The sequence below is a fragment of the Phragmites australis genome, chromosome 14 (genome assembly GCF_958298935.1).
Source record: "Phragmites australis chromosome 14, lpPhrAust1.1, whole genome shotgun sequence".
Taxonomy (NCBI): domain Eukaryota; kingdom Viridiplantae; phylum Streptophyta; class Magnoliopsida; order Poales; family Poaceae; genus Phragmites; species Phragmites australis.
The window spans coordinates 2836747-2906489 of record NC_084934.1 but is presented as its reverse complement, the minus strand read 5'-3'; the positions used below and the strand labels follow the sequence as shown (position 1 = coordinate 2906489).

General features: G+C 47.4%; 6 protein-coding genes across 10 annotated transcripts; 4 read left to right on the top strand and 2 right to left on the bottom strand.

Annotated features, from left to right (window-relative positions):
* Window positions 1–14481: 14481 nt before the first annotated feature.
* Window positions 14482–17414, top strand: LOC133891456 (F-box/kelch-repeat protein At1g30090-like). 5 transcript variants are annotated; one of them, XM_062332171.1, is made up of 2 exons: window positions 14482–14932; window positions 15633–17414. In XM_062332171.1, exon 2 carries the CDS (start codon window positions 15953–15955, stop codon window positions 17171–17173), a length of 1221 nt encoding a protein of 406 aa, XP_062188155.1. In that variant the 5' UTR covers window positions 14482–14932; window positions 15633–15952; the 3' UTR covers window positions 17174–17414. The 5 variants fall into 5 exon arrangements, with proteins under 5 accessions (XP_062188155.1, XP_062188153.1, XP_062188152.1 ...); XM_062332169.1 differs by having other exon boundaries at window positions 15629–17414; XM_062332168.1 differs by having other exon boundaries at window positions 14482–14955.
* A 639-nt stretch (window positions 17415–18053) lies between these two features.
* Window positions 18054–22985, top strand: LOC133891179 (uncharacterized). Its single transcript, XM_062331897.1, has 4 exons — window positions 18054–18286; window positions 18505–18599; window positions 18684–18776; window positions 22589–22985. The coding sequence occupies exons 2-4, from the start codon at window positions 18507–18509 to the stop codon at window positions 22847–22849; spliced, it is 447 nt and encodes a 148-aa protein (XP_062187881.1). The 5' UTR covers window positions 18054–18286; window positions 18505–18506; the 3' UTR covers window positions 22850–22985.
* A 22637-nt stretch (window positions 22986–45622) lies between these two features.
* On the top strand, window positions 45623–48039 carry LOC133890795 (protein TIFY 5-like). The gene is made up of 2 exons (XM_062331352.1): window positions 45623–45991; window positions 47614–48039. Exons 1-2 carry the CDS (start codon window positions 45749–45751, stop codon window positions 47956–47958), a joined length of 588 nt encoding a protein of 195 aa, XP_062187336.1. The 5' UTR covers window positions 45623–45748; the 3' UTR covers window positions 47959–48039.
* Window positions 48040–48228: 189 nt separating this feature from the next.
* LOC133890793 (glycolate oxidase 5-like) lies at window positions 48229–51559 on the bottom strand. Its single transcript, XM_062331349.1, has 11 exons — window positions 51397–51559; window positions 50981–51152; window positions 50239–50363; window positions 50009–50055; window positions 49812–49889; window positions 49591–49715; window positions 49361–49427; window positions 49215–49277; window positions 48967–49036; window positions 48682–48887; window positions 48229–48590 (listed from the first exon to the last, which is right to left on the bottom strand). Exons 2-11 carry the CDS (start codon window positions 51118–51120, stop codon window positions 48402–48404), a joined length of 1110 nt encoding a protein of 369 aa, XP_062187333.1. The 5' UTR covers window positions 51121–51152; window positions 51397–51559; the 3' UTR covers window positions 48229–48401.
* Window positions 51560–52354: 795 nt separating this feature from the next.
* Window positions 52355–55386, bottom strand: LOC133890794 (peroxisomal membrane protein 13-like). The gene is made up of 5 exons (XM_062331350.1): window positions 55231–55386; window positions 54118–54354; window positions 53731–54020; window positions 53037–53129; window positions 52355–52946 (listed from the first exon to the last, which is right to left on the bottom strand). Exons 1-5 carry the CDS (start codon window positions 55235–55237, stop codon window positions 52761–52763), a joined length of 813 nt encoding a protein of 270 aa, XP_062187334.1. The 5' UTR covers window positions 55238–55386; the 3' UTR covers window positions 52355–52760.
* A 3484-nt stretch (window positions 55387–58870) lies between these two features.
* LOC133891587 (anthocyanidin 3-O-glucosyltransferase 2-like) lies at window positions 58871–60679 on the top strand. The gene has a single exon (XM_062332315.1). It carries the CDS (start codon window positions 59019–59021, stop codon window positions 60447–60449), a length of 1431 nt encoding a protein of 476 aa, XP_062188299.1. The 5' UTR covers window positions 58871–59018; the 3' UTR covers window positions 60450–60679.
* The last annotated feature ends 9064 nt before the right edge of the window (window positions 60680–69743 follow it).

Genomic DNA, 69743 nt, shown 5'->3' with positions numbered 1-69743 from the left:
GGAGTGGATGTGTGCTCCCATATGGGTGAAACCTTAGCGGGTAGACATATGTTGGGAAATGCTTTGTAAAGGCCTTGTAGTGAATCCTAGCCACACATCCCAGAAGTGTGTAAGTATTTGATCAACATGGGCCTTACTATTATTCATTTAATTAATTACTCACTTTTAATGTTGTTATTAAATAAATTATACTTTTATGCAAATATATATCTATTATGTTTATCCTTATTTTGTACCTACATATGCATTTTTTTTCACAACTTGCAAAATACGAGATGTATTCACACTTGCTATAATCCAATTATACTCCATAAGGGAAGATTTTGAGGACTTCACAGAAGATTGTGCATTCTAGGGTGTGTTCTATGTCGATCGTCTATGGAGCCGCCAGGAGATTGAAGACTATGCTTAGATCTATTGTTGTTTTATTTGCTTCTTTGATCCTCAAAGGTCCCTTTTGTAAGATGTTTTATTTGATTTAACAAAGGATATTGTTTTTATTATCTATGAAGTCACTATGTATTAAGATTGATTCTTAACTTAATGCATACTGTCGATGTATCAGGAACCGGGGGTCCCTGAGTCCCGAGGCTAGGCCAGCCGTCCGTCACGTGTCACCATCCCGCGAGGTCCCTCCTGCGAGGTGAGGAAAGTCTAAGTTCCGGGAGAAGGTGCTCGGGGCCACAGTCCCTGGTCCCCGAGCACCCCAGTTCCCCGATGACCCGCAGAGTCTAAGTACCGGGAAGAAAGTGCTCGAGGAGGTGCCCGGTCACCCCCGAGCACCCTAGTCCCCCGACGATCAGAAGAGCTAAGTGCTCGGGAGAGAGTGCTCGGGGCTGCATGTGGCAGCCCCCGGGCTCTCGATTCCCCAAAAAATCTGTGCAAAAGTGCTCGGGAGATAGTGCTCGGGGTTGCGCGTGGCAGCCCCCGGGCTCTCGGTTCCCCGAAGGTTCGTACAAGAGTGCTCGGGAGAAAGTGCTCGGGGAGGTAAACAGTACCCCCGAGCACCCGGTGCCCCGAGGACAAGGATAAGCATTCTCGGGAGAGAGTGCTCGGGGAGGTGAACAGTACCCCCCGAGCGCTCGGTGCCTCGACGACCCGGAAAGGCCCCCGAGGGGCCCGCCGATGAGGTGTCAATCAGTCAGAGGCCTGAGGCCGCATTTAATGAGCGTGCGCGGCCTGACATTCCCAACTACTCCCGCCGCAGTGTCAGTTCCTGCCACGTTTTGGCAGAGAGGCGTGGGGCTATTAATTGCACGGGTCCCGTCCCGTGTCATCCGGTGTGTCTCGGGATAACATCGCCAGGATCAAGGCATTCCGCCTGCCGCCCTGCCGTGGCAGAAGAACAAGACAGGGCGGGCACGCCGGGTAGCTCTGTGGCTGCCCGGTGGGCCCTCTCAACGGCGCCCGTTGCCAGGGCGTTTATGGTGACAAGTGACCGGGCGTGCGCCGCATTTTCCACCTCCCCGATCACTTCGCCCAGAGAAAATGATGACGCCTTTCCCTGTCATGGCGTCTTGGAACTTGTGCCCCCTCCTTCCCGTTCGGGGCATGTCGCAGCTGGCGAATGCATAAAAGAGTCGGCACACTGAAGAGAACAGGCAAGGAACCACCCCCAATAAACGAAGAATAGACCGAAAGAGAGTCCGAAAAAAGATACATCCGAGACGTCCAAGAGACTGCAAGCATCGAGCACAGAAGCCCCAAGAACAAGGAGCCTCAAGCTCTTAGTTAGACACAATATTCTTGTAACCAGCAACATGCTTGAGGGACTTCCTCAGGACAGTTATTACATCCACACAGGAGTAGGGTATTATGCCTCTGTGCGGTCCGAACCTGTCTAAACTCCGGTGCATTTACTTCCCTTTGCACTAGGTCGATCGTCCTCCCACCACCGGCCGTTGCATTTACTTCCACTTCCATTTATTTCTCCGACGAACTTATTCAGGATCATCCCCCCGGCCGAATCTCTAAAAAGGGGTCTCTCGGGATCCCTGCGACAGGAGTTAATCCTCCGACAGCTGGCGCGACAACAGGGCATGCGCCTCAAGACTTGACCAAAGCCCTTGCATTCACACCATGCCCTGGGATCTTTATGTTCGTGGTGTAGAAAATAGTAATCTGTTTACTGCTATCCGCATACGGGGGCCTCTATAGTCTACAACAGAGGGTGAACGCTGGACGGTGTCATGTTGTGTTTGCCTCTATCATATCACCACGCATGCAGGCTTATAAAAGTTGCAAAGCCCCTCACACCTGAGGCGTTTCACCGTGTCGGGCGTCACTAGCTCTGGCTCGAGCACCAGATAGCCTGTCGAAGCCCCTGCGCACTCGGTCGGAGCCTCACCGGAGTAATCTGCTCGCTTGCTGAGGCCTCCCCTCGGCCTGAGCTGAAGCCCTCCACTGCACCGGTCGAAGCTCTTTTGCTCCGCTGATCGGAGCCTCTTCGTGCCACCACGGTCGGAGCCTAGTCAGATCGAAGCTTCCCCGCATCTTCATGCCCAAAGTCACTGAGCTCACTGCCTCGACGCTGGAGCTCTTTTACTTCCGGTAAGGTTTCTACTGGCCTACAGCCCTCCAGGATGCTTCCAAGCTGGTTCGGCGCTGCAGGGCGTGCCAGTTCCACGCAAAGCAGATTCACCAGCCAGCTCAGGCTCTTCACACCATCCCCCTGTCATGGCCTTTCGCGGTCTGGGGGCTGGACATTCTGGGTCCATTCCCCCGAGCAATCGGGGACTATGAATACCTCTACGTCGCTATCGATAAGTTCACCAAGTGGCCGGAGGCGGTCCCAGTCATCAAGGTGACCAAGAACACGGCGCTCCAATTTATCCGCGGCATCACCAATCGTTTTGGTGTCCCGAACCGGATCATCACCGACAACGGCACCCAATTCACGAGTGCCCTGTTCCGGGACTACTGCGAAGACCTCGGCATCAAGCTCTGCTTCGCCTCCGTCGCTCATCCTCGGAGTAACGGGCAAGTTGAGCGCGCCAACGCGGAGATACTGAAGGGCCTCAAAACCCGGACCTATGACGTGCTCGCAAAGCACGAGAAGGGATGGATGGACGAGCTGCCCGCCGTGCTATGGGCTAATCGGACCACGCCAAGCCGCGCCACCAGGGAGACTCCATTCTTCCTCATGTATGGCGCTGAGGTGGTCCTCCCCTCCGAGCTCACTCTAGGCTCCCCTCGGGTGCATGCATACTCTGAGGGTGAGCAAGAGTAGCAAAGACGCGACGACGTCGACTACTTGGAAGAGCGCCGGCGGCGTGCCGCCGTCCGGGCGGCTCGGTACCAGCAAAGTTTGTGGCGCTATCACCAGCGCCATGTCCGGGCACGGTCCTTTGAGGTGGGGGACCTGGTTCTCCGACGCGTCCAGTCGCGCGAAGGAAAGAATAAGCTGTCCCCTATGTGGGAAGGACCCTTCACCGTGATCGGAGTTCCGCGAGAAGGCTCTTTCAGGTTGGCGGCAGAGGATGGGCAACCGCTTCCCAACCCGTGGAACATCGAGCACCTACGCAGGTTCTACCCGTAGATGGCTATGCTCGCGGCTCAGGTCAACCAGGCCGGGGGCTCCCCCCCCCCTCCCCCCGCCCAAGTTGACCGGGGGCTACCACTAGCTGGGTAAGTCACCCAACCTTGTAAAATTTGTCAATTCAGTGTAAATGTTAATGTGCAATCATATGTCAATTTTGCTTTTCTGGATTTTGTATGTTTAATTTGTCTGGTGAGATGCTCGATTGTGCGAGAAAAGTTCGCTCTCTCTTTTTCCCTGCTGATAAAAGAATCCCGATCGGTATGCGCGCGGGCAGCTGCCGCCGACTTACGTCCGATGTGGTAGGCTGTGGTGTTCGGTGTCGTGGCTGATCCCCGGGCACTACCGAGTCCCTGGGTGCTCTGGGTAATCCTATCGCTCGAGCCGCTCGAGTAGTCCGGAGCTCAGGCCCCAGGGGTGGGCTGTCGGTGCCCGGTCTGGTTTGTCATACCCGGGCGCCACCGAACCATAGGACCTTTGGGTTATGCCTCTGCCTGCTCTTGTCCGCCGGTCTGGGTATTCGAGGGGTCTCGGGTCGAAAATGAGAGTAGTCTATAACAAGTACCACACTAACAGAGCGCACCAAATAAGGATTTTCTCCTCTTAAGTCACAGATCGACAATCAAAGCAAAGGCAGATCGACCGCGAGGGCCATGACGCCCAGGTCGCTGCTCGGCTCCAAGGGCCCTCGGGTGGTCCTACCGCTTAAGCATGAGCGGTCGAGATCACCCGACCCCGGGCTCCTCGCGTGCCCCTTGATGCTCGGGCGCCCCGGCTGCGGGAACCAAGTCCCCGGCCACCCCGAGCTCGCAGCGCGCACCCCTCCTGGATCGGTTGGCCGGAAGGCCGACAGCTGTCCGGTGAGTGGTTAAATTCAGACGAATTTACATTCAATAGTATTTTGTTCCCGAGTCGTCCTCGGGGGCCCTCACATTCTAATCTGCCCGGTGAGATGGTCTCCTCGCGCACAAAACCCTACCGTGTGTCCACTTTTTCCTAGAACGACAGAACGGCCCGCAGAAAGGTGCACCGTGCGTGCGGTAGTGTCTGATCGAAGTCTTTCATGGTGGTCGTGGTGTTCGGTCCGCTTTTAAGGGCCCCGAGCACTACCGAGTCCCTGGGTGCTCTGGGTAATCCTATCGCTCGAGCCACTCGAGTAGTCCGGAGCCTAGGCCTCAGGGGTGGGCTGTCGGTGCTCGGTCCGGTCCGTCTTAAGCCCGGGCACCACCGAACCATGGGGACCTTTGGTCACATTTCCGCCCGCGCGTGTCTCCGGTCTGCCGACTGAGTGGTCGCAAGGTGGGAAAGTGTTCACCGGTTATGGCGTGTTCCGTGCTGGATCGACCTATCTCCCGAGCAAGGAAGTTCGTGTCTTTGTCTTTTGGCTTAGCCGATGTGGACTCGCGAGGGCTCGGGGGCTCAACGCACCGAGAAGGATGGTCGGGACGACTTCGTTCTCAGGGATGGAAAGGTCGGAATCAAACCGACTAAGTACTCCTCGGGGCATCAAGGCAAAACATCAGAAACAACATTAAACACTCAGAAGAAACGCTAAGTACTCGAGAATACCGGAGTTGCGAGCCCGAAGAAAAGCTTCCATTATATTTACAAGGGGAATACAAGCATTTTTGAGGGATCACTCCTGTATTTACATCAAGACAAAAATAAAAGAAGAAGAAACTACTACAAAAGCCTAATCGGAGGCAGAGTCGGCGTCGGAGGCGTCTTGGCCATCCCCGGGGGCAGGCGGCGGCGGCACTTCCCGCCTGAAGCCGGCCGCCACCTCGGCAGCGGTGCTCCGAACCGCTTCCCGGGCGGCCTCTCCCTCGGCTTCGACTACTCCTTCCCGCGCTGGTTCCAGTGGGAAGTTCGAGTCTCTGCTCCGGTAGCAGGCCAGAACGTGCTCGACCACCGCTTGGGCCAAGCCGCGTCCTTCCCGGGCGGCAAGTTCCTGGACGGTCCAGGGCAGCGCCTCAAGGCGCTCGCAGACTTGCTGAAGTCCCAGGACGTGTCGTCCGGGGGCATCGCTCTTCTCGTCCGCGACGAGTCGCCCAAGGCCGACCCTCTCCACGGCCTGCCGCATCCGTCGGAGTATGTCCTCCAGCATCTGCTGCAGGTTGACCCGCGAGACAAAGGTAGCCTCGAGCTTCTCCTTTGCGGCCCGTAGCTGCTCCTCGAGACCCTGGCCCCCGGCCGCACCAGAAGCGCCGACGCCGGGTGCGAGGGCGGCGGCTTGCTTGGCCTGTGCCACCAGTTCGGACAGAGCCCGCTCGCGGGCGGTCAGCTCCGTCTCGTGCTTAGCGTTCTCCTCCTCCCTGGCAGCAACGGCCGCCGCCGCCTCGGTAGCCTCCCCCTCCCGGCGGGACAGCAAGTCCTCCCGGGCACCCAGGTCCACCGCCATGATTTCAGCGTCGAACTCCCGGATGGCGACGTCCTCCTCCCAGCATCGGAGGTCCCCTTCGGTGTTCTGGAGCTCTGCTGCCCAGCGCCGGAAGTCGGGTACGCCCGGTCGACCTCGCTCTCCCGAAGGGTCAGGTTAGCTTCGTGGGCCTCCGCCGCCCACTCACGGCTCGCGACCGCCTCCTCCCGCTCCTGCGCCCACCTCTCCCTGGCAAGGGCCTCGGCAGCCTACTGCCGCGATGCCTCAGCCAGGCGGGTGGCGTCTTCTCGCTCCCGCGCAGCTTCTGCGTGGGCGCTCCCCAAAACCTCCCGCTCCCGCGCGATCTCCGCGTGGGTATCTTCCAAAAGCTTCTGCTCCCACGCAGCCGCCACGCGGGCCTCTTCCATGGCGCTTCGTTCCTCCTCGTTGGCAGCACGTTGCACGGCGAGGCGGGATTCGAAGGCGCACTGGGTGGACGCAAGCTGCACCCTCTCTGAGTCCAGCCTGGTGCGCTCCGCCCCAAGCTGATCCTCCTTCACGTCCACTGCCGCGCCCAGCCGCTCGACCGCCACCTGGACGCACTCGATCGCGGCCAGGAAAGGGTCGGCAAGCCGGCCGGGCACCGGTTGGGCGCTGGCTTCCCCGCGACCCTCCTCCGGGGGGTTCGGGGTCCCCGAGGGTTGCAACACCATCATCCGCCCCGGGCTCGGCACGCCCGGGGTAGGTTCGACCGGCGCCGGGCGCTCGGGCGACGGCTGCATCCCCGCCTCAGCCGCTGCGTCCGCTGGCCCCGTCAAGGCCACTGCTTCTGCCATCATCCACCCCGCGCTCGGCACGCCCGGGGTAGGTTCGACCGGCGCCGAAGCCTCGGCCACCGCGTCCGCCGTCCTCGCCTCGGCCGCCACATCCGCCGTCCACGCCTCGGCCGCCGCGTCCGCTGGCCCCGCCACGGCCGCCACGTCCGCCGCCCCCGCCTCCATCGCCGCGTCTGCCTGCCTCGGCTCCGTCGGTCGGTTTGGCTCGGATGCTGGTGCCAGCGCCGGTGCTCCTTCAACCTTGACGGCGCCCATGGGCAGCCTGCAGGAGACAGACGAAGGTCAGAACCGAAGCTTAGTTCGGGCGGAGCGTGCCCAAGAAAGAACGAAGAATGAAACTTACGCGGTCGTAGTCCCCCGGTATTGCCATTTGGCCGCCGGGAGCCTGAACTCCGGGCCCGACAGCGCCGGCCCAGAATCCTCCCGTCTCCTCTTCCGCCAGGGGCTCGGCGGGGCCACCGCGCGGTCTCCGGGCGCCGGGTCAGGCCCCATCGAGGCGCAGCTCCAAGACCGGGAACGCCGCCACTGCCGATGGCGACGGCAAGGACTCCGGTGCGGGAATGTAGACTCGGGGGCGCTTCCCCCGGTCCCCCGGTGCCGCTGCCACTGCGCTGTCGGTGCCGCCCTCTTCTCCGGTGCGGCGGCTGCTGCCCGCAGCGGCTCCACCGCTGGCCTGCGGCTCACTGCTCGCGGTGCCCGGGCCACCGGTCCGCACCGGGCTGCTCGTGGCCCCCTCGCTGGCCACCTCATCCAACCCAAGGAGCTCGGGGGCCTCGGGACTCCGGCTCCTCGGCCGGTCGATGAGCCCCTGGGCGTCGAACTCCGGCAGCTTCGCCAGGATCGTCGCGCGCTCGGGGTTGGCGCAGAGCGCCATCTCCGGCCATGGGAGCTCCGCCCGGCTCGTGTCCTCCACGCCGGTCACCACCCGGATCATGCCCCTCAGCTCCGCCGGGCCTAGGTCCCAGCTTGCGCCGATTTGGGTCCTGGTGATGTCTTCAGGCCCGGTGTAGAGCCAGCATGGCCGAGCCCGCTCCCGCAGGGGCGCCAGGCGGTGGTGCAGGAAGTCCGCCACCACCTTCACCGAGGTCAGCCCGACGTCGCGCAGGAATCTGATGCACTCGAACACCGGCTCCAACCTCGCGTCCTCCGGCGGCGGTGCCTCCCACGTCGTTTTCTGGGGCTCCGCCGCCACTTCCGGTAAGGCGAGACGGTCATGGGGGTCGACGTCGATGAAGAACCAGTCCCGCCGCCACTCCTCCCATTTGCTTCGCAGCACCTGGGGGATGTACCGCTCCCCCATGTCGTCTCGCAGCCGAAGGTTGCAGCACCCCGCGACGTCCGCCGTGGAGTACCCCCTCTTCTTCCCGGCCGGTCGCAGGACGAAGAAATGTCGAAGAAGCGTCACCGAAGGCGCCACTCCCACGAACATCTCCCATAGGTGCGCGAACACTGCCAACACCACGACGGAGTTGGGGCTCAGGTGCACCAACTGGACACCGTAAGTGTCGAGGACTTGGAGGAGGAATGTCGAGAACGGCGGCACCAGTCCCACCGCCACGAAAGACGCGACTAAGACGATGCGCCCGGGGATGGTCGTCGCCGGCGGGAAGTTCGCCGGCGTCACCACCGAGGCCCCGTGCTAGCCCTCGGGGACCAGCAGCTTTCTGATTTTCTCCGCCGCCTCTTCATTCTTCAGGCGAGACTCCGGCAGCACGCTGTCCGGAGTCCTATCACGGTGGCTTCCTCCGGCTCTCAGCATCTCGTCGGGAGGGGAGGTTGTCTGGTGGTGGAGAGGAAGGAGGAGAAGCACTCTGGTCGCCTAAAGGGGTTCTAAGGGCTCCGGAGCACGAAGGAAACGAGAGCAAGATCGCAAGATAGCGTAAAGAGGGGGGCGGATCGATCCCCTCCCCCTTTTTATATCTCAGAGAATTCAAACGTCTCCTGCCAACGGTGCACTCGGTGGGACGGTTTCCTCGGTCGGCGCAACTGCCAGGCGAATCTCCCGCTGGTCGTGCTGTGTCAGCGGCTGCCAGGCGTATTTTCCTCGATCTGCGCAGCAGCCGCGCGTGCCGCCCGTCCGTTGTCAGGCCCTTCGGGAGTTGTGTGGACGCGCGTCCGCTCATCTCCCCGTTGGGCCGTACCAGAGGCCCGGATCTAAAGGGCCACCTCTTGAAAGCTTGCCATGTGGCGTCCACGCCAGCCTCGGCCTCGTTCGCGACGAAGGGCCCATCCGCAGTCTCCGTGCCATCGCTTGCCAATGGGCCCGGGGGCTACTATCGATGTATCAGGAACCGGGGGTCCCTGAGTCCCGAGGCCAGGCCAGCCGTCTGCCACGTGTCACCATCCCGCGAGGTCCCTCCTGCGAGGTGAGAAAATTCTAAGTTCCGGGAGAAGGTGCTCGGGGCCACAGTCCCTGGTCCCCGAGCACCCCAGTTCCCTGATGACCCGCAGAGTCTAAGTACCGGGAAGAAAGTGCTCGGGGAGGTGCCCGGTCACCCCCGAGCACCCTAGTCCCCCGACGATCAGAAGAGCTAAGTGCTCGGGAGAGAGTGCTCGGGGCTGCATGTGGCAGCCCCCGGGCTCTCGATTCCCCGAAAGATCTATGCAAAAGTGCTCGGGAGAGAGTGCTCGGGGTTGCGCGTGGCAGCCCCCGGGCTCTCGGTTCCCCGAAGGTTCGTACAAGAGTGCTTGGGAGAAAGTGCTCGGGGAGGTAAACAGTACCCCCGAGCACCCGGTGCCCCAAGGACAAGGATAAGCATTCTCGGGAGAGAGTGCTCGGGGAGGTGAACAGTACCCCCGAGCACCCGGTGCCCCAAGGACAAGGATAAGCATTCTCGGGAGAGAGTGCTCGGGGGGCCCGCCGATGAGGTGTCAATCAGTCAGAGGCCTAAGGCCGCATTTAATGAGCGTGCGCGGCCTGACATTCCCAACTGCTCCCGCCGCAGTGTCAGTTCCTGCCACGTTTTGGTAGAGAGGCGTGGGGCTATTAATTGCACGGGTCCCGTCCCGTGTCATCCGGTGTGTCTCGGGATAACATCGCCAGGATCAAGGCATTCCGCCTGCCGCCCTGCCGTGGCAGAAGAACAAGACAGGACAGGCACGCCGGGTAGCTCTGTGGCTGCCCGGTGGGCCCTCTCAACGGCACCCGTTGCCAGGGCGTTTATGGTGACAAGTGACTGGGCGTGCGCCGCGTTTTCCACCTCCCCGGTCACTTTGCCCAGAGAAAATGATGACGCCTTTCCCAGTCATGGCGTCTTGGAACTTGTACCCCCTCCTTCCCGTTCGGGGCATGTCGCAGCCGGCGAATGCATAAAATAGTCGGCACACTGAAGAGAACAGGAAATGAACCACCCCCCAATAAACGAAGAATAGACCGAAAGAGAGTCCGAAAAAAGATACATCCGAGACGTCCAAGAGACCGCAAGCATCAAGCACAGAAGCCCCAAGAACAAGGAGCCTCAAGCTCTTAGTTAGACACAATATTCTTGTAACCAGCAATATCCTTGAGGGACTTCCTCAGGACAGTTATTACATCCACACAGGAGTAGGGTATTACGCCTCTGCGCGGCCCGAACCTGTCTAAACTCCGGTGCATTTACTTCCCTTTGCACTAGGTCGATCGTCCTCCCACCACCGGCCGTTGTATTTACTTCCACTTCCATTTATTTCTCCAACGAACTTATTCAGGATCATCCCCCCGGCCGAATCTCTAAAAAGGCATCTCTCGGGATCCCTGCGACAGGAGTTAATCCTCCGACACATACATAGCAGAGATTGGATTATTTCTTGGTTCAGTCTTGACAAGTAGAAGGATCCATAGTTTTTGTATCCAGAAGGCCTTGCAACAATTGTTTTACAACGAGTGCCCTACCCCAGGCACCCTTGAGTATAAAGGCATCAGGGAGAATCTGAGTCCTTGCTGGCAAGAGCCTTTTGAGGTGAACCGGCAACTCCAGGTGTTTGTCGACTGCATCAAGGCCCTTAAGGTTTATGGCTTGATGACCAAGGATGCGGTGCTAGATTTCACCCAGCATCGTATCAGTCCACTAAAGGCTCGAGTAAACTCAATGTGGATGTACTCAAGACATCTAGACCCATCACAGGATAACACTAACGATAAACTCATCATATTTCTCAGTATTTTTTTGCACTTGTAATATCTAAGTGTATTCATCTTTTTGCAATGCTAACATCAACGGTTGTGAGAAAAAGGTTAAGTTCCTTCTTGATAAGGCCTCGGTAGGCAATCAGGAGGACATCCCGGCTGGCCTATGTGATATGCTACCCGATGTAAGGGTTGCAAAAATTTAGGTAATTGTTCTTCCAATTCTTTCGTGCATCCTCTCTGTTATCCTCCCGTGTCGTAACTTGTTATTAGTCTATGCAGATTCTTCCTCAAGTTGACTCAGGCTTAGGAGATAGCTCGATAAGGCCCTCTGTCAAGAAACTAGCGGTCAGGTGAGAAAGAGTACAAGATCTCCCCAAAACCAAGATGTTCCAGCCTTGGCCCGAGCTAGAAAAAGGGCTCGAGTCATATCGGATGACTTGTAGATCGATATGTGACCCTCTATCATTGTTGGTTCCTTACAAACTGATAGTGATAACATATCATTTTTTTCATATTATAAACCGATAGTGATAGTCTATCTAAAAAAACCGGCAATGTTAATGGTTTCAGCTCATTTTGGAAATACATAACTTTTTCATACAGAGTTAGATGAAAAGAACTTTTAGATGAAAATTGCAGCTCTAGACGAGATCTACAATTTTATAGTTGACAACTTTTTCATTTAAAGCATCTAGATTTTCAAATCTTGTCTACAACTATTTTGGCATCCGTAACTTATCAAGCTCGACTCATTTTATCATGGTTCACTCATGGGAGTACCTAGCATTCCTAAACTAGTTTAAAAAAAGGATAAAATTAGTAATAACATAGTGAAATGATAATATATGCAATGCTTAACCACTAAAAAATAATTAATATATTGTATATTCAACACCCCTCTTTGACTTTTATGTGTGCCAACTCAGTTCCAAGTTAGATAAAATATGAAATGATACAAAAGTATAACTTAGCCAAATGATCATCTTTAACGGTAATAATTACATGGTGAAATGATAATATATGCAATGCTAAAGTGGGTTCATGTTAGAAAACAAGTGTCAGTTTACATATTTTTAGTAAGATATTTAGAAATTTATAAAATATTCATACGAAGTCAGATGAAAAATAAAAATTGTAGCTCTCGACAAGATCTATAACTTTGTAGTTAACAACCTTTTCATTTAAAGTTATTTTGATATCCAAATAACCATCAAAAGTGTCAGACAATAAAGCTCAAAAGAAAAAAAAATTGCATTGCTCTCAGCATCTCAGCAATCATTGATAGGTGAGATGGTAAGGCACTTCATGAGAGTGAAAGGTCGCAGGTTTGACTTTCATGAATCGCACGTATGTGTATTTCTCACAAAAAATTGTGTGACTTCTGACTTACGCCCATGATATATACCGGCAGTGATAATTGGCAAGTTTAACTGCTTATTTCACAGTATCATTCAAAAACTGGCGTTGATATTGGTTATGAACCAAGATTGATAGAGTTTTGTGTAGCACTATAAGCATGCTCCTTTCTAAATTTGTGAGGAGCTTGATGTCGAAGTGCTTGTTTGGTAGAGCTTTCCCTTATCTAAATTCTATAGAGGAAGTGATTCTCTGGAGAAAGTGATTATGTTGTTAAAAATAATTTTTTAGTGATTTTTAAGATAAATTCTATGGATGAAGTGATTCCACAAACTTCCACGATAAAATGCTAGTTGCCAATAAATATGTAAATTCGTTTCGCAAAAATTAAGTATGAAAAAAATGAATCAAGAGAAACTGATTTTTTCAGTTTTTAATATCTAGTTCATTTTAAAAAATACCTCTCACAAAATCACTATAAAAACTGAAAACTAGCAGAGCTCTTATTAATTCTACTTTAAAAGTTGATCTAGCAACTCTAACAAATTCGAAATTACCCAATCCATCCACTGTCACGGATTTGAAACACGTACTTTAACTAGTCTTAACTTATCCATCGATCGATGAAATCTTGGACATCAATTATCATGGGCTCACAAATGCATGCATGCTTGAATTGTGGCTTTGTGAATGGAGCTACACCGAGCTAGCTAGACTAGGTAGAGCTTGTTGACTTGTTGTGCTTGTGATGATGACAATAGAAAGCTTACTACTTGTTTGAAGCTTCGCTATGTCGCAAGCAAAGGCGGAGCCAGGGCCAGCCTACCTGGGCCGCTGCCCGGGCTCCACGGCGATCTGCCATAGAGGATGGACTATTGTCTAACAGAAAACCGAAAAAAAAATCTTTATTGCCTCTCTCAATTATTATTTAAGTATATTTGTCCCCCTCCCCCTCTCCTTTGAATCGTAAAATAAAATAATCTACCTCCTCTAACTATTCAAACGGATCCATTTATCTCCTTAATTGGTAACTCAGTCTATCATGTTGACAATATTTCACTGAAGTAGAATAAGAAAATAAAATTATAAATTATTTTAAAATTATTATAGATAATTTTAAGACCTTATATAAAAAGCAGACTCGAGCGATTGTTAAGGGAAAAATATAGACTTTTTCCATAGCTTTAACCCGAGCAAAATCGAAGTTGGCCGGTTGGAAGAGGCAGCAGCCTAGCAAGCCAGTTGGAAAGGCCTGTGCGCGAGTCATTCTAAAATTTCCCATTCGGGCCTGTGCATGAGTCAGCCTTCCACTTCCGCCGCCGGCTGCCCGGGCTTCGAAAATTGCTGGCTGGCTCAGTTAGGATTTCTCTCTTGAGCCTTTGAGTCCACACCCAGTAATTTAGCCCAATCCGTTCCCTTCTCGTTTCGTTTCCCTCTTTAGATCCATTGCTGTTTCTTTCTTGGGCTTACTGCTGAGCTTACTGCTGCTTGTTCCGATCGATTGCTCCTGCAAACCGAAGTCGTAACACCATTTCTAACTATTTTCTCTTCATTTTATTTTCTTTTTATTTTTATTTTTTTACATCTCTAATAGCTTTTTTAAAGAATTTGTAAAAAGAAAAAAGAGAAAAAGAGAGAATTTCATTCCGAAGAGAATGATCTTGAAAATCTTCCTAAAAAAAAACTATAATGAAAAGCTGTTAGAACGAAAAAAAGGCAAAAATTCTTTTAAAAAAAATTTAGATCACGAAGAGAATCTATTGAGCATAGTCTAGGTAGGATTGTCCAAGTCACCACAATCAAACCTGGGACATGTTAGCATCTCAATTTTTTTTTAAAAAGAATAACGTGACTCAGCCAAACACAGCAGTTGCATGTTTGCCCAAGTCTAACTGCGTCAGCTGATTTCCCTGTAATCAGGTCGTTATCATTGAGTGGTTCGCTCGCTAATCGATGGTATTTTTCACCAACCCCGCTTTCTTGGTATCGATCGTTTTCTCTCTAGTTTGCAGCTAGAGAGAAACCGCACCACCAAACACGGATACTGTAGCTGTGTCGGTGTTGTGTTATTTTCACTGTCATCAATTTTTGATGTAGAATTAAATATAATAATCACTCTCATCACATATTAGGTTCTGATTATCTCTTCTATCACGTACAATTTATATGACCTTGAAAACGGTTCGAGTTCATCTCGTGTGACTCTAGAGACTTCCGAAATTGACAACCTTACACAACAGTCTGATCTAGCTTGTTATACCCATGAGTTTGCATACTTGCTAAATCTTAGGAAGCTTACTATACGCATAGGTTTAACCAAAACTATAAAAGTTCCTAAATCAATTCAACCCTAAAGACTAATATGATAAGTTAGTGATCTCCCACCTTCTATATTATACTTTTCATCATTAATTTTCAGTGTAGAATTAATCCAACGGTCGACAAAAACAAAAAGAAAATGATGTGGAAGAAGAGGAAGAGAGAATGTCCCCATACGGTGGGGCCCAGCCGCCGAACAAGGTGCTCGTGCTGCCAGTGCGTACCTGCTACTAACTGGTTGATTTGCACTCTTCTTCGGTGTTGCTGTTGATGGTAGTCAAGAGAAGATCAGCTGGTGATGGCGGAGAGATCTTTTCCTTCTCCCGCGGACCCCCTCCCCTTCTGGCCTTTTGTGTGCCCCTGAGCTGCAGAAAGAGCATCACCAGGCAAGAAGAGAGGGGGCATGAGAGGAGAAGGTATAGGCATCCCAAGGATTCAGGTTAGTTCCTTCCTCCTCTGTTCTAATTTGAAGTTATGTCTTGTTTTCACAACTCTCTGCCAAGGGTCGGAACTTCTTCTTTTAATTTTTTAGAATCTCATGGTGAATAGTTTCTTGGTAGGCGATAGGAACTAGGGTTTGGCTATGTCCTATAGCTGAGACTGAGAGCTTGAGAGTGAATTGGAAAGGAACTAGGTTTTAGTTACTGTAAATCAACTTTACACGAGATCTGTCGATTTTATTAGACTAGGAATAAAAATAGAAAGTTCAAGAAACAACAAAAAAAAGATGTCCTTGTCGGAGAACTCTTACTCCACTATTTAAGAAACAAACTGAGAAAAACGAGACCTAGATTAGGCCTACGGCTAACAGCTATTGGTAAGATTCGCCTTTGATGTTCTGGGCCATATCCATGGCTAAGGTGCTTGCGTTTTGGAAGGTTCATGTGTTTCTCATTTTTTCTCCTTCCAAATATTCCACCAAAAGGTCATCACGGTCCGTTGAATTGGCTTCTTAGCCGTTTGTCGATCTTTCTTGCGGCCGCCAGCTGGTTAGTGTAAATCAGCTAATCCAGGGCAATTTCTGTTTTGTTTTAAGTTTTGGGGGCTTATTACATCATCATTCCATCTCCATTCTTGTTCAACAGTGATTAATTGCTTGCTATTTCTACCAGGTAGGTTTGTTCTCCAGTGATTAATTCCTTTGGAAGGCCAAGAAATTGGGGGGTTTTCCCCCACATGCAAGAATTAGTGCTTAGTTATCCGTGATCTCGGCGTTCTCTCCTCACCAAAATAGCAGCAAGCTTGTGAATTTCTTGATTTGGCAGTGTCCTGTGAGAAGACTTGGATTGCTTAAGAGTTCATTTCCTGGAGAGGGAAGACTTGGATTGCTACAGAGTTCATTTCCTGCCGAGGGAAGATTTGGATTGCTAAGGAGTTCATTTCCTTGCAGAGGGCACTGTTGGTGTCCGCTTCGATTTCGCAATCTGAGACAGAGTATGCGGCGTGTCCGAGTCTCGTCCCACCAGTCTCCCGTGCACAAGCTCGGCGACTCGCAGATGAAACTGACGCCCAAATTCCGGTTCGCCACCACCTCTGCATTGCCGTCGCCGGTGCCGTCCTCGGATTTGGAGGAGTCCTCATGGGAGACGCCACTGATACCTGGTCTCCCAGATGACGCAGCGCTCAACTGCCTCCTCAGGCTGCCTGTTGAGGCTCATGATGCCTGCAGGCTTGTGTGTCGCCGGTGGCATCACCTCCTGGCTGACAAGGCGCGCTTCTTCAGGCAAAGGAAGCTGCTGGGATTTCGGACTCCATGGCTGTTCACCCTGGCGTTCCACCGTTGCACCGGCAAGATACAGTGGAAGGTGCTGGACCTGAACCACCTAACCTGGCACACGATTCCGACCATGCCGTGTCGGGACCAGGCTTGCCCCCGTGGGTTTGGTTGTGTTGCTATCCCCAGCGATGGCACCCTTCTTGTTTGCGGTGGTCTGGTCTCTGATATGGATTGCCCGTTACACCTAGTCCTCAAGTATGAGATCTACAAGAACAGGTGGACGATGATGACTCGGATGCTCGCTGCTCGGTCTTTCTTTGCTTGTGGTGTGATTGATGGACGTGTTTACGTTGCTGGAGGTTATAGTGCAAACCAGTTTGAACTCAATTCCGCAGAGGTTCTTGATCCAGTTAAGGGTGTTTGGCAACCAATTGCTAGTATGGGCATGAACATGGCTTCTTCGGATTCTGCTGTCATCAGTGGTAGGCTTTATGTCACCGAAGGATGTGCATGGCCGTTCTTCTCATCGCCAAGAGGACAAGTGTATGATCCAAAAATTGACCGCTGGGAGACAATGCCAGTTGGAATGCGCCAAGGATGGACGGGACTAAGTGTGGTCATTGACGAACATGTGTTTGTCATTTCAGAATATGAGAGGATGAAGGTTAAAATCTATGATCCAGAGACAGATTCATGGGACTCGGTCAATGGCCCTCCGATGCCTGAGCGAATTATGAAACCCTTCTCAGTCAGTTGTCTGGACAGCAAGATTGTTGTTGTTGGGCGAGGTCTCCATGTAGCGATTGGGTATGTCAAGAAGCAATCTGGCAGCAGTTCTGATAGTAGGAGTTCAAGCTACTCCATTTGTTGGCAAGATGTGGATGTTCCTAAGGGATTCAGTGATCTGACACCTTCAAGCTGCCAGATTCTTCATGCTTAACTGCCAAGAACCCTGATACTCTGCATAAAGACCAAAATGATCAGCCTTGTCCGGCATTATGATCGGCCGGCTATTTAAACTGCTCCGAGCTATACAATTGTTGTGTTCTGTTTATTAATTGTTGTGTTCTGTTAATTAAGCTTGTTTCCAGTGAGAGCTCTATAATCTGGAGATGTTGCACCAGTAAATAAACCGAGTTTCATTTTCATAAATAGAGAAACAAACTGAGACATTTTTGCAAGTAGTTGTTTTTCAGTTCCTGAACAAAATTGTTCTATTTTGCTCTTTGGTTTTTACATTGGTCAGAGTAGTGCACTCTGCCAAATGTTGCTTGACATTGTTGACAAACCTGACCACATAAATTTGTAGCCAGTCTTTCTTTAGACTAAATGTATTTGTCACCAGTCTTACTTTGGGGTCTATAAATTGTTTCTAGTACATTGCATAACTGTGTTTATTGACATACAAGTCATGTAAAACGTAGTTGTTCTGTGATCAGAAATCAGAGCTGTATTTGTTGCTTAAGTGTAAATTGAAGTAGGTTTCTGGAGGGCTAGCGATGTGTCATTCTCTCTCCTGAAGACAAATGTTGTCAAGCAGCGACATGAGTGCATGATCCCAATTCTACAGTATGCTGTATGCATCATGCTTGTAGTCTTTACTCTGCCAGATGTTGCATCGGTTACCAAGAACCTGATTGCATAAAATTGTAATTACCCTTCATTTCTGGCAGATGGAAGGATATATGAATTGTATTCTTTTTCGAAAATACGGATCCAAGAATTGTTTGTAAGACGATGTGCTTATATTGCATTGTCAGTTCTGTAAATACATCTTTCTGTGATTAAAAAAAATCATAATCGCCTCCTTGGCGGCCACCCTCCATTCTCTCCTCCTCCTCCGGCTCCCCTTCCAGCGCCGCTCTGTCCCCGGTAGTGACGCTGCCGCTGCGCGGCTCTACGAGGGCCGCGTCCGGCACTCGCGCCGGCGGCCGGCGGCGAACGCCTTCGAGTACCCCGTGCGCTACGCTCTCGTCGACCTCGACCGCATGCCCCTCCCGGACCACCTCTCCGCCGACGACGCCCGCCGCGTCGCCTCTACCTCCGGCCCCCTGTAAGCCCCACATCTCTAACGTTCTTTCCTAGTGCAAATTTCGCACCTTTCTTGTAAAAATCGCGTCTTTCGTGCTGTAAGATCAAAGGGAGCCATTTTGTGTTGTAAAAGATCTCCATTTTGTTGTACAATTGCAAAAGCATAGCAGTTTCCTATAAAATTGTTCGTTCTCGAATGTTTCTTGTGCGCTGACTCGCATTTTACTTTCTTTGATGAAGGCATGGGGTATGAGCAGAACCCGCTCAGCATCTACTACTGCTACGACTCTGCAGCACAGGAACAAGATGGAGAGCTAAAGATGTGCATTGCTGAGGTGGTAGCTGTGTGTTGGATTCATCTTGATTGGTTTCGGGTAAATTCTCTGTTCGCTGTCCTAATATCGTGTTATTGGTGTCAGGTCACAAACACTCCCTGGGGAGAGAGGGTGATGTTTACCTTCCAACCAGGTTCTGATCTCGTCGCGAAGCCCTTACATGTCAACCCCTTCATGGTATGACCTCAGATTAGAATCAATGGGCTGTCTAATAGAATATGGTCCTGTTTATTGAGACAATGTGGTATGTTGACTGATGAATTGTGAACCCTTTTATGGTTGAAACTGCTTGATTGCAGTAGGAAAGTTACCTTCTTTGCTCAAATCCTATGACCATTACAGATTCTTTTACATAGTCATATAATGGATGTTTCTGATTTTAGCTTGTGTACATCTCCAAAACACGCCAGTAAACAGCCGCACCCGCACCGCGTACGGTGTCCGATACTGATACGGCGCCAATACGTATTGCCGAAGTATCAATTATTTTTCAGAATTAAAATAAATCAATGGAATTTCGGACACTCATGGACATGAGCGGGACGCGGTGTCGACTCAGCCTGGCCTAACTCATTGGGTATATCTCCTTCCAACCCGCCATCGCTCTGTGCTCCCGCCTCGCTATCCCCTAACCCGAGCTGCCATTGCAGATCGACGTCGCTCCACGTCGGCCGCTTGAGATGGACATGGTGTTGTCGAGCCTCCGCCGCACCCATCGTTGCCGCGCGCATCCGCGAGCGTGTGCAAAGATGCCCCCGCTGGTGAGTCCCCCTTCCTACCGGTCTCCATCTCCCCGGCGCCCATCCCCTCCCTCTCCGGCCTTCTTCCGCCGCCTTGGCCCCTCTCTGCGCTGCCGGGCTGAGCCTCGCTCGGCCTCGAGGAGCAGCCAAGGAGGCCCCATCGGACCTTGCCCCGGCCGGCTCCTCCTCTCTCTCCGACCTCCTCCCTCTGCTCCACCGCCCCCTCTCCAGCCCCTCTCTCACTCTCTCCGTTTCTCCCTCTCCCTCTGTGAGCCACATGTTCGTTGCCTCTCCCTTATCCTTCCCCTCACTCCGACAGGCGGGCCCCGCTGACCGGGCCATGTCCATGGCCACGGTCCATGGTGGACCGCCAGTAGCAGCGAGGGCGAGCAACAGGAGGAGTCCATGCTCTCTTGCACATATTTTTTTTAGTACACTTGCTTGCACGTCTGATGTCATTGCAATTGGAGAGGCCTTTGTTATTGTAGTACAGGAGTTATTGCGAGCATAGGGGCCTCTGAACTTTAGGTCTTTTTTGAAAGTGTCTTGATGGCTCTGATGTCATTGCAACTAGAGAGGGAGAGTGCACAGTAAGGGTATTCTGTTATTTATTCATGAATCAAGCATTCACATGTATTCTGTTACATAAGTATATGGCTGCACCACAGTATTGGTCATTTTGGGAGAATGCCACACCACGGTGTCCGATACGTGTCGTGTCCAATACGCGTGTCGGTATCGGTGTAATCTAGGTGTATATTGTTTATTTTCCGGTGATTATTTTGATTATGTTCACCTCTGTAGCATCTGCTTAGTGCATTTCTTTTTTGTTCGCATAAATTCTAGGATATGCTCGGCAACTGGAGTATTCGTGCTGATGCCCCTGGTGATAGTCTCTATGTGACTATGACTCTGTTTGGCACAGCTTATCAACAGCTTCTGCTTCTTAGAAGCCATAAGTTGTGCTAAGCAAACTGAGCTTATGTTGGTTTTTGAAAAGCTAATAAGCTGGCTTCTGATGAAATGAACTAATAGCTGATAATCTGATTGAGAGTGATTTTTCTGAAAAGTTGTATGCTGAGAGTCTAAAAATTAAAACCATAAGCTAACAACTTTTCTCAGAAGCTATAAGCAGCTTTTTAGCAAAAGTTCATAAGTTTCAGTTACGCCAAATAGTGCCTATTTCTATTCAGCATCCAACACTTGGGAACTATTTTACTGCAGCTTTCCACGCTAAGTTTGTTGGACAGACAAGTAATTCTGTTAGGCTAACAACATTCTTCTGGTTGATGCCACACAAAGTTGTTGCATGGATATACTGGGAGGCAAGTGTCCTGTATATGCTGTTACCTTTTTGATTCCATGCTTATGTTTACAATTGCATTTTCATAACAATTAGCATTATCTGATAACTCATGAAATGGGTACTAATAGAAAGTAAAAATTATTACTATATGATATCCACTTGGTGCTACTATTTTTCCTTTTTCTTTCTTGTTTGTTTGGTCCTTGAATATTCTGTCTTTATTGTTGAATTAACATATGAGCACTCAATAGTGTTTAGTGACTGAGGTTTTGTTTATCCACAGCAAGTTTTGAGTTGCAGATACTTAGAAAATCCTCTAGGATTTATTTTACGAGCTTCGTTATTGTAGTTATATCCAAAACACTATTAATAAGATCAACAATTCAACAGAGGTCAATTCATTTGTTAAAGATTAGAAAGGGCATCTTGCATGGTTTGAATTAAGAAACCGCAATAATAGTGCTCTACTAGGTGGTTCTCTCAAAACCAGCACAGCACAGCAAACATTACAGTTCTGAGACAGAAGTCTTTGCACCAGTCACGCTGACATCCCTTGCACACACTAAATATCGTCTTGGTTGGTAACTCCCCAGCATAATTTTACTAGTTTATTACCCCCTCGTGTCTTCCACATAATGCTCCTTTAAGGCCCCAGCCAAGAGCCAAGCTCCACTTCAGGAGATAACATTCCATTCTTGAGCAGATCCTTTGCACCTAGCAGAGCTGATAAATCTGAAAATTCTCCATCATACAAACATTCAAAAAAGACTAACTCAGACAAGCCCAGGAGAAGATAATTACCAACTTCATGTTAGCTACAGAATCACCGCAGCATTTACTATTTACTAAGGAGCTCGCCGACAGATGTGAGGATCTGAGTGAGCCTCAGGGATCTCAACAACTACCTCTCATGAAAATTTCTGCTAGTACATTGATCATGACCCTTTACAGAGGATACAGCAGCTCACGTCCTCCAATCTTATTCATCAAATACCTCTTCGAAAATGCAAAATTAGATCTCAACAACTACCTCTCATGAAAATTTCTGCTAGTACATTGATCATGACCCTTTACAGAGGATACAGCAGCTCACGTCCTCCAATCTTATTCATCAAATACCTCTTCGAAAATGCAAAATTATCTGCTAACCAGCAAAGGAACCATGATTTTGTTGTTAGCTTCGAGCTCTGCATGCACTTTAGTCCTTCCTCCCGCAGACCCCATTATTGAGAAAGACATATGGGCCACCATTTACTTATGCTTTGGAGTAAGATTCCTTGTAGCATTCTACTGATTCTGATGTACACTCATCTGCATACGAATCAGACTTCTCAATTCGTGCAAGCTATTTGGAGGTTGGTTTATCTTTTGCTTTCATAGAGGTTCATGATTGGGACATGATGAATCCACTTGAATCATGTAAATCAGTGCCGTGAGCTCCTAATAGTTGAGAATACTTTTCTTCTGGATACTGTATAATTTTAAACGTTGCTCACGAAGTAGCTGCTGCACTGCACTAATATAGTAGCTAAAGTTGATATATCATCGCCAACTGATAGCTGATGACCATGGCAATTGCGTCCTGTGTCTGCTGACACGTCGTTACCAGTGTTACCTGGACACCCGTGTTCAATTTTTTTTTTTCAAATCAGACACTCCAAATCTGAGTTGGATTCTAACACCCGTGTCGGATTCCGAATTGTATTTTGTGTGTCTTTTTTCTTTGCCGAATCGGACACGTAAATCCTAATCGGATTCCGACACCCTTGTTCGTGTCCAGGTAACACTAGTCATCATCAGCATCTCAGTTGCACTTATAATTGATTCTTGCCTAAAGTTTAGTACTTGATGTTAAACCAACCCATGTGCAGCTACAACATTCATCTCATTTCTTAGTGCTGTTTTCTGCCTAATCTTACTGGTTCTCTGCTGCTGTTATCCAGGCCTTCAGACTTTGGCTGAAGAATGTCAAATTTCTGGACCACCCCAGGTATTCGAACCTGAGTTACAGGGATAAAGCACTGAAGCTTGATCTTGAGATACGCTCCTCTTGCAGCTTCCTTCAGAACCATAAGGTGAACAACCAAAGAAGCAGCATCACTGACAAGACGACCGGAATCTCCAACCATGTAGATAACAAGGGCGATGGGAACATCATAAAGGGGTGGTGCGTATGGAGGGATGCTCAATGGCCATGGTCATGACAATACTTAGAGATACCATTTTGTGTTCAGTGTAATGTTGTTTGACGCTTCCCTGTATGATAAAACATCACTCACCATTTGATTTAGAAAAGTGTTCTGTGACATGTTTTCCTGGAGAAACATTTTCTTCAGTTTTTTCCTTCTTGTATCCTTTTGAGTGTGCAAGTACATGTCTAGGCTACACCTTTCAATGCACATGCGCCTGATTGCTGCGAGATAAAGTGTTAGATTCATAGCAGCTGGCCAGACAAGACTCTTGTCTGCTGTGTGTCGGTTAGTCAAATTTTTGTACTTAGAGAAGCTTTGCATATCTCTCTCTTCTTTTTGAAGGATTCCATCACCTAATTGGCTAATTCTTTTTCCATTATATAATTATCTATCAATCAGTACATTTCACACGGGTTACCAAACATCCGACATGTATCCATGGAACGCACTAATTTTTAACTTTTTAAAAATAGTAATAAAATATCATCTTTAGATTTAAGGTGTTCTTCTTCGTCTCAAAACCTAAGGTGGAAATTTAGGTTATATTTATTTTTGTGTTGCATTCATGCTGAGTAAAAGCATTAGAGTTTTATTGTGTGAAAAATAAATTTTTGAAAACATCAAGATGCGTTGTTTAGATTTTTTGAAAAAGTTAAAAATGTTTCATAAAAAAAAACCAAATCTTTTTTCTTCCCCGGATCGAATTCCCTTTTTCCCCTCCTTTTTCTTTCTTTTGCTTTCGGCCCACTTCCCTTTCTTCTCGGGTTGAGCCCGCCTCCCTCTCCCACCCCCGGCTTCCCGCCTGGGCCTCGCCCGGCCCAGCTCCAAGGCGTGCTTGCCGCTGCCCCTCGCCTTCTCCCTTCGTGTGTCGTCACTAGGTGGGGCTCGTCCTCTTCCCCCGTCTCCGACCCGAGCACGCCGCGTCGCCTCAAGTCCGAGCCGGCCACGAACACTGCCACCCTCTCTAAGCCCAAATCCCAACGAACCCTGTCAAATCTGAGCGCCCCGCGAGAGATCATCCGCCTATATAAGTCCACCCCTCCTCGATCTATCCCCAGACCGAGCCACCCCCAAACCCTAGCTCTAGTCGCCGCCGCCATTACCGCCTCGGCTGAACTCGTCACCAGCCGAAATCCACCATGCTTTGTCCCATCCGACCCACCTGTGAGCTTCACCACCACCTCCTGACCTTCGCATCTCGATCAACAGAGCATCATCATCAACAAAAAACCGAGAGCCCTTGTCGTCCCTCCCGTTGCCGACCTCCCTCCCATGTTGCACCGCCCAAGGTATGCCTTCAAACGGGTTCACGTGCCCCCTCCTTCATCTTCCACCGCTTGTCATTGACCATAGCTCGCTAGAGCACCGTCCCGGTGAAATTCCGGCGAGTCTACCTCCGTTGTTACCCTCCCACCATCGTCTTCTCTCTGCCGTCGACGCTGGTTGCATCTCCTTTATCCTCCACCATTCGATCTCTAGCTGACGATCGATATTAGATCAATTTTTACCCCTTCACCAACCTATAGCGCGATACCACACATCAGTTTCATAATCCAGTTAGCCGCCACGTCATCGTCCACATCATCGCTACCTCAGCCATTGTGCCGACGTGTCTAGACAATTTATTTGAATTCGGGAAAATTGGAAATTTTGCATTTAAGCCCCTAAACTTTTCTATATTTACCTAAAAGCCTTTATCATTTACAATTAGTCCCTAAAATTTTCCATAATTACAAAATCATCCCTCTATTTTTACAAAAGTCTCTGACCTTTGTATTTTATTCAAAATAGGTACTTTTATCTTTCAGGTTTAACCATAAACTTGTTTTTAGTGTAACTTTCTCGTTCTAGCTCTGATTTAGACGATTTTCACGCTCTCACGTTCGTAGCATCGTGTACTATCTTTTAGTACATTTTTTATAGATGTTAGCTATTATTTGGTATACTGTTCTTAGATAGTTTTGTTGTATATTTTTCGGTGTGTATCGAGAGAAGACGAGAAGCAGTTCGAGAATCTACATGACCAAGTCTTTAAAAAATCTGCACAAGAAGTTGGAAGAGGCAAGTGTCCTTGAATATTCTGATCCCAATTTTTTAAATACGTTCTTTATTTCAAATATACGTGCTGTTAATTCTGAACCTCATTTACTTATAGTATCATGTTCCATATGTCCCTTGTTGCCCTAGTGTCAATAGTGGTTATGTTGGATAGCTTGTGCTTAGACTTGCACAATGATATAGTTGGGTTGTTATTAAACATGACTAATGGTCCATGAAACTATGAGATAAGAATACTGGTAATTGTTATAGCAACATAGAATATTGGGATGTTGAGCAGAAGGTTAGATGAGGATGGTGCGGGAATGCACAAGTGCGTGAAAGCATTATGGTTGGTGGTAGTGTCTGCTCGGTATCCTAAGGACCGGTTCTTGGAACGAATAATCCCAATTAACTGTTCAACCACGAGGCTTATATGGATATGGCCTAGCCAATTAATTAGCAGATTCTCAACATAGTATAATCCAATGGTGGTTTAGGAAGGAAAGATTGCTTCTTTCAGGAGCTACAAGATGCAAGAGGGGGCTTCTGGGTGATGTGATGCTATTTTGATGGTGGTAAAATCTCAACGGTCTTTTCTTATTGGGAGGATGTTTTGTAACACCCTTGTAGTGAAACCTAGCCGTACACCTCGGAAGTGTGTAAGTGTTGTGATGGCACTTGCATACGGGAATCACGACTCATGGGTAAACTTGAACGATATCTATAGAGTATAAAAATAATATATCAATCGTGCTCACGGTTAAGAGTAGTGTGATCCCCTCACATGATTAGTTGGTTTTGGTTTGGTTGATGGTTGGTTACGTACGATGGGTAGTAGTTGGTGGTTGGTTACCTGTGATAGGTAATAGTGAATGTTTCTTGGTTACCTGTGATGGGTATTAAGTTGGTTGGTTTAGGAGCCTGATGTGAATTTCAGTGGTTAGGAAACGTGTGTAGATGTTTTTAGAAGTAGAAGTTTAATGATGATTCACCTAATTAAATAAAATATTTTTATAACTCTCGCGTTAGCATAGTTAGCATTTATACATATTGAATATGTTATACTTTGTTCCTTTAGTCAAGCTTGCATGTCATTTATTTCTCACACTTATAGAGTACTCACACTTGCTATTTTCATACAAATATAATTTAAAACGTTGCTCAGACAATAAAGGAGAAGCATACTATTTCGCGAACGAAGATGAAGACTGATAGACACCCAACCAATTGTCTATGAAAGATAGGAGCTTCACTGTATTTTACTAGTATGTTTTGGTTAAGACCTTGAGATATTTTCTATTTATTTAAATTAAATGTTGTAATAATAACATTATATGTGATACATTAATAAAGTCACTGCATATATAAAATTTAATCCTAACATCCATATAATTTATATCTAATTTTGTTTCTTTATAAAACCGGAGTCACAATCCATCAATATAGGAGGATCGGTGCCCGTGCTGTCTATCTAAGAAATCTGAAAGGTTTCGTTCTGAATCTTCAAGATAGCTTTTCGATTCAGACTATTCTGCTATCTTGCTGGCACAGAGCTGAAACAGTCAAAGGCACTGATGGCCCAGCTCAGGAAACACACACACTCTCATAGCTCACTGGAACACAACGCACGAGCTCGAGCAGTCTACAATGGCAACGAACGTCGCGGCAGCCGCAACGGCCTATATCTTGGCGATTTTATTCTCTGGACTTGGCAAAAGGAAACGATGGAGTACAAGGGCTATTTAACAGCCAGGGGACGCACACCTCGGAGCCACAAACTCCCTGCCCGGCCAACTCGCCATGATCCGCACGATTCGGTCTTCAACGTCCCGAGCACCACACGCTCGTTCCCGGACGACTCGGACTCACCGACGCGAACGCACCGCGTTCTCCACGACACCACACGACACACACGCACTGACCAGAACACATCTCGGTCAGGTTTATTTTCCTAACAATCACCCCCCCTAAACCTGACATCACCATGCGCGCCGACTCACAGCAGGCATGGCTCCTCGTCGGCATCCGCGAGGAGGGCCCTCTCCTTCTTCGGCTCCCGGTAGTCCCTGGCGAGGTGGCCACGAACGCCGCAGTTGAAGCACCTCCCTCGGTTGCGACGCTTCGAACGCCCGCTGGTCCCCGAGCACGTGCTACTGCCTCCGTCGTCGACGACGTGGCTGCCACTGCCCTTGTCGCCGCCGCCTCCGCGCTGCGCATTTTCGCCGCGCCTCGCATCGCCGCCGGGCGCACGCTCCTTGCCGCTGCGCCGGTGAGCTTCCCACTGCTCCTCAGTGAGCAGCAGACGCCCAGTACCCCTCGTCTCCTCATCGACGTTGCGAGGCTCCTCCACCACGTGCAGCCGTCCGACGAGCTCCTCCACGGACATGGTGTTGAGGTCCATAAGCATCTCGATCGCCACCGCGACCTGCTTCATCTTCTTCGGGACCACACGCAGGATCTTCTTCACCACACGGCTATCCTCCATTGCCTCACCAAGCTCGCGCAGGCTGGCGACAAGCCCGTTGATGCGCATCGCAAAGTTGTCGACGGACTCCCTATCGTGGAACGCGACGTTCTCAAACTCCTTCAAGAGACGTTGCACGTTCGCGGACTTCACGCGATCATCGCCAACCCTCATCATCTTCACCGCCTCCCACGCTTCTTTCGCTGACTTCTTCACGGCGAGCCCAGCCTTCATCTCCGGCGGCACCGCGCGCAAGATGGCAACCAGCGCCCACCGATCCTTGGCGCGCTCGGCGCTGACAGCCTCCACAGCATCCCAGAGCTCCAACGCCTCTAGGCTCACCTGCATGACCAATGACCACTCATGATAGTTGGTCTTGGTCAGCAGCGGCAGCTCAACTGCGCCGGTGTTGGGGACGACACGCTCCGCCATGACGCCGGGCTTCTGCGGAGTGCCAGACATCTTCGTTCCTTGCTCTGATTCCAATTGATGGCCCAGCTCAGGAAACACACACACACACTCACAGCTCACTGGAACACAACGCACGAGCTCGAGCAGTCTACAATGGCGACGAACGCCGCGGCCGCCGCAACGGCCTGTATCTTGGCGATTTTATTCTCTAGACTTGGCAAAAGGAAACGATGGAGTACAAGGGCTATTTAACAGCCAGGGGACGCACACCTCGGAGCCACGAACTCCCTGCCCGGCCAGCTCGCCATGATCCGCACGATTCGGTCTTCAACGTCCCGAGCACCACACGCTCGTTCCCGGACGACTCGGACTCACCGACGCGAACGCACCGCATTCTCCACGACACCACGCGACACACACGCACTAACCAGAACGCACTGTGGTGAGAGTGTGTACAAGTGAAGTATTAGCTTGTGTACAGTGTTTTGTAATCCCTGTGTGTGTATCAATCCTTTCGTGTGTGTTTCTCTCCATTGCGTGGAGGAGGTGAACAGTGTTAGCTTCTTCTCCTGTGTATGTTTCCAAGTCCTCGCGTGAGTGGTCAAGAGCAGCGCTCCTCGCGTGCGCTCGCAAGGATTTTAGACCAACATTTGGTATCAGAGCCTTGTTTGTGAGATGCCAAAGATCATGTCCCCAGGAGATGGCTCCAGCAAGGATGCTCCAAGCGGCGACGACGTCGACGGTAACAAAGGCGCTCATGAGCTGGTGGTGCAGCAAGTGAAGGAGGCGGGGGTGACAGTGCATTACCCCATGCTCACTGAGAGCAATTATGGGGTGTGGGCTGTGAAGATGAAGATCTTCATGCGTGCACAAGGTGTGTGGGTGGCCGTGGAGGGTAGTGGAGTCGTTGATGAGAAGAAAGACCAAATGGCTCTCGCCGCCATTGTCCAAGCTGTGCCGGAGGCCGTGGTGATGGCCATATCTGAGGAGGAGATAGCGAAGGATGCCTGGGACGCTCTCAAGAAGATGCATGTCGGTGAAGACCGTGTGAAGAAGGCCAGAGTACAAACTCTCAAGAGGGAGCTTGATGGTATGTACATGAGTGATCATGAGAAAATTAATGAATTTGCCTTGAAGGTTACCACGATCGTAAACGAGATACGCTCTCTCGGTACGAAAGTGGAGGAGAGCACCGTCGTCGAGAAGCTCATGTATTCCATCCCCGATAAGTTCCTACCCATCGTCAGCACCATCATACAATGGGGGGATGTGACGGAGATGTCAGTGGCGGAGATTATCGGACGCTTGAGGGCGTTCGAGGAGTCTTCAAAGGGGCGGCACCGTGATAAGGAAGGGGGTCTGCAGCTGCTGCTCACACGCGCTGAGTGGGAGGCCAAAGTTGCTGAAGAGAAGCTGAACAATGTTGGCTCCAGCAGCAGCATCAACAAGAACAGCGACAAGAAAAAGTACCGCGGCAAGTTCGACAAGTCGAAGATTGATTGCCGTAACTGTGGTGAGTTCGGTCACTTCGCCGATGAGTGCGACGAGCCGAAGAAGGTGACCAAGGCACTGGCACAGCTTGCCATTGCAGATGCGGATGATGAGCCCACACTGCTTTGAAGCTTCATGTGAAGATGCAGAATAAAGTCAACAAGATTAGGGGGTGATTGTTGGATTAATCTTGTTGTTTACGTGTTTGTGTGTTGTGTTTGTTGAACGGATCGAGTCACTGTGAGACTTGGTTCAGCTCAATTAGCGTGTGCACGAGTTCAGTTAGAGTGTGCGTGAGTCTGTTGCCGTCCTGACCGAGAAGTGCGGCTGATGGCGTCGTGGCGTTGGTCTGCGTAGAGATAGCCGGGACGTGTGAGCGTGCGTTAGTGGGCAGCTGAGTCGTGCGGCCGAGCGTGTGTTCGTGCGTGGCTGTGTGAGCTGGTGTTGAGTGCTTATTTAAATGCGTATGCAGCGCGGTGTGAGCGCTGGGTGCAAGTGTGTGCAAGTGAAAGTGATCGAGTGTGTACAAGTGAAGTATTAGCTTGTGTACAGTGTTTTGTAATCCCTGTGCGTGTATCAATCCTTTCGTGTGTGTTTCTCTCCATTGCGTGGAGGATGTGAACAGTGTTAGCTTCTTCTCCTGTGTATGTTTCCAAGTCCTCGCGTGAGTGGTCAAGAGCAGCGCACCGTGCGCTCGCAAGGATTTTAGACGAACAGGCACCGTTTGCCCAATGAATTTTTCAGAGGAAATCACCTGGATTTACTTTGCGTTTGCATTTTTGCAAATTTGCACAAAAAATGAATTAACATATTAATTAGGAAAAAATACAAAATACACCTGCAACTTTAGCATTTGTCAAAAATCCACTTACAATTTCTTTTTCTCCAGTCTCGCACCCACAACTATTCCATATTGTCAAATACCCCCTATGACCGTTGATCTAGAGTGGCACAGTGATATCTAATATCGCTTTCAAAATCTAGAGGGCCATTTAAACCAGTCAAGCGTTTCATTATTTAGGCTTCTACTTACATTCTTTTCGAATATTCATCCTATTTAAATGTGCAAAATTGAAGCAGTGAATCCAAATTATTAGATCAGGAGACTATGAAAAACAACTCTAAAAGCCACGCACCGTGACATTTTAGAAGTCACACATATACCATATTCAAACAATGCTAGAGATGTATTCGACATCAATAGGAGTTGCAGGGTAAACCGACAAAAAAACAAGTTGTATGATGTATTTGGCAAACAAAAAATATGCAGATGGATTTCTACAATTTTTCCAATTAATTAACAAATCTGTGTGCTGGTGCACTGAGGATTGTTTGGTTTTTTGTCTCAACAAGCCAAGTCAAAATTTAACTAGTGGTCAAATCATTGCAGTGCTAAATTTTAGCTGTTAAAATAGTATTTGGTTTGAGGCTAAGCTAAAATTTAGCTGACAAAAAATTTTATCGGGCAATTTGGCTGTGCGAGATTTACCAAAAACACTATAGAAAATTTTTGAGCGGACAAATTTTTTCGAAGCATGATCAAATTTTGATCTTAAACTAAATAAAGACCAAATTTTTAAAGCACAACTAAAATTTAACTTAGCTCCTTTAACCCTTAACCAAACAGCACTTAAAGGTTACCCGAGATGGACGCCAAAAATTGGCGAATAACTAACAAACGTAACTAACACGTGTGGTTTCTTCTCTCTGCCTTATTTTGCACGTGGGAGAAAGTGTAAGAACAAGCAGCGAGAGTAGTGGCGTGCAGCCATGCCCATCGATGCCATACGGCCTGCCTACTTTTCTTTCCGTAAAGCCACATCACGCAGTGATAGCTCCCTCCTTCCAGAAATCAGTAAAAAGTAAATAAAAAAAATTCTACTGTTTAATTTCCTCATGTTATTTTGGCCAGTCAGTCAATCTTCCCCATGTTTTCTTGTTGCCTTTTTTTATAGAACTTTTCTTGTGGCCTTTGCAAAAGTAGTCCCATTGGGGATGAGTGTTCAAAACTCCTTAATTTTATTTGCAAAAAAAAACTCCGTAATTTTGAGCGTACAATATTATTAAAATTGGTCACATGATAATAATATTGTTACATCTGGGTGCGAGAAGTACTTTGAAAATGTAATTTATTTTTTTTTTACTTTGAATCAAAATATTATTACGAAAATTGATAGTCAAAGTTGCCTATTTGGGACAGTGTCTGGCCTAAATATCTTGAGCAGAGGAAGTAGTATATTTTTACCTTGGGCACAATGTTAGGTTTGCAACATGATGTTAAGAAATCCAAGGCCTGATTAATCTTTTTGTGCTGTTTCATGACCTAATCAATGGCCAACGTGCCAATTCAGAAGTCACATGTGCCTACCTTGGACGGCAAGTTCGCAGTTGAAAGAACTAAAGAGAACTAGAAGGAGACCTGCGCAATTGCGCGGCTATCTCTAGCATCATATTATTGTTGCTTATATTAGCTCTTAATTTTAATTATCTTTTCCTTCTCAATTTTGACCATCCCTTGTGATGCCCTCACCCTACTTCTGCACATCGAAATCTTGTGATTCAGTGTGAGGAAAAGCGAGAGAAAAATTTCAGTCATTACTAACTTGTTTGGATTTGCTTTAAGGGAAATATTGGTCTTCCTTCTTTGTTGAGTTCTTGCTGCAACTGTTAACAAACTTCAAAAGTGACATAGGGGAGCCTATGCAGTATTGGATAGAAAAGATTAGACAATAAGAGTTTGAGCAAATTAACTGGCCTGCTTATCAGTTACCAAACCGGCTCACAGCACCCTTGCTCATCTATGCCTGCTCCACTACTACAAAATCGATCATATATGTCGATCCATCACTACTGATTCTTAATGAGCTGATAGTGATGGTGCTTTACTACCGGTTCATACGCCTCGCAATAAAAATCAGTTAATATGGAACAATAATAAGGAGAATCACTGCCGGCTGATAAATTGAGCTGGTAGTGATACCCTTCATTGCCGATTTATAGTACCAACCGGCAGTGAAGGGGTGGCCGGATCCGAATTTCTATTCCAACCAATTTCTGCTCACAAAAGCTCACACCCGGGCCCCTCTCTCTTATCTCTCACATTCGACTGCCTTATCCTCCCCACTGGCCGCATCTCTCTCTCTCTCTCTCTCTCTCTCTCTCTCTCTCTCTCTCTCTCTCTCTCTCTCTCTCTCATCCTCTCCCACCGGCCTCGCAATCCAATCCAAGGAGTCTATCGGCCTCGACGCCATATGCAAGCATCTCAAGCCCAACCTCTGCACGAAGTTCACCTACATCATCCGCGAGGATCCGGGGGACCCCATCAACGAGATGCTCCTCATCATCCAGGGCCGCCTCGAGAGCTCCACCACCAACAGTGGCCGCATGGGGTTCTACAACTGGGGCCTACTCAAGGAAGGAGACTTTTGCGGCGAGGAGCTGCTCACGTGGGCGCTCGAGCCCAAGGCTGGCGCTAACTTCCCGCCCTCCACGTGCACCATTAGGGCCCTCTCCGAGGCCGAGGCCTTCGCGTTGCGTGCCGAGGAGCTCAAGTTTGTCGTCGACCAGTTTCGGCGGCTGCACAGCACGACAGCTGCAGCAGACGGCAGTGGGCGGCCGAGCAGCTGTGGTTGTTTTTCTTGATTTTTGTGAATATTTGTGATTGCCAAATATGTGTGGGTGAGAATGTTTGTGATTGTGATTTTTTTATTGCTATGTGAATTAATGATTTTCAGTGATTTTTGTGAATGTTCCATGAATTTATGAATGTTTTGTGATTGTTTGTGAACAATACGGCGAGATTCGGTGATGGTGAGCACGGTGAGGTCCAATGGTGGCGTAGGCGAGCACAGCGAGATCTGGTAGCGGCACGACGGATGGATTTTTTTTTTCTGAAAAAATATTTCACTACCGGTTAAAAACACCGACAGTGATGATATCCTAGTCTTCACTACCCGTTATATGTTGCCGACTAAAAAACAGTACTATAGTTGATTTACCAGGCGACAGTGATAGGCTATTTGGTAGTAGTGCTATTTGCTCGTTCATTGCACGCTCAATGGTTGCGCCGTCTTCGTCCTTTACGCTGTCTCTTTTTTTGTTTGTGAGAAGTGTTTTGCACTACATCTCACTCTTTCCCTCACGGATTAGCGGGCTCGACTTCATTCTCGATGCCTTCTTTGTCTTTCCCTCAGAGACCAGCTGGCATTGACTTTCGTTCCCGGGAGGCCATAGTGGTCTTCCTTGGAGCCTACAGTCCACGATCGTCGTCTTGCAACAGAGAGAACTGCTATCTATGATTTGTTGGCCATTGAAGTCCTTGCTGTTGAGGAAGCTTTTGTCAATGGGCTACCATACCGTAGTTGTTGTGCCATCGATGATGCATATAGAAGGAAGCCATCCTTAATTGCTCTCTCGTCGGGTTACACACTGCTGCACCGGTTTGTAGAGAATTTGGTTCACTTTGCTCAGAGAATTTGGATTAGAAAAGCTCTACCGAACAGGCCCATCTCGATCTCTTTGCTAGGGACTTGTGAACGACTTTTACGCCGTGATTTTTGATTGATCCTAGCACTCCGTAACAATCCAGCGTCCTTTGTTTTCCATGAAATTTTCTTGATGTCTCTCCTACTACCTCTGTACTCCGTTGTCTTCTTCGTTGTCTTCTCTGCTGCATCTGCCTCTGGCCTCCCGTTCACAGAGCAAAGCCAAACAAAAACCGGCTTCTTTCGGCTCACTATGCTGCATATGATCTCCAGCCAGTAATCAATATGGAGTACTGCATCGTCCACACCCCGCTGCAACATCTGGTTCTTCGCGGCGATATCCAACAGCGCCATCCTCTTTGGCTTCATCTGGCCATCCGCCGCGGCCATGGCGGCGTGCTGTGGCCAAGGCTTGGAAGGAAGGCAGGGGGGCGAGCGCTCCAGCATGGGGAGCACGGGGAGATCGATGGGATGAGGACGAAGTCTTTTTATTTATTTTTTCTTAACGCGTGGTTTTACAGATGGGCACCACTACGTGAAAAAAGAAACCTGTTTAGTTACGGATGATAACTGTTATAGGGTGTGAGTCATTCTAAATATACCACTTATAATTAATCATCATCGGTGACGGGTCACAGTGAGTTATTCTGAATACGTCACTTATGATTAATCATCATCGGTGACGGGTTATAACCGTGACCCGTCAATCATAAATGACGGGTCAAGATTGCGATCCGTCACTAATAACTTGTCACTGATGATCATATTAGTGACAGGTTATAACCATGACCCGTCAGTTATAAGTGACGGGTCGTAATTTTGACTCATCACTAATGACTGATAAATGTTTTTTATAGTTTTTGGATATGAAAGAAATTAAAAAAAATTCACTTGAGCCATCACAACTCAGAGGACATCACCACTCGTCACAGGTCACTTGCTATTTTAACATTATTTTTATACTCTACGTTTTGTAAGAATCAAACCCACAATCTCCCCTCGTGCGTGCAACCCCTTATCACTACACCCTTGTATGTGTTCTGATGAAACCAGATAATTTATCATTTTAACCTTTTATGTCGAAGGTTATAATTGACGGATCCTAACTGTAACCTTTCACTAATGATTATACAACAGTGACAGGTCGTAATCTTGACCCGTCATCCATTAATGTTTTTGCCGATAGGTGATTCGGAGTGTATTCGATAAAACGGGCATAATTTTTGCATACGGACTCTGATTTCGATATTTTTTTACTCTAATAACATCTATAGAAAAAGTAACACTTGTTTTCCCCAGATTTTGTTGGGTTTTGCAATTTTTTTTAGTCAAATTGGCTAGAAAGATTGAATTCTCGCACGCTTAAATTTTCTGCACTATTTTCGAAGGGAAAAATTACGTTAGGACTCGGGAATTATTAGATGATTATCCCAAGTCGAAATGAGGACGCATGAATCGCACATGCTTCTTCTCAGGCCGACAAAATCTGAAAAATTCCACATGTTTCAGACTCCAGTGAACTTTTCAAAAAGCCATTGAGCTCCGTCATGTGTAGGTCGTAGGTACTTTGCGTACGTGGCCCTTAATTTGAAACAATGAAATTATATCTGTAAAGATCGTCCTTCCATTTTCGTAACGTGTGATGCACGATGCAAAGCGTGCGAGTAACACGTACGGCCATGTGTGATACATTTGCATTCGTGTGCACGTACATGCGTATGGCAGTAATCTTGTCTCCGTTTCATCATTTGCAGCGCCACCATTGTGTGATGCACGGTCTCAAGTTTACAACCATGTGTGCTCCACTTTATTTCATGCAGGTGCACGATTTCAACCTGTCTTTTTTTTTTTTGACCAATCACCATTTGAACTTGTCGATCTAAGATGCATGACACAGAAAAAAATGCCTAGTTTAATTGGTGTTATTTAAATTCAATCTTGTGAATTGTTCGTGACCTAGATTTTGCAATTTGCATACACATACAGACTGGCCTAGACGTCTTGAGCTCAAGACCTGGCTGTAATAGACGAATCACCCTAGAAGTAGCTAGGGAGATGCCTACTATTGTTTCTTTCCCTAGACGTGTCCCAAAGCCTGAGACCTAACCGGTTCACTTCTAAGTGTATTTTTGAAAATGTGGCCCTGGGATTTAAATTCTTAAGATTTAGAACAAACTTGAACTAAATCCTAAAATTTTTATAGACCAATCATTCTATTCCGAACAGTCCCTAAGACAAATAATTGCTGCCAACTTGAAAGCCTATTTCGTAGGCCCGGATGATCCTAGACTTGTGAACATGAGTGTTGAGTATGAGTATATTGCTCATCATTTCGGGTCCACAATCTTTTGTGTGGCGATCTTAGTTGGAGACTTTCAATAAGGTGAGGTAATCTCAGTTTTCTTACTGTATCTGACTTTAATTAAGCTCTTCTATTTTACTATCCTTTGTATATAAAGTGACTGGTACCAGAGCTGAGTTCAATTATTTATTGATCTTAACCAGCTTTGTGTTCCGTAGATAATAATAGAGAGACATGGAAATATTCTACTCTCTGAGAGTTGTGACTTTTTATACTGGAAGATTGATATGGAGGCTTATCTCTTATGCTAAGGAAATACTATATGGGAGATTTTATACTCTAACTATAAAATTTCTATCGCTCGCACTTCTTAGGCTCGGATTGAATAATATGAAGCCAACAACAAGGCTAGAAATATATTGTTCACCATTCTGAATCGTAATGAGTTTGATGTAGTTCAGCACCTCCATATTGGTAGAGAGATTTGGTCCACTCTTAATATCTTTCATGAGGGCACTAATCAAATAAAGGCTAAGCGGTAGAGCACTTACAATCAAGAATATCAAATATTTGTGCAAGAACCCAGAGAGTCTTTGGATGCTATGTTTGCAAGATTTGATGAGATTATTAGCAATCTTAGATTTACTGGGGTTTTGCCTTACTCTGATCATGAGAGGATGATCAAACTTCTCTATGCTCTTGACCGTAGCATTTGGATAGTAGAAATCTCTAGCATTGAGGAGTCATCCAGTTATGATATATTAACTTGTGATGAACTCTTTAGCAAGATAAAATCCATAGAGATAGCTAATGCAGCTATGATAGATCTAAGAAACCTCTTGTCTCAGAACATGATGTTAGTTTTCGGATCTAGTGGTGGCAATCAGGCTAGAGTTGGTTTTTCTTGTGTTAACCCTTCACCTGATGGATTTGCTTTGCCTTCTTTAGTCTCTATCACAGAAGAACAGATGGACGCACTTGATGATGAAGATTTGGCATTGATCGTGAAAAAGTTAACCTACTTCTACAACAACCGACGAGTCTAGAAAAGAGATGGTTCTCACGCTTGTTATGAGTATAGTGACACTACTCATTTTAAGACAGACTACCCCAAGCTCAAGAAGAAGGAAGACCACAACCGCAATCACAATAGGCACAAGAAGAATAAGAAGCCCTTCTTGAAGAACCGCGACAAGATGGCTAAGAAGGCAGCCAAGACGACTTCACAAGCTTTTATGGCAGCGCTCAGCAACATTGACATTTCCTGAAGCGAGGATAAGAGCTCGGAAGAGGAGGAGCAGCCCGTGAAGAATAAGAAGAAGAACAAGAACTTCACTGGCTTTTGCTTCATAGCGGACGACAACGACAGTAACCCCGAGCTTGATCCTTCTGAGATATCATCTTCCTACAATCAGCATTTTGTTCAAGTTGATACCTTAAATGATGCTCTTATTATCTATTGTAAATTATTTAAGAAAGCAGTTCGAGAGATTAAGGAACTCAAGTCTAGGCTAGAATATTCATCGTCTAAGCTTGAGTTGGATTGTGAAAGTTGTGAGGTTGTCATGACTGAGCTTGCCGAGCTTTAGACTTTGTATACTCAAGTCGCCAGTCGACTTGAGACTGCTGAGAATAGGCTTCTTGAGGAGGAGTCTAGATCTACTCTCTTAGACGCTTGCAAAAATTATCTTTTGCTCGTAAAGAATGTTAAAATGAAAGACAAGTGTATTAAAGAGTTTGAATCTAGATTGGAGAGTGTTGGATGTTCTAAAGATATGCAGCCAAACTGTTTCACCTACATCGTCTTTAAGGAGAAACTCAGCTGGGTTAGGGAGCAAGTTCAGAAGCCCCTGGCTAAGAATAAGTATCTTCTTTCTCTTATGGAGAAGTACTCAGAAGGCAAGGGCAAAATGGATTTGATCTCTTGGCCAAGACCAAGATATGTGCGGGTAAGGCAGGGTTAGCTCTAGGGTTGGGTTTTGAGATAGTGGCCCTACAATGGGTCAAGTAAGACAGTGTTCACCACATCCACTACCTTAGAGTCTGAAAAATCCAAGATCAATACCACATAGGCTATGCCAGAAAAGAATAATACTACACCACAAATCAAGAAGAGAGGGTTTCCAAAGACACAACCCAAGAGAGCTCCTCAGCCTAAGATGAAAACTCCTATAACAGAACCTAAGAGTGACCAACATACCAGTTCTTGAGAGACGTTATGTGTGCAACTACTACCAAAGGAAGGGTCACCTAGTTGAGTTCTATTTTCGCCGTAGGAGAGGTGAGCGGCGTGAGTGCGAGTGGAGTACTCAGGACATGTATCACCCCTCTTTTGGTGTACAGTCTTTTCCTCGCTATCACGGGATTATGATGTTCTTTAATTCTCTTCTAAAGGGGGTGCTCAGCATAGATCTTACCATGAGTCATATGGTTTTGGTCTGCATATCAAAGGCTTTAAGTTATAGCGCTTTGCCAGGCCACATTTTCCTCATCGTGGTACTCACCCCCAGCGTGCTAGGGTTGATTTACATACACCTGTTTTTACTCCTCGAGTGACTCGATATTGGATTCCCAAGATTTTTCTAACTTACCCTAGCACTAAGTACTTGAGATCTTCATACTTGATGTAGGAGGTAGGTGGAGGCCTGAAGAACAAGTAGCTAATTGACTCCGGTTGTTCGTGCCATATGACCGGAGATGCATCATGGTTCTCTAGCATCATCCTGATAAAGCGGCATGAGTACGTCACATTCGGAGATGACAAAAAAGATATAGTGAAGACCAAATGTATGGTAAAAATGAGTGAGAGTTTTACTCTCAAATATGTGGCTTTGATGGAGCATCTGGGATACAATTTTTTTTATGTATCTTAGTTGTTAGATGAGGACTTAGCAGTGCATTTCAAACGCGATGCTTCTCGAGTTCCTGATTCTTCAGACGTTATTAAGTTGGGAAAGTCTTTGAAGCCAATTTTTCTAAGTTTTATGGTTCTTATCGATGTCTATTTGCACATCATTTTGTTTGAGCTTTGGATGTGGTACATGAGGCTAGGGCGTATGAGTTTTGATTTTTTCTCATGGTTGAGTGCCCTATGCTTGATTTGAGGATTGTCTAAGTTTAAGTTTGAGAAGAATCTTGTTTGTGCTCCTTGTCGGCATGACAAGATTGTTTCTTTCTCTCGCCCACCAGTCAATCTAGTGATGACTGAACGACTAGGAGAACTTCTCCATATAGACACTGTTGATGACTACTCTCGCTATTATTGGGCATTCTTTCTTGTGGGCAAGGATGAGGTGGTTTCACACTTTCAGAGCTTAGCTTTGAGATTGTTCAAGGAATTCTCTAGTGCATTGAAACTAATTCGCAGTGATAATGACATCGAGTTTAAGAACTATCTCTTTGATACTGTCTGTCTTGAACATGATATTGAGCATCAATTTTCTGCCCCACGTGTTCCTCAGCAAAATAGCGTGGTTGAAAGGAAAAATAAAACTTTGGTTGAGATAGTTAGGACGATGCTTAATGAGCATAGGACTCCTAGAAAGTTTTACGTAGAGGCTATTAGCACAGCTTGTTATGTGTCAAATCGAATTTTCTTGCGCTCGATTCTGAATGTGACTTCTTATGAGCTGTGTTTTGGGATGAAGCCGAAGGTTTCTCACTAAAGAGTTTTTTTTATGTCCTTGCTTCATCCTAAAGTGTGGCAATCTTGATAAATTCGAGTCACATTCTTCCGATGGGATTTTATTGGGTTATTCTCTTCATGGTTATTCTTACAGGGTTTATAATCTTGATACTAACACCATCATGGAGTCTTGTGATGTGATCTTAGATGAATCAACCCCTATGCTAGCCCTGTTCTTGAGTGTGTAGATGATCAAGAGATAAGTGAAAGTATCTTCGTAGATAGCGATCTTCTAGCTCTCAGTGATGATGAGGATGACCACTACTTCCTGTTATCACACCTACTTCAAATTGTATCAAATGGATGTCAATAGTGCTTTTCTAAATGAGTTTATAGAATAAGAGGTCTATGTCAAGCAACCCCCTAATTTTGAGCATCCAAAGTACCCACATAGAGTATACAAGCTTTAAAAGGCTTTGTATGGGCTTAAACAGATGCCTAGGGCTTTGTATGATAGGCTTAAGCCCTTGTTAGAGCATGGGTATGTGATGGGGTCGATGGATTAAACTTTGTTCTCTTTTAATCATGGCAATGATTTTCTACTTGTCCAGGTATACGTGAATAATATCATTTTTGTGGCTCTTCTCATGCTCTTGTGACCAAGTTTGCAGAAACTATGAGTAGAGAATTCGAGATGCCAATGTTAAGTGAGCTCAACTTTTTCCTTGGGTTTCAAATCAAGTAATGCAAGCAAGATACATTCGTCCACCAAATAAAGTACACCAAGAATCTGCTGAAGAAGTTTAATATGACCGATGCGAAGCCCATGGCGACACTGATGTCTACCTTGATCGTGCTTGATCAGATGAAGATGGTGAGGCGGTAGACCAGTAGGAGTACAGGTGCATGATTGACTCCCTCTTGTACCTAATGATGATAAGACCCGACATCCACTTCACTATCTTCTTGTGTGCTTGCTTCCAAGCATCATTAAGGACATATCATCGCTAAACGGTGAAGCACATCTTGAGGTATCTCAAACACACACACACTTGAGTATGGTCTTTGGTTCTTGCATCTTCTTCGCTTTTCCCACTAGGTTTTTCGGATGTCGATTTTGCTAGTTGTAGGATTGATAGGAAGAGTACATCGGATATTTATCATTTCTTGGTAACCTCTCTTGTTTTTTAGTCTTCTCAAAAGCATTCTAGTGTTATGCAGTCTACTGTTAAAGCTGAATATGTGAGAGATTTTGGGTTAGAGTGTGCCACTTTTGTGTGACAATACCAGTGTCATAAGGTTAGCCGATAAACAAGTCCAACACTCCATAACCAAACACATAGATGTGAGATTCCATTTCTTACGAGACCACAATGAGAAAGGAGACATTGACTTGAGATACATAGATATTCAATACCAGCTTACTGATATCTTTACCAAACCTCTAGATGCAATAGTATTTGCTTTCTAAGGGAGAGCTTGAAGTGTGTTATCCCTGTACCATTGTGTGAGAGGGAGTTGCAGTTGTACATACTCTATCTTTCTTTTATTGCATTTACATTGCATAGCATCCTATAAGATAATCATATTAGTTGAGCTTTGACATGTATGTCTTTAACATTTTCACTTGCTAATCTTGAATTTGGACTAAGTTGAGTAGTTGTGCGGAACAATTTTTTAATTTTAGGCTTCTCTTGATATTTTGATATGAAACATTTCAAGCAAACTAACTTTTCTAAAGATGACATTTGACACTTTTATGAATCATGTATAGTATGAAATGCTACATACTTGATCATCATATTCGTAATTGCTTTGGCTTAGTTAATACTTGTGATAAGGCTAAGTTAATGAATATCTTGCTCTAAGCTTCTTAGTTCAAGGTAGTGGATTAGGAAATATTGCTCTATGTTTTCTGTCTTTGACAAATGTTTAGCTCATGATAGAACTTTAGGAGAACATATGTTCCTTGTGTCGTAAAGACACAACTTGACTTGATCTTGTGAATAACTTGATAATTTGTGTCATTTGAATAATATTGAACAATCAAGTTTCTTGTACTAAGATGTGATCTAATATGGTTGTCTTGAAGCCTCGAAGTGTTTATCGTACCCAGTCATGTGACACTTCGCTTGGATAAGAGATAACTTGAGGATAAAATGAATTACAAAGCATTGTGCCTAAATGCTCAATCTTTTTAATCACTTGATCCAACTAAGTCTTAGTTTCATATGTGAGCGTTTGCAAAGTCTACTGTCATGAATGCTTGTTTGCCTAGTTCGAGATTGAAATTTGCTAGTGCGTAATGCTTGTCTTGCTTTACCAAGAGTGGATGCTTATGTGGTGGTTGCTTTTATCATGATTCGGCTATGTGAACATAAATACACCAATAATTCTTCAGGTTTAGCTTGTAAAGCTTCATGCTATTATGACATTGTATCTTTTTGAGCTTTTGTATGATTGTGAGCTCCACATTCTATTTTTCATAGTCCTTTGATGTTTTTAATATTTGCAAATACTTTATGGTATACTTGTGAAAGCTCATTAGGATTGCTTATTCATGTATTGCAAGGTGTTTTGTCCTTGATGTTTGCATTTTCAAAGGGAGAGAAAATATGCAAAGAAGAATCTTACACAAAGAAAATTGTGCATTCATCAAGGAGGTGTTTGTGTTTTTGGCTTGTCTTTGTTTCTCTTCTGGCTTATACAAATTTTCTTATGCCAAGTGACTTCTTTTGCTCTTTCTTGGTTTTTGGTCACTTGGATGAGCTTCTCTTATTGAATTTTTTTCAAACCAAAATCTTTGTGCTTTGAGAGTTTTCAATGCACTCATCAAGAGGGAGATTGAGAAATCAAGTTAAAATGTATCTTGGTTTGTATGTGATGAGTGACTAATAAGGTTGTTGATTTGGTCTGATGATTTGTAGGATTGTATTAGTATGTCTATGTATTGCAATTATGATCATGACTAACCAAAGTAGTAGAGAAAAATGGAGTTAGAGTTCTTGTCTCTGAGTCCAGGAAAAATGTACTCACCGGATGGACTGGTGTGTGGGGAGGTGACCACACCGGATGGTTCGGTGTTCAGAAAAGTTCGCGTCGGAGTATTTCAGTTCAGAGACAAACATTGATGTGTTCACCAGATGATCCGGTGTTGAAACAAGATGCACACCGGATTATTTTCAGGAGCTGTGCAAAATAGAGTGTCTGGAGTTATACTGCACATCAGATGGTCCGGTGTTTGAAGATGTTCACACCGGATGGTCCAATGGACCATTTATTCCAGAGAGGTTGCAAAATAGGGTGTATGGTGCAGTTGTACTCATCGGATGATCTGGTGATGAGCTTTGTACACACCAGAGGCTTCACCAAAAGGTATTCCAGGATATTTTCAATGGAGGAAATATTACATACACCGTATGGTCTGGTGATTAGAGATTGTTCACACCAAAATATTTGGTGTTCGTGATTTTTCTGAGATAAGCATTTCGGGTGAGTATTTTGATTTTGACTAATCTTTAATGAAGTTGAAGATATATGTTTTGTTTGTCTTGTTATGTGTAAGTAATGGATGCAACTTGACGATCAACGGCAGAATGATCGAGGCTAAGTGACGTGCTTGGTGTCGGACGATCAAGGAGGCTAGGTGAAGTTAAGGGTGATCCTAGCTATGCATGTAGAGAGCAGGCAAAGCATGGAAAGGCGGATGAAGATGACATGTTGACAAAGTTAAGAGAAAGGGACATCGACGCAAGTGATAAGACGGCTCGAGGGATCAAGAGTGTGAGAGACTTGCTGGTGGACAAGATCGCAAGATAGAGTACACGTGTCGATATAATGATATTGCTTAAGATGTAAGCAAGTGGTGGTGAGTCACGCTTTGAGAAGTGTGCAAGGCGGTTTCACGATTTAGCCTCAAAACCATAAGAGGAGGAGTGCACGTGGCATCATCGTGAAGCTTACGTCAAGACGAAGCTAAGTCATGAAGGTGCTACAACCATCCGATGGACGAGGAAAAAGATAGACAAAAATACTCTCGGTGGTAGGTAGGAGTATATGAAAGAGAGGAACATTTTGGGAACAACCTAGAGAATTTAGGAGTCAAGAAACCTAGGTTATAAATAGAGAGGAGGGCTGGTTGAACCCTTTGAGTCAGCTATAAGAGAGTTGTGTGTTAGGGTTTTAGAAAGGAGAGAGTAGTGCTTAGCGTATGTATTAGGTGTGAGCTTTTGTATGCAAAAATATTTTGTGATTCACTGAAAATAAAGCTTTCTTCTACAAGCAATAAAGTTTATGTTTACTTTTATATACTTTTATTGATCTCCTTCTAGTCTCTCTCTACTTGCTTCTCTTATAAGTTTACAAGTCTTTCGGTTTTCAATTCGATTTTTATTTTTGTTGAAGAGCTGAATTTTTCCTTCGCGTTAGAGTTGTTCTTATTATTGCTAGAGGGATAAAAATCATCTATAAGTTGATCTTAAATCATCCCTTGCCTCTAGATCATCAACTTGGAGACTCTCTTGACCCGATGCATATTTCTTCGAATCTAGGTGAATCAAGTTGCAAGCTTTTTGTAGCTATGACTCTTAAAATTGATTTCGATGGAACCTAGAGTTCATATTCATCCATAAGAGCTATACTTTCTTCAGATATTTTGTTGTGTTTTATTTCTCTCGGTTTTGTTGCTTCCACGTGTTGATTTGAGGTGTGTTGGATGAAAAGATTAGAATAGGTCATCTAAAAATTTGGTAAGGTTTCTATTCATCCCTCTCTAATCGTCTTTCTCGGTTCCACAGTGACTTACGAAAATTGTAAGAAGTTGGTACATTCAACTTGATTCTATGGCGTATGGCACCACAACATTAACATGTTAACCTAAAACAACGGTTAAAATTAGGGTCAATGTATATGTCAGGTGACTGAAAACAGATAAACTTACAATCAATGCATTTGAACCGTCTTATTCTCAAACCACGGATGTTGTTCATTCTTCTTCCTCCGCCCACAAGCTCGTGTTCTCTCTATCTTTTCCACCGCATCGTCACGCTCCTATCACTGAATCCGTGACCACCGCCCCCGCCATGTTAACCCGGCATCTCCGAGGTTGTCGCCTTGCCTCCCCCGATGTCAAGCCCCACCCAACAATTGGTCCTCCGCCTGCATCTCTGGTCTGGCACAACCGACAGCTGGTTTGCCTCCACGGTGTTCCTCTGTGCCGAGGAACACATCCCAATCCCCAAAACCCTCTTGCTATACTTAAAATTACACGGTGGTAGAGAAGAGAAGGAAGGAGGCGAGCCTTCGACTGTAGAATCAGAGAAATCAGACGACTGAAGCCTCATAAAAGTGTTGAAACTAAGTATGAAACTAAAATGTGCCTCGCGCACTGTCTAACACTGTAGACGTGAGCATGTGACGCTGGCTACTGGCCAAGGATATGTGCATCTTTTTCTTCCTCTTAGGAAAAGAATACATGTGTCTGTTACCAACCAACCATTCAGCTACTCATTTAAAAAAAACACCATTCGGCTTATGACACGTGGGGCCACGACACCTTCTATATACTAAACCCAGAATACAGAAAACAGCAACACGCCACTTTCTTAAAAAGAAAAAAAGCACATGCCAACAATAAAGCAAAAGAAATATGACCAGTCGAGAGAGAAGAACACGTTTTATAATTAGAGCGGTGGAGAGAGAGAGAGAGAGGGGTCAAGTCTTTGATTTGTATTAGCTTGTGGTTTGGACAAACCGAGAGCAAGCAAAGTAACGAGACTAGGTAGTCGATGCATGTTGAAATGGGCAAGGAGCGAGAGGGAAAAGGAACGTACGGGACAAAAGGCACCGCACCGCACCGCCTTCGCTTGTCTTCCCCGATCCACCACCCTCGTCTCGCGCCTCATTCTTCACGTGCGCGCCAAAACCACACCCATGCGCGCGCGCGCGCGCAGACACACTTCGTAAAGACGAGGGTCGACATACGCCGAGGGATACATATACACGGACAGACCACCTCCTTCTTCTCCACCTCAACTGTTCACTGATCGATTACAAGGAGAAGAAGCTCGATCAAGTCGAGAGGGTGTAGTAGTTAATGGAGGGCAGGAGGGACGACGTCACCGGAGGAGCGGCGGCGCATGGACAACGGCACTGCTGTCGTCGTCGCGGCGGTGGCGGCAGCGGTGATGAGAGTGAGGGGAGTAGTAGCGGTGTTGAGCTCAGCCTCCGGCTGAGGACGGGGGATACTACTCCGGCGGCGGCGGCGGCGGCGGCGAGGAGGAGCATGACCATATTCTACAACGGCCGGGTGTGCGCCGTCGACGTCACCGAGATCCAGGTGCCTAGTTTTGCTAATGCTTGCTCGCTAACCGGATCCTTTATTTAATCCTTTCATCCATCAGTAATCGTGTGCATGATTTGTTTCTGCATGCATGTTTTCATTCAGTTAACAACCTGAATCTGTCCGGTAAATATAGGCCTTCATGACATAAGTTGTCTTTGCTAAAAAAATGGCGCAAGTTGTCCGTAGCATTACCGAAGGCATCCGTGATCATGTTGTTCAATCTCATCATTTTGCTATTAGTAGGCTACCTTTTTTTTTTTGCTAAAATGAAAAGTCAGACTTTCATTAACCTCTTCTCTGTTCAAGTACTTCCCCCTCTCGAATAGTCCAAAAAATCTCCTTTCTTTTTCTTGAAGAAAGAAAGACTACATGCATGTCCAGAAGATCACTTTTGTTCTACGGAGTACATGTTGGTCCATATAAATAAAAGACTACACGTTAATTTGGTAATAACCCAGCTACTTAGTCGACTCTGGATTCTTAGTTGTACTCCCTCTAATTACAAATATAAGTCGTTTCACGATCTGTGTTTGTCAAACTTTTTAAATTGGACCATTAAATAAATAAATCACGTGTAAATTGAGAACATGAAATTCGTCTTACTAGCAGTGACGGATCCAGAATTTTGGGCAAAGATATGGCTGCAGGGCGGTGAAGATGCATGACAGTGTCACGGAGACCACCAGCATGATGCTCTCCATGTCCATCCTGGAGATCGATTCGGCCTGTTCATCCGTGTACATCTCGCGCACGACAAAGTCCAGTGCTTCAAAGAACAGAGGGTCACCCTACTTTCTAATGCTGTCGATCGTCCCAACGGCACGCTCCCTTGCCACGGTGTCCATCGAAGAGAACTAAACGGTCACCAGGAACTCGCCGTCTGACCAACCGTTGATCACTTGGCAGGCAACCATACATAGGAAGCCTGTTTTAGTGTCATAGACACCTTTTGCTGAGATGCGTAGCTATTGAGATTATCGGCGGCGAGATCCTTAGGGTGGTTCACGGTCCACCCGTGCCACCCCTTGGATCCGCCACTGATTACTAGATTTATCATTAAAGATATTTTCATATATATAATTCTTTATTTCAAATAACATATTTTCATTTAAATCACAAGCGAAAGTGTCACATTAGAGACCTATCCGGGTCCTAAACGACTTATATTAGGAGTCAGAGGAAATAGCTAACAGGGTTAAATCCAATTCTATGGTTGAACATCCTTTTTTGTCTGAGAATGCGCAAAAGCATGGTTGAAGATTCTTCTTATTCTTCTTATTCTCTTCAAAACAATTTTGAAGAGAATGTCTTCGTCTTCGTCACCGAAAATGTCATCGTCTTCGTCTTCGTCTTCGTCATCGGCGTCTCGATCTGCCGCCTCCACACACGCAAACAACGCGCGCTCACACAAACTAAACAAAAAATAAAGCAGTTCCCTTTTGACTTTGACGGATCGATTTTCCCGCGTCAATTTATGCAACAGCATGCATGCGGAATACTAAAACCAATTTGATTTCGGTCACATGGATGAACTCAAGATCTTGTGCGTAATTAAATTTTGTGTTAGTACCGCTACACAATGCTAATCTATTTGATGTGATTTTAATCTCGAACAGGCAAGGGCGATCATATCCATGGCGAACAAGGAGATCTTGGCCTACCAGCAGCAGCTGCGCAGAGACGACGGCCGCCAGCAGGACAGTGACAGCGGCGGCAGCAACGCCATGGAGCGATGCGCGCGCGACGGCCACCTGAGACCAGCGGCGGCGTCGCCGGCTGGTACTCCCCGGCAGGGCCAGGGACTCGCGGTGGCGGCCGCGCCGGTTATCGACCAAGCGGCCACGGGACTGTCCATGAAGCGGTCGCTGCAGCGGTTCCTGCAGAAGCGCAAGGCGAGGACGGCCGCCGCCGTCGCTCCGCCCTACGCCGGCGGCCGGCAGGCTCAGGCAACGAGACACTAGCTGACCCTTGCCGTAGGCTGCTAGATCACAGTATAGTTGGTTTATTTCGATCGGATTGGAATCTAATTGGCTTTTGTTGTTTGTTTTTTCTTTTTCCTTATTGAAGGAAAATTGTTATTTTGTTCTTGACATCTCTAGTAGGACGGATTTTAATTTCGTTTAATAATATTTTTCGTTCATCCGTGAAAAGATTATATAGTAAAAAATCTAAAATTAGATATTTCGTTTCTCTTCAAAATTTTGGCGAATTTTAATCGCTACGTTATCATGTGTGATTAACAAGTAATTAAGATGCATCATGCGTGTAATTAATCTTACATGAAAGAAACATATATATGCGGTCCAAAATTAGAGTATCTTCGAGCATGATAAATCGTCTTCCACCCCGGCCGGACGGTGGCGAGGACGAGCGGCGTGACGGCGAGCCTCGATGGCGTAGCTATTTACAAGCGCGACGGCATGACGCCGAGCTTGTCGGAGTCGGTGATGACGTGGTTGCGGGTGATGTCGGCGAGCGAGGTGCAGCCGCTGAGCGCCATGGTGAGCTCGAACTCCTCCCGCAGCATCCGCAGCACATTCCGCACGCCGGCCTCGCCCGCCGCCGCCAGCGAGAACACCACCGGCCTCCCGATCTGCAACAGTTGCGTGATTGCATCCACCGATGAGCCTTCATCTCAACTCGGATGGCACCTTTGACGGCTGCTGTGTGGGAGGAGTACTTACGAAGACGCCGGCGGCGCCGAGTGCGAGCGCCTTGAAGACGTCGGTGCCGCGACGGACGCCGCCGTCGAGGAACACGGGGATCTGCCCGCGGGCCGCCTTGACGACCTCCTCCAGCGCGCTGATGGTCGCCGGGACGTAGTCCAGCTGGCGCGCGCCGTGGTTGGACACGATGATCCCCGCCGCGCCGTTCTCCACCGCCAGCCTAGCTGCAAATCCACACATCAACTCAGTTAGTCACCAAATGTTCGATTGATTCATGAAATGAGCAGAGATGTGAGAGCGTACAGTCTTCGGCTGTGATCACCCCCTTGACCAGGATCGGCAGCGTGGTGATGGTCTGCAGCCACTTCACATCCTGCAAACAAAACAATCGAATCCAAGATGCTCGTCAGACTTCAGTTCAGATATCCTTCTCAAAGTGATTAAACAATCTAATCAAAGAATTCAGATCATGCTGAATTAAGATGCTTTCTTTAGACATAATAACTTCAGAGATGAAATAAAGCGAGATTGGTGCACATAATGCCGCATACCTTCCAGCTAAGGGTGCGGTCGATCTGGCCGGCGACATAGGAAGCCAGCCCTGAATCAGCAGCCTGCTCAGAACTCAGAGATACCGTGAGAGATTGATCAGACGGACGTAATTTGCAAAGTGCACTGAAATGTGAGTTCAGTTCACCTGGTCCATTTTGCCGAGGTCCAAACCTTCGAAGTTCTTGAGCGTCAGATACGGTGGCAGAACAAATCTGCAGCAATAATCAGCTTATTTATCTCAAACTCTGGCATATGAACTTTTTCTCATCTTTTTACATCACCGTATATTTCTAATGTTCACCACACTGCAGACTGATATTAGTATTAGTCTCTGAAAATTGTGTCCCGGTAAACAGTGACGTAAAGCCAACCAACCTGTTCTTGATATCAGCTTCCCTGCGGCCAAGGCGCGGAGTGTCCACAGTAAGCGCTATTGCCTTGAATCCAGCCCTTTCAGCTCTCCTCACAAGCTGCTCCACCACTTTCTTGTCCTTGTAGACCTACAGAGATTCATGGTAACGATACATGACCATTCATAAGGCTGCTCCGAAGAAGGCATAAATCAATTACTAGCAGTAGGATGTCAATGTGTTTACATATAGTTGGAAGAAACGAATCCCTGGTCCAGTTGACGCAACCTCCTCAACGCTTGAAGTAGCCCAGGATGACAATGTCTGAAGAAGAACAGGTCGAGAAGGTAGGTTCGGTATCAGTAGCATAACTACATCACTCTGTACTGTTCAGTTTATGGTAAAAGAAAAAAAATGTTTTAAGCACTGGAACATGTACAAACCATTATAGTGTCTGCTGCTGATGCTGCGCGTGCAGTTGCGTACTCTCCTGAAAGCAGCAGGATGGAGATGACAACATTAGCTCAACAATCTATAGCAGGAAGAACTGCAGCCATTTAGAGGTTGCTTTGAAACTGAGGCTTGTTCAGTTACTTAACACGTTATACGGTTGTGTGAATTACATATATAGCTGAATCAAGCAAAACCTGAAGAAATCTCACAAAAGACATACCATCTGGGTGAGCCATCTTCTGCATGGCAGAGGGAGCAATCATGATGGGCATTGAGATCTTGAATCCCAGCACGGTTGCGGTCATGTCGATCTTGGATACATCGATTAGTATGCGTGGACGAAACCTAGCCAAAACAAATAGTATAACAGATTAGTATTGATGTATCTCTGAAGAGATTTAAGGCCGGTTTGAACGCAGGAAGAGCAAGAAACAGTACAGTTCCCTTGGGAATTTGGAAAAATTCATGTTCCAAACAGACTACTATTGAGAATTACTTGAACAACTAACTTTACATAAATAGGAGAGTTATTTCTGTCCTTCAGGTTAGCAGTTACACCATTGGTCATTTGGATATGACGTGAGTAGATTTTCAATATGGATTGACAAATAACATAATATTCCAAACAATAGATGACATAAGAACTGACTGAAAAACATAGGCTAGCTTGAGGTTGTCATTTTCCTTTGTTACTATGTTGTAGCTCTAGGGTGAGTTAGATACATTTGATGAGTGAAACAGTGAAGTATAGAAACACCAAAATACATTTGATGAGTAAAATTTTATGAAAATTAAGGCTTAGCAGAGCCTGGTTAATGAACAAAACTTATGGCCTTTTTTTATTTTTATTCCTTTTATCTTTATAACTGGCCTAATTATTTATACACTGCTGCTCCTGCACATATTGAATTATTATTGGCACGAACTCAAACATAGCAAAATCAGCTATAAGGAGGGCTTACAAGATCCTGGAGAAGGCCTCCCTGTTCTCTTGAAGAGTCCACTCATCCTCGGCGCCGGACGCGTAATAGTCGTATATCATCTTCGGAAGTTTCTGCTTGGCGATGGCCTGGTACTCCGTGACATTGGTGATCTCCCCCATCTTCGCGATAAGCTAGTGAACACCCACAAATTCTACAACAAGGAACAAAGCCAGTCACTTGATCAGTCCAAAGAGCAGAGAAAGTTTTATCTGAAGACAGGAAAAGAAAAGATAAGCAAGTGCAGATTACAACAAGAACAGATGTAAAGAACACACAGGCTTAATTCATGTAAACACATCCAAGATTTGGACAAGCAATTCTTTTGTGAGAGACAGTGAATAGGATGCAAGAACTGGAGCAGGTACTGAACCAAGAACCTGATGAACGTGTCTTACCTTGGAGCAGGCTGTGGCTGTCCCCTGCAGGTGCAGGGGAATGAACAAGCAAGACAAGTGGAAGAAAGAATTGGAGGGTGTGGTGGCGACGAGAGTAATATAAGAGATGAGGTACTGACTCTTGGAATTTCTGTACGTAGAGACAAAGCAATGAAAATTATTTGTGGAATTGTAGAGAGAGAGAGAGAGAGAGAGAGAGAGAGAGAGAGAGAGAGAGAGAGAGGTTTATGGATGAGAAATTGGAGGTGGGAAGGAAGGGTGGCTCTCCTACACTGCTTCCTCATCCACTTCTGCACCATCGTTGCTTCCCTTCCATCCCTACAAAAAGATAACCGAATTCTTTCCAAATAATTTTTTTCAGCAGGTTTATCTCCTCCCATCGTCACAAAAAATGCCCTCAGTTTCAGAGTTTTCCCCCCTTGTTTTGAGGAACATTTTTACGTTTTGTTGGGGATAAGCCAATTGCAGGAGTTTGATTCAGAAGTGTTTGACTGCTTCGGACGTGGCAATTTGTCAGCTTCTGGTAATTTATTGGCAAGGTAGGGCCAAGATGAGGCTGAATCAAAGTCACGGGGAAACATGCTGCGTTCCTCGTCCCGAGAACAATCTGATCCTCACTTTATCAAAAATGGCATGTTCCTCGTCCCGAGAACAATCTGATCCCCACCTTATCAGAAATCTTAATAGCGTAACATGTTCCTTGATCCCATTCCTCGACCCATGAACTATGTGACTATGGGCTGGCTGAATTGATTGGGCAGATGCATCTCACGTTGGCTACTCAACCAATCATGGCAGTTTGTCATTTTGGTTCCAGGCAATTTACATGTTCTAGCAAAAGAAGAGCTCTGTTAACTTAATTTGCTGGAGAAACAGTTCCAGTCTCTTTGCTGTTTTAACAGTTGAGTGGGCAAGCAAGTTCACAAATGAAAACATGTGCACAACAATCCGATTGAAGTGCAATTCCAAAGCCAACTTTAGTAAGATCAACTCAAAGTTCAGATGGTAAAGGTACACAAAACATTTTGCTATACTCTTTTCGCATCAAGTACTACTTACCCGGAGAGATATACAAGCAATACCCACATAGATAAGACAACAACACCTGAACATCAGTGCACTGGCAAACCGTTCTTCATCAGTCTTACGAAACCACCGGTGTTATGAGGCCACAGCTACATCAAGGCGACGTCGTGAAAATCAGAGAAGGCAGTGATATCTTGACAACTTCCCCCTAATTCCCGCAAGTAGATACTGAACAGGTACTCTTCTTTCTGATTCAACAGGCAGGCAAACTCCCATAGTCCTTTGCTTCTTAAACAGTATGTTTCTATATGATAAATCTCACTGGACACAGAGGCATCTTAGTTTCCCCAAACGTTGTCCCAGTTGTTTGCTTTAGGTGCCTCAATAAACTGGTGGCCAGGTCCCTCGAATGTCGTGGCTTCTGGTCCCTGAACACTGCCTTTCTTTGGCTTCCTTCGGACTCCTAGCAGACGCAACACAAACCGTGCAAGTTCGCCATAAAGCATACCAGACCGCTCGAAGAGCTGCCGCCACCACGATGATAGCAATTTTAGTACAAAGATGATCAACTTATTTGAAACGAATAAGTCAAGAAAAAATGTAAACAACAGTACCTGCAGCATAGCTGTCATGAAAAAATAGGATGCTTGAGTGTTCTGTTCAACAAGGAATGAGATTCGCCCAAAGAAATTGACAACACCATGCATCTGCGACCATTAAAAAACAGTTATAAGTGTTATCCTTGACAGATTAAGCACGAGTTAAAGCACGAAAGAAGTGGTCGTTCTTGAATAAACATTCTGTAAGAAAGAGACTAACTTACAGTTGCTTATTGCACAGATGACAAAATATTTTTATTCCAAAAAGAAATGGTACTGAACAAGGCCAAATATAATATTGTCAACATGATAAAGCACATAGGTTATAGCCACGAATTAAACAGTGCACAGAAACAACAAACACTGGTAGACCGACAAAGTACTTTCAGCAGGGTCCCATGTAAATATAGATACTGAAGTAGGTTTACCACTCTCAGAAGTTATAACATTCTTAGTTTCAGAGTAAACGAAAGGGGGTATTATGGATTCGTAAAGAGTTTTTTTTAACAGAGATTCGGTTGCTTTGGCCCTTCTAGAAATAACTAGTCATGTGACATTTTGACCCCTAGTAGCTATGCAATAATTTATAATCAATACCTCATATGACAATCAACATTTTCAAGAGCTGTGTCATACTTAAAAATGCACTGGATCAATTAAATAAATCGGACTAACAATTAATGGCATGTAGCGGGGAAAAGTAACTTACCACTCTTAGGAAGGACACCCAGAAACCTGGTGGCGATGCAGGAGGGCCACATGAATTTGGACCCAGATTACCATGAGGACCCATGCCCATACCACCCATTCCACCCGTGCCGTAACCACCATATCCTCCCATCCCACCACCGTACATGCCTCCACCATATCCTCCCATCCCACTGCCGTAAAGGCCACCACCATAACCTCCTCCGTAATTCGAGTGCATGCTATTTCCGTAGAGCCCACCACTGCTGCCATATCCACCATATGAACCATACATATTGGATCCACCGTAACCTGTATCCAGAAAGGGAATGTCAGTCTGGGAATCAACATTGTGTTCCTACAACAAGTCGACAACCACAAAATAAGTGACTTCCAAAAGGTCGATTACCTCCGTAAGTATTTCCATAGCCTGTCTGCTGCCAAGGGCGTTGTGGCATAGGCCTCGAGATGGTGCTATTTACAGTGGCAGAGACATTCGTCTCTGTAGCAGTGACATTTTCTCCAGGCTTAGCTGTACCAGAAGCTTCTACGACATCGCTAGTGCTGCCACCGGATGGGGGCTTGAACGGTGCTGGACCGGATGCACCCTCAGCTCCAGATCGCTCCCATGGCTTTGGTGGTGAACCTGCAAAGTGTGTTTTCATGTTAACATCAGAATTCATCTGAATCATTAAGAAAAATCACAAGTTGTGTCAGCCACTAGCCCAATAACTATCTTAAGAGCACAGAGGTGGTACACCATAACAACAGAGCGGAAACCAAACTTATAGCCAGTGAGTTAGCAGCTAAAATGTTCCCAAGTGCCGTGCAGGATACAAGCGCAAAAGGCTCCGAAAAGAAACGATGAGCAAAATTAAGCTGGGAGCCTCATTCAATTGGAAGACGAACACAACCTCATTATTTTTACTTCGTGGAACAAATAGGAGTTGGATTCAGTACTGAACATAAAACTACTACAAAGCTAAGGGCCAGGTCACGGATCATAACCGTACAAGACAACAAGCTCGGTGTCCTGAACAAAATCCGCGGCTCAATTTCCCACAAGCTAACCAATTCCTCGGGGATCAAGCCAAGCAAGCACCAGGCAGCTCGAGGCCGCGCATGGATCAGGCAGGCACCGCCAAGAAATTGACCAGAACCAGGCGATTAACCAACCGTAAATCAGCACCACAGGCACCGCCCCGTCGAACCGATCCGCGTCCGCGTCTAGGCACGCACACACATAATCCCCACACCCATGTCGAACCAGCTTGAGCGACAGGGAACGAATCATGCTTCCGCAAGCTCCCAGCTGGTGGAATGCAGCCGGCGTTCCCCTCAAAATCTCCCATCCAAGCGAGGTTAAGGGGGGAAAAAATCCGACCTTTCCCCAAAAGCTCGCGGCACAGATCAGGCCCCGAATCGAGCAACCGACGGAACCAGTCGCTCGGACCCTCGACGAGCGACCGATTTCGAACCGAACAATCCAATCGAGAAACCGGGGATGGAGCGACGAACGAACCTGCCATGCCGTGCGCGTCCTCTCCACCTCTATCCCTCCGCCGGGCCGGCTCTGGTCTGCCTGGAGTCGCCGGGTAAAGCGCACGCGACGCGGTGGAGCTTATCGGGTGCAGTGCTTATCGGGTTCGGGCTCCTGTTGTGCGGGCCATGGGCCCGCGAAGCCGGCCGGCTGGCCCACGTTCTCAGCCCTCTCGCCAAGAAATTAAAAATATTAAAGGATCGAAGCTAGGGAAGCAGCAACCAAAGCCTATAGATCTACTAGTTAGTTTAGCTAGGTTAGTAGATTAGGATTCTTGGTGGCAATGGTGTTGTGTCATTAAGTGTTTTTATCTCTCCAAATCCTTTCAGTGACTTCGACTGCGATGATGAGTTTTTCGGTGATGTTTTTGTGAGTATGTTACCCACAAACTCATCGTGTTCGTGTTTTTCTCGAGTCTACCATCTCCGTTTTGGGTTTGTTGTTACCTCATATGCAATCTTCGATGCGTCGGTGAGGGATGCGTCTTCTAGGTTGTGCGGTGCTTCTTCGTTGGTGTGTTTGCTATCGTTGGTGCCTACGCTGCTGATGTTGGAGGAGCCAATTCGCTCCATGTTCGGTGAGGTTTCCGGCCTTGTGCCTGTTCACGGAGCCCGTTCATTCAACGTTTCCAAGATCTGTTTGTGACAGGTCATCCGTTGTGGCAAAAAAAAGTGAAGTTTCCTCTCGGTTGGAGAGAACGGGTTCTCCATCCTTAGCAGTGAGCTCGGCGATTGGCATCGCCTGCAAAGAAAACGTTGTTTCAGGGCTCTATGTAATTTCCTGTCCTGTGAGAGGTCTCACTGTAAAAAGAGTTGTACTGTTCATCCAAGTTTAATATAATTCCCCCTTTTCATTAAAAAAAACAACCAAAGCCCTAGGCAGCACCCACACCATGCCTCCTCCTCCAGATCCTACCGGTCGGTGCCATGGCATTGTGACACCGTCACCGTGGGTCACCGCCGGCGGGTTCTCCGACCCTCACGTCGTCTCAGGTACCCCTTCCGCTCTCGATCGATCGACCATGCATGCAATTCACCAACCAACTACATGTTCACCCACCGACATGCATGACCACCAATGAGCTAGGTAGGATGCATGCGTGGGTGGTCGTCTTATGGATTTTGGCGAGATCACGTATCTTTCTTTGTATAATCATTCGAGTGCGAGGGATGAGACGGTGATAGATCAACATATTTCATTCCTTAAACTAAACAAGTTGGTTATGTTCGAAGCTAGAATCAAGTAAGTTGGTTACGTTCAAAGTTACAATTGAGTGGTCCATCATCATCCCATGCCTGATTGCCTGAAACCAAACGCTCCATTAGTTCTGCATTCCGCCAACCGAGGTCAGTTATCAGCAGCCTATAATAAACCAAACTAGCAGACATCAAGCAAACAGTTCTCTTAACAAATTAAGATTTAGTTTATTGCAACCAGCTCGCGTTGGAACGTGCATGGAGCACGTTGGTAACATCGTACAAAGCGAGTCAAGCCGGCGGGGGCTCGATGCTCTGTCCTGTACCTTTTGGTCTCTTGAAGACCGCGCAATTTAGAAAAGGCACCATTAAAAAATAAAAACCAGCTCTCGTCCAGACCTTGTCTAAGGCCAAGGTTCTATAATTTGACCAGAATATGTTGCCACTTATTTTTTTTCTTTTTTTTGAAACGAAGAATGTTGCCGCTTAATGATTTCATCGTACGTAATACACGGATATGACGAACAATGGGCATTGAATTTACTAGAGAGCAAAGAGTACACGCTACTTCCTGAAAGAAATTAAGAGTACTCCGTCCTTTCCTTTTTATTTGTCTTTATTGACTTTTTACGATCTTTCAGGAAGTAGCTTGCAGTAGGGCTTTTGCTTAACTCTCCAAAGATTTTCCCCTCTTCCTCGGTGGTGATGGCGGCAAGAACTCGAAGCGATAGGGCTTCAGCCAAGTAGAGTAGATTGCCTTCCCAAAATTCTATCTCCCTCCCGCGGGCACCCCCTCCCTACTCCTTATATAGGCGTGGCTAGGGTTCCCTCGTGGAGAGGTAAACGTCGAGGTGGTTTGGATTTGATGAAGAGTTCCGATTGGGCACGATTGGGGATGAGAATGAATCGATTGGGGGAAATCAATCCAGCGACATCGGTCCACCGGCCAAAGGGGGGATAGAAAAGAGGCGGCTCAGAGAGGGCATGGCTTGACGTGGCCCTAGGGCGGCTGCAACAGCATCTAGGTTCGAGTGGTGGTGTGAAGGGCTAGACCAGAGGGCGAGCAGCGCGACTGGCTCAGCCAGAGGCGGTAGGTTAGGTGCGGCACAGGCGGTGGAGTGGCGGTGTGGCGCGACCAAGGGAGAGAAAGGCGGCTCGACCAGGGTGGCGGCGCGCTCAAAAGAAGGAGGCACGGGAGCGGCTCAAGGAGGAAGAGGAGCAGGGCGATGTGCCTGGACCTGTGCAGCGCTAGGGAGAAGAAAAGGAGAGGGAGCTGGGCCTTGGGTCGGCTCAGTGGCAGGAGAGAGGAAAAAGGGTTGGACCGACCAAAAGAAGAAGAAAAAGGCCGGCCGAGGCTTCTCTTTTTTTTTATCTTTTTTATATATGTATATGAATGTAAATTACGCATATATATATGATAGAATGTCGTGGTACAATCTGTCATTTGAGCATTATTTATATGCCTGAGTACTACTTAATTGTGTATTGTACCAACTGTAAGCCAAATTATTTCATCATATAATAGATAACAAAAGATTTTGATTACCTTGGCACAAGGTCACAGTGCTAACAGACAAATTATTTCATTTTTGATTGGTTATGTTCAGATCTACGACTGCCACACTCGGCTGTAGAAGCTCAAGGGTGAGGCCAAGAAAGACATGATCGAGGTCCTCAAGACCCTGGGGGCCGAGCCCGGCGCCAAGCCCTACTTCGGCGGCGAGGCCTTGGGCTTCGTGGACATCGCCCTGGTGCCCTTCACCTCCTGGTTCCCCAGTTGCGAGAAGCTCGGCGGCTTCACCGTCGCGGAGCACTGCCCCAGGATCATGGCCTGGGCCGGCCGCTGCAGGCAGCGGGAGAGCGTCGCCAAGGCGCTGTTGGACCCGGACAAGGTGTTAGAGACTTCGAGTTCGTCCAGCTCCTCATGAGTAAGTTTGGAGCCAAGTAGGGTGGGCAGGGTCGATGCTTCGCTCATGCAGTTGTTGCAGCGTGATGTATCTGATTGTTGTTTCCTGGTTCTGTGCTGCGCCCTGAATGTTTCAGTCCTGAAGGTCCATCGGTCGTTGCCTCTTGCCTCAGCAATGAAATTGCTCTGAAAGTGGTGGCTCTGTTTGGCATCACCTAAAGATCTGAGCTTGGTTTGATCCTTTAGTTTGGGTTTCAAAACAAAGTGTAAAGTGAATGAATGAAAAATAACATGTAAAGTGATTAGTGAATCTGATGAACAGATTGGATTCAAACAATTGCTAATTGTTAGTGTTAGACGAGCTGGCCACATGTAGAGATGAAGTTGCGCCATATTGGTATCCTGCTGAAGCCTCGGACACTGCAAAATTGTCCATAGTTCTTCTAACATAACTGTATACGTGACGTCGTGGTCCAATTTTTACTAGGTTTCATATGTCAACAAAGATGACTGTACAATTGCGTGAAAGGATCTCTCCTCAGCTCGTTTGCCACTCAGAAAAGCGGCATCGTCCACTCATCACTTTATCACTTCTTTTAGTGCAACAGCCTGTTCCAAGAAAGAGAGTGGGCAACCCGGATCCAGATCCAGGGCCATCCTGGATCCGAATGACCATGAATCCATCCATGGCAACCGGGACCGTGGTCTTGCTGCCGGTCTGGGGCGCCGGCCATCTCATGCCCATGCTAGAAGCCGGCAAGCGGCTGCTCGCCAGCAGCGGCCGCGCCCTCTCGCTCACCGTGCTCGTCATGCGGCCGCCGACAGAGCAGCAGGCGTCCGAGGTCGAGGGCCACATACGACGGGAGGAGGCCGCCGGCCTTGACGTCCGCTTCCACCGCCTCCCCGCCGTCGAGCCCCCGACGGACCACGTGGGCCCCGTGGAGTTCATCTCCCGGTGTGTGCAGCTGCACTTGCCCCACGTCAGGGCGGCCATGTCCGGCTTGGCGTGCCCCGTGGCCGCGCTCCTCCTCGACCTCTTCTGCACCGAGATGCTCGACCTGTCCCGCGAGCTCGCCGTGCCGGCGTACGTGTTCTTCACCTGCAACGCCGCGGCGCTGTCGTTCTTCCTGCGCCTGCCGGCGCTCCACGAGGAGGTGGCGGGCGAGTTCGAGGAGATGGAGGGCGCGGTGGACCTGCCCGGGCTGCCGCCCATGCCGCCATCTTCTCTTCCGACGCCGATCATGGACAGGACGAAGCCGTGCTGCGCGTGGTACGTCTACCACGGCAGGTGTTTCATGGACGCCGACGGCATCATCGTTAACACGGTTGCCGAGCTCGAGCAGCGCATCCTCTCCGCCATCGCCGATGGCCGGTGCACGCGCGGGATCAGCGCTCCGACGCTCTATCCCGTAGGCCCGGTGATATCGTTCGATCCGCCCGCCAAGCACCCGCACGACTGCGTGCGGTGGCTGGAGACGCAGCCTCCGGGCTCCGTGGTGCTCCTCTGCTTCGGGAGCGGAGGGTACTTCACTGCGCCACAGGCGCACGAGGTAGCCCGCGGCCTCGAGCGCAGCGGGCACCGGTTCCTCTGGGTGCTGCGCGGCCCGCCGGCGCTCGGTGGGCGGCACCCCACGGACGCGAACCTTGCGGAGCTGCTCCCGGAGGGTTTCCTCGAGAGGACCGGGGAAAAGGGCCTCGTGTGGCCGACGAGGGCGCCACAGAAGGAGATCCTCGCCCACGCCGCCGTGGGAGGCTTCGTGACGCACTGCGGGTGGAACTCGATCCTCGAGAGCCTGTGGTTCGGCGTGCCGATGGCGCCGTGGCCGCTCTACGCCGAGCAGCACCTGAACGCGTTCGCGCTGGTGGCCGGCATGGGCGTCGCCGTGGCGATGGAGGTAGACAGGAAGAGGGACAACTTCGTGGAGGCGGCTGAGCTGGAGCGAGCGGTAAAGGCACTGATGGGTGGCGGCGAGGAGGGGAGGAAGGCGAGGGAGAAGGCCGGGGAGATGAAGGCGGCTTGCAGGAAGGCTGTCGAGGACGGCGGGTCGTCGTGTGCTACGTTGAAGAGGCTCCGAGACGCGGTGCTCCGGCACAAGTGAGGCTATATATGGAACAGTTTCGATTGAATTTGGATTCAGCTAAAGAAGCTGTGCTAAGTTTGATTTGATTCGGCTTCAGTGTTCTTTAATTTCTTCGGTTTCAAACCGAAGAAATATAACATTGCCGACAGCTACATTTCTTCAGTTTGAAATAACGAGCGTTTGATTTGTAGTTGTATCGGTTGCTATCAAACAATAAAAGCCATGATGGGAGGGAGTTATTTAATTTACTGATTGACTTTGGAATTCCCTTAATTTCAATCTGAGGAAGCTATTTCATCAATCATAGTCATTGCATGCTGTTGAGGGATGGTTTCAGAGGCCCCCCTTTGGAGGAGGGTTAAAGGACTCTCCATCCACTGTTGATCAGTCTATAATTGTATGGGGTCTCATATATTATAGGAATCTTTTGGACATGCCAAAAGTACTTTACGGGCGCTTGGCGTCACCAAAGCGTGTGGATGCCGGTTTCGACGAAGCCATCGATGGGCCTTTGGAAGTTGACCAAAGAACTATGTTGGGCTTCGCGAGGGAGTCGGCCGAAGGGACACCGGAGGCGACGTCGTGGGCGAAGAATTCGGCTAGCCTTCGGAGGCATGGCGAAGACCATTGCATGAACACTAAGGAAGACAACCGAGGGTGCTCCGAAGGTGCTATCGGTTGTAGACCTCCGGGAACACGGCGAAGGAGAAACCGTAGTTGGTAACCAAGGACCCAGAAGGGCATAATTGTAAATAGGACAGATGTGCTATGGAATAATATCACATTGCCCTCGAATATGCTGGGAATATGATAGTTACAGGGGTATTATCGTAATGGTAATAGAGAATGGTTGGGTATGATTTATAAATAGGTCGGCACTGTAACCGAAAAGATGGGTGACATTAATTACAATACATAGTTCCCCATTCAGTGATGGTCTCTCACCTTGCCTTCAGACCATTCCAGTGGGCCAAAGGCCCCTTCTTTGTTTGGTTACAAAAGTTTTCAACAGTTGGCGCCGACCGTGGGGATACGACGGATTGCAAATCCATGCCACCTAAGAAAAAGCCAAAGGGCGTCGAAGAATCATTGCGCCAGATGCAACAGCTTCCGGAGAGGGATGCGGCCACGACCAACCCTTCAGTAGCGGTGGAGCCAAACATCATCACAACCGGGGCAGACGAAGAGGTCCAAGAAGAAGAGCGCGAGGTGGCTGCAGTGACTTATAGGGAGGGTCGAAACCATGAAGACCCAACTTACCAAGAAGATGCAAGTGCTTCGATGCAAAGGGTTGAGGAAGACCTTCGCACTCATTTCGAAGCTTCGACAGCTGCGAGGGCGAGTGGTTTCTAGCAGCCTCCGAGGAGGTAGGTGGCCTCGAGCAGAGGATTCATGAGACCGTCGGTGACCACCTTTTTGAGGTCAGAGTCTCTAGCACCTGCCTTGCCCCTACCTGCGTCTGCGACCACTTCCCTGACTTGAACCTCGTGTCGATACTCGTTGCCAGCTTTGAAGGTACTCGGATGACCACAGAGGAGCTCGACGCCTGTGCCGACTTATTATTGTATGCCGCTCGTTCCTGCCTTTAGACCGTCTAGTTTGACCCTCTTAGGGATATCTTTGGATCCTAGGAGTATTGTCTCAAGGTTGTCTAGAACCAGCCCCCAAACCTTATCCGAGTGGTTGCTTTGTAACAAAAAGTGCTTGTCTTTATGTGGATTTTTCCTATGCTTAGGCGGCGAGAAGCCTCAGAGTGCTTGTTGTGCCTAGGGAGGATCACGTCGACCCACTCATTAGCTAGGTTCCCGACACTAAGGATGACCTTTAGCACGACAAGCCTTTTGGTGGCGATCAGCGCTCAACCCAAGCTAGGACTTGTGGCATCGTGGTCATTAACCCTCGGACGTCTTCCCCCTGACACCGTGCGAGCGGTTAACTTTTGATCTCGTCCTATCAACATGAGCGAGTGGGCTAAACAAACCTGGCTGCAAGAAAACAAATCACATATCCTAATAGTTCTAGCCCCCGACTGTATGGTCGGTGGAAGGAACTGCGGACCAGGCGTCAAGTTTTTGAAACGGAAAGGCTTACAATTTATTAGGAGATCGTGTTTGTCCTTGAAATCCTACAAAACAGAAAGCCTGGTTTCTTGGATATGAAATATTTACAAGTCATGTTCCACGCTTGTCCGGAAGGTCCCACAAAATAGAAAATAGGCTCGCTACCGAGCAGCTTTATACACAGAACCAGTATTTCGTGAGTTGTGTAATTTGTGGCCGACCCCCTTGGCTAATCTGACAACGTTAGACTGGGGAACTGTAGGTCGCTTTGTAGCACCCCTCCCCCTGGGAGGAGACTATTACGACCTGCCCTACCCTACACTGAACCCAGGTCGAGCTCGCCTACGACCCGTGTCCATTCCCGTGCCTAGTAGTCATGGCCACGCCTGGGTCCTTGTTGGGATCGGGCTACTCGAGCCTTTAGAGCACGTTCGCGGAACTCTTCGCTCGATTTTTATCGTTGTCCCCGCCTGGCCACCTTGTTGGGCCTGAATGGCTGGCCATTCAAGGCGACCAGCGTACAATCTTCAACTAGCGAATCGAGTTCCGTTGTTTGTATTTAGTTTGCAATGCCTAGGCTGGTAGGTTGGTATTTCTTCCATGGTACTGACATGACTCGCACTGTTTCACCTGCTCGCAAGCATCCTAGAGGGCGGTGTGAAGTTCAGCCTCCACGTATGCCTCCGAGGATGTTAGGGGACACTGTACTCCTCCCATCCTGAGTGATGTATTTCAGTAAAAAGTAGCTGCTCCTTTGGTGATAGAGGTGTCCCTCTACCAAGGAGAAAACTTGCGGTTTGCCCGTGTGACCCTTTCTACTGACACTCCATTTCCAAGCAGAGTATCCATTCCATGTTGACCCGAGACCATGGTGTGTGATCGTGTGAATCTTTTTCAAAGACTTCGACCAGGGAAGGTTCGCAATAAGAGGCCATAAGGGCCAGCTCATCAGCCAAGGAAGTAGTCCTTGCGAGAGACGTATGTGATTTTCTGGTCGATGTCGTGTCACTCTAGCTTTCTCACTTCGGAGAGGTATGTCGCCATCATCTGGTCTGAGCACTGAAAACCCTTTGGCACTAGGGTTACACCTAGCAGCGAGTTCCTCATCGCTAGTAGGAATTTCTCCCCCGTGTGGGTGCTGCTCGTGTTCCAGATAAGAGGCCATCATACTTTGTAATGCCATTATTAATTGGAAAAACATAATTGAACCATGTACCTGACGACACATGGTCATGTGCTCATTCGTTTCTGGTCAGAGGAAGCATGCCTCGCTTGGCGACCAGTACCGCGCCTGCAACCACTTTGAAATCCTACAAGAGAGGACAACGATTCCCCCTTCTGATTGATGGGTGGTCAGCACCGGGGGAGGAGAGGGTTACCTTTTTGAGATCCTGGTAGACTGCCTCCATTACTGCTATCCAACGGGAGTGGTCGTTACTCATGTCAGAAGTTCAAAGTGTAGACCCTTTTGTTCGTCCTCAGGTTGAACCTGCTCGAAGAAACAACAAACCCGATTAGTTTCTAGGTACTTTTTTACCTGATCAGATCATACATGGCCGATGGTTTCGGTTTGCGCCACGAGGCTGTGCACTGGCTATCTTGATGTGGTGAGCACTCTTTCAGGTGGGGTTGCCATTGATGAGGCTGGTTCCCCCCAAGTCTTGTGGTCCGTGAGCTCCCCTCAGCGTCGGGAATATGGATGCCTCTGTTGCCCTCTGTCGAATCCCGAAGCCTTCGGATCCTGATCCAATGTCCTAAATCTAGAACATATTCGTCTGGGTCATATCCAATGAAGAACACCTCGCAATGACTCGGGTCCTCAGAATGGGACTCATCGGTTGTCGGGGGTTCGAACATGGGTAGCCCAAAACAAATTAACATGACTTACCAGAACACAAAAACGCATCCCCCTGCGCGCCAAATGTCGGGGGTTAATTCCTGACAATGATTCCGAGGTGTAGCGAGTGACGGGTGTGTGATCTGCGTTCTGATTGTGCGCGGGATTGTGTGTGTATACTACTTAAGAACACAGGAGATTATCCAGGTTCAGACCTCTCGTGGGGTAATAGCACTACATCATGTGTCTTCCTCTCATAGAGTCTGTTTTTTTTACAAAGATCTCTCACTCCCTCCAAGCTGGACTCCCCTTCCTTTATATTCCAGAGGGATATGAGTCTTACATATGTGCCCAATAAAAAGATCTATGCCTACCTAGATGGTCAACATAGGCTATCATTACAGGGTACGTATGTGCTGTGTCTGTCTTGGAGCACTGCGATACCCATTCCATCCGTCGGTCGTATCCCTGCTTATCGCTCCCAGGTCGCACAGCCTGCCCTGTCCCATCGCCAGTTTCCCACGTGGCTTGCCACGCTCCCTGTTGCGTCTGCGAGCCCGTCCCGTAGCAATTAATGTCGCAGGATGGGACACTGAAGCTCTGCGCCGATCTCGATCGCCTCAGCCAGAGTAGAGCGTCTGGGGAAGGAAAACAACATTAGTAGCTATATTAAATCAGAGTCGACCGGTTAGACGAGTACCTATCCCGCGACCAGTAGATGCTGGTCGCGGGAATTCTAGCGAAGGTCAGGGCCGTGGTCGCACGGTGCCAAGTGGTAGCACGGTTGGCTCGGATTAGAGAAAGAAAACTGGTTCTATAAAAACTAGCAGTTATGGACCATCCTGATAGGAGACCCCATATTCTTTATATCGACAGGGCAGATGCACTATGAAATAATACCATATTACCCTTAAATATACCAAAAATATGACAATTACAAGAATATTATTGTACATAGTAACAAAAAGTAGTTAGATGCGGACTATAAATAGAATAATACTGTAACCGACGGATGGCATCAATTATAATACATAGTTACCCATTCCGTTAAAGTCTCTCACCTTTCCTTTCTGACTATTCCAGTGGACTGAAGGGCCCTTCGTTGTTTAGCTACGAAAGTTTCGAACGCATGCATATTCTTACGCTTTTCCTACTGCTCGGGCAATGGTCGGTAGGTCATGATAAAAAATTCATGTGGGACTAAGTTATTGTTCTCTGATGATAGGGGGAAAAGGGAAAAAAATGACCCAGTAATCTTGTTTCCCTCCGTTGTGATCCTAATGCGCTATCCCAAAGTGCATCACGTAGCCGCGTTTCTCAAAGAATATTACACGCTACAAAAGACAAGGTAGCTGGTGGCAAAGCCTCCGTCCAGATTTTGTTTTTATTTGAGACAAAGGTCGCCGTTCACATGTGCTACATGCTAATGCCTTTATGGGATCGGCCTCTTGGGCTACTACAGGTTGAGAGCTAAGTTGCACGTCTTTAGTGTGCTGGTATACCTTTTGGGATGTTTTCGTGCCGAGCCAACCTAGGCACAACCCATTTTCTTGCTAGGCTGCGCCCACCGATGGAACAGGCTGCACATCCAAGCTCCGTCTGCCCTGGGGTTATGTGCCAGACCAGCACGGCCGAATAGCTCTTTGTGTCGTGTCGTGGTGTGCTTGGTTGTGCCAAAATGACATGCCATTGGCCGCCCAGAAAAGGCCGGACCCAAGTCCGGCTCTAGGTGAGCTTCGTTGGAGAGACCGATGTTGAAGCCATAATACTTTCTCTGATATAAAATAAGTGATGTTTTAGACATCTACATATAAAATACAACTTTGAATACTATTCTTTTAATATATTGATAAAATATAGCAAAAGTATATTTTATACAAGTACTTTTCAAGATAAATCTACCTGTGTTGACGATAGGTAGCGTAAAACTATCATATTCGGATACCTAAGGTTTTATTGTCATTCTTATGGTATATCTCTATCCTTGGAAAGAGAATCCTTGGGTGCATGAAAATTGTCTACAGATGCTCAAGATATCTCGGAGATAGGAAAATTTATCTCCAAGACTAAGGGATTGTTTGTCTTTTATTGTGATTCCAACAATCTAAATTCTGATTCCCACAATCTAAAATCTAGATTATTAGAATCTAGATCGTACAATCTAAAATAAACTGCACCAGATTATTATAATCTCTCCCCTCCCCTGCAGGCTCGCTCTCCACCCAGCGGATTGCAAACAGCGAGCTCGGTAAAGAGGGTGCTATCGGACCCGGATGACTCGCGATCGAGGAGGAAGCCAAAGGAGAAGTCTGTCGCCCCGACAATGGTGCGTGTGACGTTTGCGGCCGAGTGCAAGGTGGAGCCACCGCACGCGCTATCTGGGCAGAGAAAGAAGGTGAAGACCCCAAGGAGTGCACCCGGGTCCTAGTGCAGCGCGCGATGGCATCGGAGGAAGCACAACAATGAGATTAGGGCATGGAAATCGCCACAAGCCGCGGCGGTGCATGCTAGGGCGGAGCTGGACGGCAGGCGGAGTAGGATCTCATCCACCATGCCTTTGGGGTGGACCTATGTTGGGCTACTACCAGATTCATAGCTAAGCTCCATGTCTTTAGTGAGTTGGTATACCTTTTGAAATGTTTCTGTGCCGGGCAAGCCCAGGCACAACCCATTTTCTTGCCAGGCTGTGCCGACCGATGGAATAGGCTGCACATCCAAGCTCGGTCTGCCCTGAGGTTACATGCCAGGCCAACACAGCCGAATAGCTCTTTGTGTTGTGCCGTGGTTTGCTAGGTTGTGCCAAAATGACATGCCATTGGCCGCCCAAAAAAGGCGGGACCCAAATCAGAGCTCTAGGTGAGCACCGTTGGAGAGGCTGATGTTGAAACCATAATACTTCCTCCGCTCCAAAATAAGTGTCGTTTTGGACATCGACACTGTATCCAAAATAGAACTTTGACTACTACCTTTTATTTTAATATATTGATAAAACATAGCAGAAGTATACTTTAAAGGTACTTTTGAGATAAATCTACCCGTGTTGACGATGGGTAGTGTAAAACTACCATATTCGGATACCCTAAGGTTTTTCGTCATTCTTGTGGCATATCTCTATCCCTAGGAAGGGAATCTTTGGGCGCATGGAAATTGCCTGCATATATCTAGGATATCTCATAGAGAGGGAAATTTATCTCCAATACTAAGGGTCTGTTTGTTTTTTATTGTGATTCTAACAATCTAGATTTTGATTCTCATAATTTAAAATTTAGATTGTTAGAATCTAGATTGTACAATCTAAAACAAACTACAATATATTATTATAATCTCTCCCCTCTCTCCCCTCCCCTACATGCTTGCTCTCCACCCAGCAGATCGCAAACGGCAAGCTCGATGAAGAGGGTGCTGTCGGTCCCGGATAACTCGCGGTCGAGGAGGAAGCGAACGTCGCACTGGTCCTGGGGAGGGAGCCAAAGGTGAAGTCTACTGCCTCGGCAACGGTGCATGCGGCGGCTATGGCCAGGTGGAAGGTGGAGTCGCCGCTCGCGCTATCTGGGCAGAGAGAGAAGATGAAGACCCCAAGGAGTGCATCCGGGTCCTGGTGTAGCGTGTGGTGGTGCCGGAGGAAGCACAAGGATGAGACGAGGGCACAAAATTTGCCACAGGCTACGTCGGTGCGTGCTAGGGTGGAGCTAGATGGCAGGCAGAGTAGGATCTCATCCACCACGCCTTCGGGGACCTCGTGGAGCGGTTCTTCTCCATTAGCATCGTCTGCATCGCGACCAGCCATGGCGCGACTAAGCCCCCAGTGAGCTTCCCCGGGAGAAAGAAGCGAAGGAAAAAAGCGAAATGTTATATTTGTAATAGCAATGGTGGGTAAATATGTGCCATAATGTGATAGAATCAACATTTTCTTAGATTACGGATTATGGCATAATCTAGTCCCTGATTGTGGAATCTGGATTGTAGAATTGGCCTGTTTGTTGTCAATTCTAATTTTAAAAGCTAGAATCCACAATCATAATAAAAAAAACAGGCCCTAAGAAGGAAGGGACTCCAAAAGCCGTACGACGACCCCCTATGTATATATAGAGTTAGGAGATCCTACGGAGGACAAGCCATTGGAGGTCAATCCAATGCCATTTATGCCCTTCTAGCGTGCATGAGCTTTGAGCCCTCGAGCCTTATGTGACTTAGATCTGTATTAGCATCTCTCCCCAACAACTCGCAAGAGAACCTTCCGACTAGGTTTAGATCCATATAAGCTAGCCAATCACCCTCTTGTAAACAGTCTTAGAGAATAATACAAGACCAACAGGATGTAGGGCTATTATCCTAACGGAGATCTGAACCTGTATAAGATCGTGTATGCACTGTGTGATTCATCTGCATGAGGCATCCCCTACTCTTCATACAAATTTGTAAGATCGATGATTCACTGATCATCGACAGTTGGCATCGTCCGTGGGGATTATGATAAAAGATGTTGAAACTACTGCACATGACATGCTGTTGGCTTCACCCAAACTTGCACCAAGGACCAGCTTCCCGAACGAGAGGTTCTACGGCAATTTCATCCCCTCAACCAATGACAAGCCGGTGATCGACCAGGTGGACCTCGACGAAGACCTAACCGGCAATGACTCCAGCAATGAGGTAAGTCGCTTTATGGATCAGTGTGCCAAGGACTACAACATCAAGTTCAAACCACTCAGTTTCTGTGATGATGGCGAGAGCGACGTTCTCCACAAGTTGGGATCCTCCCATGTGGCTTGTGACAACATGGATTGTCGAGATACCTATCCAGAGACTTCCTCGGATGACAAGTTTATGATGGATCTAGACTCCTTCTCCAATGGATGTTACCCTCGAGAAGTCTTTACTATTGGAGACGGGTACGTCAGTCTAGTTGATCATGATGATAATCCCACAGACACATAGGCCTCCGTTGCTCTGACGATTGGAGACAATGGCCAGCCTCCATTGGTAAGAACTCTTCAGATCTTAAACCCTAACAAAGTATGATATCCAACATATCCTGGTCATCATCAAGGGGGCTCAATGCTACAGATCTCCAATGGTGCAGAGGCTCCTCCTTCTACAGGAGGCTCTCATGCAACCTCAACTACAAATCCAAAGAACCCTGACAGAAAGGGCTGGATCAACTCAATAAATGGCATGACAAAGGAAGCTATCGTTCAGGCCAAAACATCTCATCTTATCGTCGCCACGAATAGCTCTAATCGGGGGAAGTCTCACCTTGACCTTTCTCGTGGAGATTCAGATTCAGAGAGACGCAATCCTAGGGACAAGATGGTTTGGGAAGATAACCGAGTACCCAGCCGCCATAGGACCTCATCAGTCAGAGATCACCCCATCAATGGTCTATATGAGGTCATTGATTGGCGGAGACGCTCG

Coding starts and splice junctions, on each gene's coding strand:
- LOC133891587 (XM_062332315.1), top strand. CDS start 59,019: ATGACCATGAATCCATCCATGGCAACCGGGACCGTGGTCTTGCTGCCG.
- LOC133891456 (XM_062332171.1), top strand. CDS start 15,953: ATGCGGCGTGTCCGAGTCTCGTCCCACCAGTCTCCCGTGCACAAGCTC.
- LOC133891179 (XM_062331897.1), top strand. CDS start 18,507: ATGGGGTATGAGCAGAACCCGCTCAGCATCTACTACTGCTACGACTCT. Junction 18,600..18,683: donor TAAAGATGTGCATTGCTGAG/GTGGTAGCTGTG, acceptor TATTGGTGTCAG/GTCACAAACACTCCCTGGGG. Junction 18,777..22,588: donor TACATGTCAACCCCTTCATG/GTATGACCTCAG, acceptor GCTGTTATCCAG/GCCTTCAGACTTTGGCTGAA.
- LOC133890793 (XM_062331349.1), bottom strand. CDS start 51,120: ATGGGGGAGATCACCAATGTCACGGAGTACCAGGCCATCGCCAAGCAG. Junction 50,056..50,238: donor GAAGATGGCTCACCCAGATG/GTATGTCTTTTG, acceptor TGCTGCTTTCAG/GAGAGTACGCAACTGCACGC. Junction 49,278..49,360: donor ACCTCGGCAAAATGGACCAG/GTGAACTGAACT, acceptor AGTTCTGAGCAG/GCTGCTGATTCAGGGCTGGC.
- LOC133890795 (XM_062331352.1), top strand. CDS start 45,749: ATGGAGGGCAGGAGGGACGACGTCACCGGAGGAGCGGCGGCGCATGGA. Junction 45,992..47,613: donor TCGACGTCACCGAGATCCAG/GTGCCTAGTTTT, acceptor AATCTCGAACAG/GCAAGGGCGATCATATCCAT.
- LOC133890794 (XM_062331350.1), bottom strand. Junction 54,021..54,117: donor CTATGGAAATACTTACGGAG/GTAATCGACCTT, acceptor TTCTGGATACAG/GTTACGGTGGATCCAATATG. Junction 53,130..53,730: donor GGGTGTCCTTCCTAAGAGTG/GTAAGTTACTTT, acceptor TAATGGTCGCAG/ATGCATGGTGTTGTCAATTT.